The sequence below is a fragment of the Phodopus roborovskii genome, unplaced genomic scaffold, assembly GCF_943737965.1.
Source record: "Phodopus roborovskii unplaced genomic scaffold, PHOROB, whole genome shotgun sequence".
NCBI classification, from domain to species: Eukaryota; Metazoa; Chordata; class Mammalia; order Rodentia; family Cricetidae; genus Phodopus; species Phodopus roborovskii.
Window position 1 is genome coordinate 1,360,538 of NW_026126480.1, and position 72,089 is coordinate 1,432,626.

The following is a 72,089-nucleotide window of genomic DNA, read 5'->3' on the forward strand; positions in this document are numbered from 1 at the left end:
ATTGTTGTAAGCTGCAAGGGTTGCAGAAACACTAATAAATGGAAGAAGTAACATTATTGGAGTAGATAAGCAAGATAAGAGTCTTTCTAGAATTTTTAAATTATAGAGATTTATTCTTTAAGTTATCTTGATGTGATAGCTAAACTGAAAAAAAAACCTTGAATCTTAGAAATATATATTTATTAATTATTCCTCAGATTGCTACAGGATGGTAAAGCACACACACACACAAATCATGTTTAAAATAAGTCAAGATATTTACATGACCCAAAACAGGCTTTACCTTCACCTCTCAGAATGTGATGTAAATAAGTTGATAAAGTGTGACAAAAGACTGAAGTAGAGGTGTACCTTACCGAAAGAGCCCATCCTATAGAGTGTTGACTAATGTGTAATGCCCATCTTAAAGATCTCCCGGAAATCTTTATAGGAATATGCCCAAGTTCTTTGTTTTACACAGCAAAACTTTTCTATTAACTATTGCATCAGGAGCATAAAGCTTAAACTGTGATTGTCTTTGGCACAGTTTTTGTAGAGTATCTATGACTACATAATAGAATTACGGTTTCTATCCTCTATATAGTTGGCAAGGATATAAAATTATTCCATCTAAGGAGCAAACATGTATTAGTTACTGTTCTGTTCCTGAGATAAACTATCATGACCAGAAGCAACTTAAGGTAAGTATACTTTGGCTTACAGTCCCAGATGGCTAGAATATGTAATAGTGAGTTCAAGCATGGGAGAGGGAGCTGGACTCTTCACTGATCCATCACATTCTGCCTGTACATAGGGAGCTAAGAATCAACTAGAAATGGGTCAAAGTCATAAACTCTCAAAGCCAACCCCCAGGCAATACTTCCTTCAACAAGGATCCATTTCCTAAAAGTTCCCTAACCTCCTAAAACAGTGCCAGCAACTGGGTACCAGGAGTTTAAAAAATACATGGCCTGTGGAGGACATTTCTCACTTAAACCACTTCCACCCCTCAAACCTCCAGGCTAAAGTAATGTGTCTTACTTCTAATGGCTGATACTGAACCCTCTCGGAATCATTTTTCCTTCTTCCATGTTAATTGACTGCATTGGAAGTGGAGCTTTTCCTCAGCCCTACTGCCAAGGGGCAAGAAGCAGATACCCACCAATATGCAATGGACATGTAGCACAAGGCAAAAACAATCCTTTTGATTTTACAAACCTCTTTGATTAAGAAATTGTTTCTCCTTCAATATATCTGATCACATTTTGACTGTCAAACTAACAAAATCTATTAATATAGAACAATGAGAGTCAAAATCAATGTAAAGTATGATTGATTCATGGCAAAAAGTGTTACAAGGGATTGGAATTAGGGATATAATGAGTCTAGTAATTTCCTGTGCTTCTAGTTCAGAAATCAATAGCAATTCACAAAAGGAATGGTTTGTGGTTTATACACTCAATAAGAATCACAATTATACTATGGTTGCCAAAAAATATGAAACCTACTGATAACTTATACTCATAAAATAAAATCTTTTGTAGAACTAGAAAATTAGTAGTCCTGTTTTCTAAATTATAAGCAAATAAGTAAGTAAATAAATAAATAAATAAAAGTGTCCAAACCACTGGTCTTCAACTGAGATCACAATAAATGGAGATAAGATGTTCGGGGAGATGGAAACTTTAAAGGATACAGAGATGTAAAGGGAGAGGTGGGGCAGCTCAGAGAACAGGAGAGTTAGAATGAAAATGGCCTGTTTCTTTGACTATTTAGAGAGCTGGGGCATCTCTATTCTGTTTGCCATCAAAGCCCAAAGTAAGGAAAACTGTGAGGAAGAAGACCCTGTGAAGCATCCGTGAACCACCATAAGACATCACACATGGGCCCAGAAATAAGCCTGCCTCTTTTTTTGTCCTTTTTTTTTTATTATTGTTATTTTTAATACAGCTGGAGGCAGCACAAGAAAGACTTTTACTAAGAAAGTCATAAAAGCATCCGTGATTGTCTTCAAAACAATACGCAAGTCACAGTCTGTGTGGAGATTTCCAGGTCGCCCTTCATTACTCTGTGAACATCATTGAATGGAGTCCTTTGGAACTTTGTGGATTCTTTTGAGAACGTTCTCTGTGCTTATGACTTTATATTCTCTTCTTCTGATTTATGTGAAGACTGCCATGATTCATTTACTTTTAGGATACTGGTAGGAGAAGCCTGTGGACTCTCTCACTCTGATTAGTATAGAACACCAAATGTAAGACCCTCAGAATGAGGAGTCTTCCAGGTTCAGTCGATACCCCCAAGAACTCAATGTCCAGTCCAGTTGTTGCAAAACGCAAGAGGCTTTAATGAACAGGAAACGTTTGCGCAAAGGGGCTCCTCCAGCACACAGGCTAGAGAGAAGCCCCCTCCCCTGGGCCCAGGTGTTTTTAAAGGCAAACCCACAAGCTTAGGGAGGGGGTGGGACCCTCTGTCCATTGACCCTTGGAGGCCGGATGGTCTGCTATTAGGGTCAACAGACCTTAGGGCCTCATGGTGTGTTAATTAATTTTGTCTGGGCAAACCAGAGTTGCAGCTATCTCTTTGTTTCCTAAGGACCCTATTTACCACCTGTTGACTCACAGGAAAGGAGGGGCAGTGTGAATTCTTCTTATCTCAGGGCCTTGTGAGAGGAAGCTAGCAAATTCCAAGGATAGATATTGGTTTCCAGGTTAGTCCATCATTAACATTACTTTTTAGGTCTTTTATTTTAGGCCTTTCACTATCACCAAGGCCTCCCAGGAAGCTCCAAAGAGCAATGGGAAGGCTTGTCTCTTCTTAAACTGGAGATAAAACTGAACTGCTCTATATGAAGATGTCAGGAAGCTATAGAGTTCTTCGAGGAAAGGGGAGTACATACCTATATTACAATACTCAGGATGCTTTCAACATTCATAGACTGGAGCTTGACCAGAAGGGATTTGAAAACAAGAAGAATTGCACAAAAGAAGCACAAATTGCCATTCAGGTAGGAATTTGTATATGAAAGAAGCAATCAAAAGAGATGGCCCTCTAATATTTGTTCTCTCTTCTACTCTTATGCAACTTAGAAAAGGCCACCCTGGAGTCTGACATTTAAAACCTCCCGCTAAATCACATATTCTCCAAACACAGATAATACTTCTGCTTAAAAAGAAAAACAGACAGTAAAAAATAGAGATGGAACTCAAGATGGCAGACCACACTGTATGCCTTTGTTTATTGACTATCTGCTGTAATATACTTTGTGCATATGTTAAAGGTTGCCATCTTCTCAGATATATTTATAAATTTAAGTGTGTGTGTATGTGTGTGTGTGTGTAAGGAGTTATTTTATTTTAGTACTATTTAGTCTATCTAGTATAAAGACAAATAGGAAACTTCATGAGGTAACACAATAAAAATGCATTCATTTGATCAAAAAATAAGCATTAAGTACCTAATAGGTTCCTCACACTCTATCAGGCTGTAGAAATATAAAGATTGGATAGATGGGTTCTTCTACGCAAGGGAATGATAATTTAGAGAGAATACAAGTAATTGTTCATTGTGTGCTTCTAATTACAAGAAGCATGGGATAGGAGCCTTAAACAGAGAAGGAGCCTTAAACAGAGAGCAAACAGTAATAGGAGAGTGACTTGATTTTTAAAAACAAGTACTTAACACCACTAGAATGACATCCTACCAACCAGGGGAAGAGTAGGTGACTGGTGTTCTCCAAAAAGAGCTCTTCTGAGTCAGAACTGTTACAAAGAAAAGCAAGGTGTGAGCACATGCTGAGAATCATGTGGTGTGTCTCTAGTGTGGGCAGTTAAAAAACAAACTTCTAAAGGGGACCATGACCAACAATATGTGCAACTTCATTGCTGCCAAGCCCGATGGGGTCCAGCAGGGACCTTGTGAGAGAGTTCATCAAGCATTTTGAACAAAAGGAATCCACCCTTTTAGTTTGTAATTTCTGGCCTCAGGGCCCTTTGTTCTTTATCTTCCTGATGATATACATGCATGCACTCAGGGCAGTGGTTGTTATGGTCTGGGTGGGGCTAATGCTGTGAAAAAAAGGATGGATGATGAAGGAAGGCAAACCCTGAGGACTCTATGCCTGGGACCATCTTTGGTAACCCCAGCATCCAAGTTAGCAGGAACCTCTTTCACAGCAGCACCTCTGTGCAGAGTGCAAAGGAGATGAGTATGTGGTTTCCACCTGAGGAATTGGTGATTACAAGAGCTGTGCACAGAACAAACGGGACCTCTGAATGACAAGAGGGCAGGCCACCATGCTTTTCCTGGCTACTTCCCTCTGTTCTCACAAGTAGTGAACCAGACTGCAGTAAAACCAGTTATTTTTAGAACTTCCTTTTACCTGGTGGGAAACTCTGAGAGCAGTTGAGTGCTCCCTATACAGTGTTAAGTGCTCCTGTCAGGTCAGAATGTATTATCTTACAATAACAACAACAAAAGAATATTACATTAAAAACAGAATATCTCATTTTGTATAATATTGGTTCTTTGTGTATAGAAATGACATAGAAAACAACATGTTTATCAATAAGCTTTCTTTTTTGAACATATTTAGGTTCACAGAAAATTTTAGAAATAAAACTTCCCATGTACCCCTTTATTCCATCCACACATACCCCCCATAAACACCCTACATCAGATATAACATTTGCTGCAACACATAAATCTACATTAGCATGGTAGTATAATTCAAACACAAAGACTACAATTTGTGAGTAAAGACATGCATCCAGCCTTCCAGTATCAGTCTGGATAGTTTTATTGCCTCTCGAGACCTTTGTGCTTCATCGTTTCATTTTTCTTTCCCTCAAAACCCGGAAAACCACGAACCTTCTGCTGTCTCTATAGTTTGTCTTTTCCAGAATGCCATACCACAGGAACCTATGAAATATATAATGTTTTCCAATTTACTTCTTTCACTTAAGTAGATTAGTAAAGTTCTCTGTGTGTTTTAGGGTCTTGATAGCCCATTCATGTTTTCAGCACCAAGTAGGACTATGTCACTGGGGTGCCATATACTGTATACACTTACCCACTAGAGTATAGCTTAATTGGTTCTACTTTATGCAATTGTGAACAGAGTTACCATAAATACCTGCTGCTTTCCCATGGACGTAAGTTTTGGTAATTGAAATCACTGAGTAGAATTAAAATCATTTTGGTAACTAGCAAGGATGATATAGCAAGATTATCCTTCTTGTGTACTAAACCATTGTATTGTCTTCCAAAAGAGCTATTCCATTTTACATTCCCACTAGAAATGAATAAGAAATCCCATTCTCTCCTCCTCACTGGCTTTGTTCCTGTCAGTATTTTGAACTGTAAGTGTTGTAACAGGTCTGTTTTAAGTACCTCCTCCATGTTCAGACACTCTGCCCCACATTTCTCTCTTATCATTGTCTTCACTGCACCTCAAAGCTTTGATAAATTGTATTTTCAAGATATTTTTAAATACTTCTCCTGGAGACATCTTTGATTTTCATGTTTTTTTTAAAATATCCCATTTAATCTGCAAGTGATTGGAGACTATGGGTACATTTTTGCTACTGATTTCTAATGTAAGTTCTAATGTGGTCTTTGGGTCTCTGTGCAACTTCCTTTATAGGCTGAAGTCTGATTCTTGAAGCATGGTTATTTACTGGAGTCTATTAATATAGTGCTAAAATATTAGAAACAAAGTCTATATAGCACAATTAAGTGTCAGGATTTTAGTGAGCCTTGTCATTGACCTGTGACCCCTTGAAGTGTTTATTAGACTTATATAAGTGTTTCTAGGCACAAAGAACATACTTCTCCCCCAAATCATAGCAAACCTTGTAGACTCCTTTGGAATGCAGGCCCTTGGCCCTAGTATTTCTTAACTTGGCCTTTCTCCTTGTAACTCAAGGTAACTTCCCTCAGATCTTCACAGAAAGAAACCAGAGGTGCCCCTGAAATTAAAAACCTGTTAAAGTTACTGAGTACCTAGGGGTTTTGAGTTTTCCAGCTAGTCAACACTAAACCTCCAGGCATTGGTAAAAAAGCTGTCACTTAAGTGTTCTTTCCAGTCATTTCCCCAGAAGCTCTGGCTCTGTTACACTAATCTCAAGGAAGAATCTTTATATACCAAATTTCTCCAGGTTTCAGACTTCAAGTCTCAGGTAAGCCTAAGAAACACAGCTGATTTTTTTTTTGTTGTTGTTTGTTTGTTTGTTCAGAGTTGTGAGGCACAAAGGAAAAGTGACTTCCAAGCTCTTCACATGCCCTTGCCAAACCCAGACATTAGAGTTTTTCACAAAAGAAATAGACAAATGAGTAGTTTTGTCTTTTAGTAGAGGCACTTTGACAATTCTGCACATGATTGCACATTTGTGTATATGTCATTCTATTCACTGGCACCCCACTTTCTCTCATCTTCCTTCCATTCGTATCCCTCTTCCTCCCCACTACAGATCCTTTTGCACATCTGTGTCTTTTTGTTTTGTTTTGTGACCCACTGAGTTTATCCAGGGACAGATATTTAAAAATACATATTTTGTTGAACTCAGGGTCGCACACTCAACCCTAAATAGGACAAATCCATATTTTTAATAAAGTTAAAAATATATTTCATGACAAGGAAACATTTAATGCAGGGGACTGGGGAAATGGCTAAGTGGTTAAGAGCGCTTCCTGTTCTTCCAGAAGACTTGAGTTCAGATCCCAGCACTCACATTGGTTGGGTCAGAGCTGTCTGTGACTCAAGTTCCTCAATATCCAGTGTTCTCATCTAGCGTCTGTGAGCATCTGCAAGCAGGTGGAAATCACATCAACAAGTAAACATATGCATAAATAAAAAATAAACATAATTTATGAAAGAAAATTTTAATACAATAGCACATAGAAAGAAAACAGTATGGCACAAATAATATCACAATAAAGAGCTGATTTGTGTGCTTGTATGTGTAAAGGAAAAAAAGAAGTTTTTCTCATAATTATGTATTTCTACATACTTACTTTTCATGGCATTGTGATTTTTAAAAAAAGTTTTCAAATTTGTTATAATAACCACATATTTTTATAGTAGTAGGAAAACAATGAATACCATCTTCATAAGACAAAAGGAATTTTTCAGAAGGGGAGACTATCTAATGGTGAAATGTAGGATTTGCTAGGTATTGAGGGAGAATATGTGGGGCTGCTCTATGCTCAGATAAGGGATGGCATTGCAGAGGCAGCCCTACCTGGTGACATTAGAAAGCCATCCCAGAAGTAGAGTTGTTACTGAAAACTGGAGACACAGTGGAAGCCAGTTAGCTCAAGGCAATAGAACAAATCTTGGGTATAAACCCTCCCCTTCTCACATCTCAAGGCCCTCCTTCTTTAGGAAGCCCACTCTTATGACACCAGTCACATTTCACTGAGCACTGTCTTCACTGTCCTTCTATGTCTACAGTATCTAGGGCTGTGTTCCCAGCAAGAATTGACACAGCCACCCAGCTAGAATTTCTCCAAGGAAGTTTTCTTCTAAAGAACAAAAGGCAAACACCAGAGATATTTAAGCCTATTTCCACATGTGATGATTCAATAGGAACTATATATACACAGGCTCCCAGGACACGGTACTGTCCAACCAAGATAGGGAATGATTATACAGCATTAGCCCTTAGCATAACCCACATATTACTTCTGAGGACATGTTAATAATTTTTCTTACCTCAGAATCATTTTTATCTTGAAACTGTCAGCAATTTTCTCTCACATTCAGTGTCAAGCATGATTACGGTACAATGCTATTCTGAAACAGGCATTCAACAAATATTTTTAAGTCAAGGAATAATAAATATGCACACAGATCAAAAAGAAAAGGACAGGCATTTTCCCTTACAGACTAAACTGTGTACCATGTCTTTGAATAATTCTGATATATGACATTTATTTTAGTTTTAGTTTTGAGATTGTAATTACGGCTTTACTTGCTTTTGTAATGTGAGTTTTCTTGTCCGGCAGGTCCCACAGCCCTTGAGCTCCAAATAAACACATGGATACTATATTAATTATAAAACTGTTGGCTGTTGGCTTTGGGCTTTTTATTAGCTAGCTATGTCTTAGTTATTAACCTATTTTTATTAATATATGTATTTCCATGTGGTCTTATCTTACTGGGGAATACTGGACCTGCAACTTTTTTGCCTGCTACATGATAATTGCTCAGTGTCTCTGCAGAAAAGAGAGCGATTTTCTATTTGTCTCTGTTTATTTCCTGATTCTGCCCAGCTACATCACTTCCTGTCTGGCCAATCAGCCAGTCAGTGTTTTACTCATTAACCAATAAGCGAAATATACATACAGAAGAATATTGCCCATCATGCTTTCCTTTCCTCCCACCAAGCACTCCCATGTATCCTTCTCCTTCAACTTCATGGATATGTGACATTTACATAGTGTCTTCCAATTTACAAACTGATTTTTCAGTTGTTACTGAAACTGATACAAAAACACCACAGAAATGTATTATTATCATAATAATAATAATTATTATTATTACTGCAATTTAAATTGCCAAGCCTAATTATTTAGACTAATTAACAAAGCTAGACTCTTTGTCTTGTCTAAATTCATCAGCCCAAAGTCAAGTCTTAAAATACAAAGAAAAAAAAGAAGAAGAAAAATCCTCTTTTCTTTCCCACCACTTTTCCAAAATAATTTCTTTTTTGAGTAGAGAAAAATCTTATTTTAGATGGAGGGGAGGGCAAAAATACTCAGGGTGGAAATAAATTTTGTGTAAATAATACACTGTCACTGAGCTGGCCAGTGATAAATCTGTAGAGATTGAGAATCATTCCAGTCTGGTCACACAAGATAAATGTTTGCATTTGGCTGGGGAAGAAAAGATACCAGTAGCAGCTGAAGGCCCAGGAGTCTCCAGAAGATGTTGTCATTGCCTTCAGTGACTTGATCTCTGTGGTGATTAATGAGAACTCTTTACACAGTGATATTTAATCTCTGAGTTTGGGAAGTTAAATTTAAACATAAGAGCAATAGATGAAATTTCTCATCGAAGACAAGATCTTGTGTCAGTAGCTCTAATCCAGAGGATGTATAAATGGAAGAGATTTGGATAGCACAATAAGGTGACTGAAAAAATGTGGACAGCCATCCCTCAGTTAACCCCCAAGCATTAATTCTGATTGGACTTTTAGAAACAGTGAGTCAAATAGTCAATAGTATTCTTCTCTGAAAAGTGATGTAGTCGGGGATTAAACAGGGTCTACAAGTCATGGGAGAAGGTATACTGGAAAGGAGGACAGTCTTTCAGTAGCATCTGGGGTTTCCCATCACTTTCATATGACACTGTTTGGTAAGTGTAAGTCTATCAGAATCTAAGGCACTCAACTCTTCAGTCAAGCTATACAGCATCTAATTCACAGCATTGGGCCTCCTCAGTTCCACCCTCCTCCTACTCAGCATCAACTTTGTCAACCATTCCCTTTTCTTCTTTCCCATGCTGTAACTTTAGTTCTCACTTAAAGTTACTGTTTAACTGGACAAGAGATGAGATGAAAATGAACACTACTGTAAACCTCAAAAAGGTTTCTTCCTTCCAGTTTTATCTGTTTCTTTTTGTACCTCCTGCAAAGGGGACTTGGTCCAAGTGGTTCCCTACTGAAGATCTTCAGGAGGTTCCTTTTATTTTGAAAATGTAAAAGAGAATCTCAAGTTGCTTCCATGCTTCTCAAGTCCTTCAAACTGAGCACAATCTTGCCACGTCTTACCAACCACCTGTGTTTTGCAGCCATCTTACTCAATACCTCCTTAGTCCTGTTCGCCCTTTGCTCTATTCACCACCCCTCCTGTTTCTATCATTTTACTTCACATTCCAGATCATTGTTTGCAGTACCTAGCCCCAAGGTTCAGTGGTTTACTCTGCATGGAGTAAATAAGGCTGGGCTGTATCTCCCAGGATCTTTCTCATGGGAGAGGGACTATATATACTCAGCTCTATCTTAAGGTATATGAGTGAGAAGGAGTGTGTATCATTTTCAGGGCTGGGCCACACAGAGCATCCAGATATAAAATTTCCCCTTAAGCCAGTGACTGTGAAAAACAAATATTTATAAAGTTAAATATGTAAAAGTTTATAATAAGAAAGATATCTTCATGCCTACTGAGGGCTACTACTGCCCTGCCAGGTGCCATTAGGACCAGGTGGCTGAATTACACACACATCCTCACTTGGAGCCAGTTGGCCTTTGCAGTTCGAAATAATTGTGGGCCCACATGATGCAACGATGTTGAACATCATTATGGTAAGCAAATATATGGTAGGATATGGGGGAGAGACAGGCAGAATGGTTCATATCCTGTGGATAGAGGCAGATCTGAGGAGATGAAGGCAGTAAGTAAAGGACTAATGTGGGTGGCATTCTTGACCCCAGGGGCCATGGTAGCATCTGGGCCATGTCTGTGTCCCATAGGTCATGTTACCACCAAAGGTTATGCAGATGCCTGTGTTCTGGGATGACATCTAAGGCCATGTTGGTGTCCGGGCATCATGTTGCCTCAGAGGCCATATAAATAGAGGTGGCTTGCACTGCCACCCAGGCCATGGTGACATCAGGGCCCCAGCTGTAGCTGGGAGCCATATCTGGATCCATGGTATTACTACAGCCAGGGTCTGTGTTGACGTCTGTGGCTCCTTATACCATTTAGGACTGCTTGGAATCTGGGCCACCACCTGTGGCCACATTGGGGTCTGGGGACCAGACTTCTTCTGGACCTATGCTGATCTGAGAGGCCTGAACTGTCACCTAGGGCTATGTTGTTAGAAAGGCAGCTTGATTATGACACAGCCCCTGCCATCGAGATGCTCAAGTGCCAGTGGAAGAGATAAAGATGTAACCTTCTCAATATGACAGAGAATGTGTTCCTCCATAAAATGGGGTAGCTGGAGTTCTATAGATAAACAAAACCAGTAGAAGGAATATATAGTTCTAGTTTGCTTTCTAGTCATATGATAAAATAAAAACTGACCAAAACTAACTTGTGAAGGAAAGTATTTGTCTTACATATCCCAAATCACAATCCATTGAAAAAAGCCAAGGTAGGAAATCTACACAGGAACCTGAAGGCCAAAATCCAAGGTGGGAACTGAGACCAAAGCTGGAGGTAAGTACTGAGGTGGGAACCTTGGAGAAATGCTCCATACTGGCTTCTTTCTTGTGGTTTGTCATCCAAGGGTGACACTTCTTATGTCAATCATTAAACAAGAAAATGCCCTGTGTATATTCATATTGGTAATCTGATGAGATTCCTCTTCCCAGGTATCTCCAGCTTGTGTCAATTTTGACACAAAACTAACTAGGACACGCACACACACACACACACACACACACTGAGTCAAGGATGTATTAGATTGGCTTAAACAATTGGAGGCTGGACAGTTTAGTCACAGCTGGCTGCATGCTATAGAGCCAGAGAACCTAATAGCTGCTCAATCTAAATGCTGAAAGCCACAGAGCAAGGATAAGCAATATTGCAGACCTAGTCTGAGGGTGAAGGCCTAGAATCTCCCTGGAGAATCACTAGTGTAAGTCCATGTTGAAAAGCCAAAGAATCAGGAATCATATGTACACAGTGAACAGCAGCAAAGGAAATACTTGCTCAAGAAGAAAGAAGCTTGTCTATTCTGGCTAGCTTCCTTTTCTATTCCTGTTTTCTCCAGGTCCCAGCTTATTACACAGTGCTGCTCATGTTCAAGTCCAACAAACTCAGCAGCAGCCTCATAGACAGTTGTCTCTGGAAATGCCCAAACAGACATACATATAAGTGCATTTTTACCAATCTCTTGGGAACCTTGTGATCCAATCACGTTGACAACCAAGATTAACTGTTAGAAGAAGAAAAAAAGCAGAGAACCCAGCACCTTCATCCTGTAGTTCAGATATCCTCATGCAGGTGGTGAGAAGAAAGAGACATGAAAAAGGGTAAGGCAAAAGGTTTCAGAGACCATGGTACAGGATTGTAAAGATGATAAACAGGAAAACGCCTGTAGAATAAACACCAGCCTGAGGCAGTAAGGCGGGTTAATAAGAGTACAAGACAAATAAGAGTATAAAGACCTATATGGGGGCCATGTTATAGGATCAGAAAATTCCTGTAGACCTTTGATTAAGTAATAGTTCCTCTTCATGCCCTTCAACTGGTGATGTTCATGCTCTGTTAAACTACACTAATGAATAGCCTTGACACGAAGATGGTTCAGCATACCATACTGGTAGCATACTCTCCAGTGACAAACAAAGATAGATACTAGTTAAAGTGATGACAGCTAGCAACTGTGAATGTAGTAGACACAAGAGTACAGCATGGACTTAATTTCAGTTTGTGTAGAAGTGACTAAGAAATTTTAAAGAATAGGGATATAGGGAAAGGGTGAATGTGGTCTCGATACAGTAAGAGATGAGAAAAACTGCAAAGTGTAAGTTAACATCAATGTAATTATGTCACCTACTTCTGCTGTACAGAGCCAGAGTTGTAAGTGGTCATAAGCTGGGACCTGAACTGGGGTCCCATTGAAGAGCAGTGTGTACTCTGGGCCATCTCTCTATATCCATAATTACTTGTCTTGTTGCTGTGATAAAATGCCTGACAAAATAAACCGAAGGACAGGGAAGTGATTTTAGTTTATATTTCAATGGGATAGTCCACTAGATCCACAAAGTGACAATGACAATAGCTTGAGGCAGCTGGTCACTGTGTGGCTTCAGGAAATACAGAGAAATGAAAACCCATGCTAAGTTAGATATCTAGTATTTATTCAGCCCAGGATTCTAGCCATAAAGTGGTAGCATCCACATTCAGGGTGGGTCTTTCTCATCTCAACCTACAGTAGATAATCCCTCTCAGGCAAGTTTACAAACTAACCATATCTAGATGGTCGACACAGGCATGCCCACAGGCTTCTGTCTTATCTGATAAGATGTCAACTATCCAGTTGACAATTTAAACAACACAACCTTATGATACTCCTCTGAGGAACATTAGATCATATGCCCAATTTTAGAGATCAGCAGGCTTGCAGAGATTAATGGCCCAGATTGTCTGGGCTCTAAACTCAAGGTTACCAGCTTCAAGTCACACTGCTCTCATAATGCTGGCCCGTGGATGTCTTCATTGAATCATATGTTGAATCTGTTTTTTGTTTCTTGTGTTGTCAAGACTTACCCTATATAAGCCCTGTGGCCTGTCAGTGGGTTCAGAGTGCCTCCTCTTCACTCCCCATCTCTCCCTCAGCATCCAGGACTCACCAGCAAGGGAACCTGGCAGTTCTTTCAAAGATGGAACAGTTCTGTAGCATTCTGTGTCGAGGAAACCCTGTTCAAAGATTAGGCTAATACAATCTATTCTTACAACTCTGGCTCCTTAGTATTGAAGTACTAGCATCTGGGAGCTTCCTTCACCCTGAAGGATTTAATGAAACACCATCTTCAAGACCCCACATTTGAAAGGGACACCCTTCAATCATGAGAACATAGAAATCTCATGATCTAACCATGAGATTTATATCAACAGAAACCTGGTACTTGGACAGTAATAAAGGTCACCCAGAGCAGTAAAACCACTGTCTATGTCCTCACCAGGATTCAACCTGACAGGATGGGTTTTAAAGCCAGTGTGTCTTAGTTAATCTATCATATTGCTGGGAAAACACATCATGACTGTGGAAACTCATAAAGAAAAACATCTAACTGGTGCTGGCTTGCAGTTTCAGGGGTTTAGTCTATTATCATCATAGAGTGAAACATAGTGGGTATACAGGCAGACATGGTGCTTCAGAAGGAGCCAAGCATTCTACACCCAGATCCACAAACAGTAGGAAGAAATAAAGACACTGGGCCTGGCTTGAGCATTTGAAACCTCAAAGCCCACTGCCAGTTACACACCTCCTTCAACATAGCCACACCTACTCTAACAAGGCTAAATGTCTTAATCCTTCCAAATAGTGCCACCCACTATGAGCCTATGTAGTCCATTTTCATTCAAACCACAACAGCCAGAAAAACAGGAATCATAAGATAATAAAAGAGATGATGAGAGCCTGAGGGATGCCAACAATTATCAACTCCAACCACATTGCTCAGCTGTCAGAAGGTTCCCACTAATTCCTACCTGAAAAATATAGCCTGGATTCAGTATAGGCATTTTCTCTTCATTCACAGAGTCTTCTACATCTCTCATCCAATCAGGACCGTATCTCTTGATGTACATGTTCATTGTCTCCACACCTTCACTGACATATCTTTGCCTTTCTGTCCACATGCCAACTTTCCCTTTACATTTGATATTCCTGGCTAGTTCTGTTCCAGTTTGTAGTTCTAGCACCAAGGAAACATCTGACATTGAAAAGCACCCCCATCTTCCCTAGCTAAATGATTGGGTAGAAACCTGCTGAGCATGTCTGAGGGAAAATGGACATGGGACTCGGTACACAAAACTGTGTGAATCTTTCTGTTCAACCTGAGGATTCCGTGGACACCCCTCCCCAAACCAAAGTCCTCACAGGATTCTGTTTCTGCCTAGAGACTCCAAAACATCACACACAGTCCTTCCTAAAGAACCTCTTCCTTCCCCCAGGCATCTCCCTTTCCTCTATCCATCCCAGTGGGGATCCTAGGACCAGCAATCTTAATATCATAGAGAATATACTGAGAATGACTCTTTCAAATGTCCTAATGCTTATAGTAGTAGGAATGTTGTTGTCCTCTGGGGCTATCACCTTGAAAAGAGAAATTGTGGAGCTATAACACATGTTTCCATTAATCACTTTATTGTACACAGTTCTTTAGTCTTTGTTGTCTTTCATGACTTCCGTGTTTTTTTATGTTATTTCATTGGCTCTATCAATTCATGCTTGCAGGTATTTCTTTGTGATTGTATTTGGAATGTACTTCCTTTTTGTTACTGTTTGCTTCAGAAATATTACAGAAACAGTATTTCTCTTATCAGCAGATCATTTTAAGAATTATAGAATATTAGCAAAGTGTGTCAGAGCCCACAAGTGACTCAGTTTCCATCTGGAGTCTTCTGACTTATAAGACATTAGAATTCAAGCTTGCTTGTTCCAGTCTCCTTAAGAGACTAAGAAAGTTCAGATTAAGCCCATGGAAAAGAGAAAATTATCTAACAAGCTTTTGATGTGAGCTGTAGGCACATAGAGACAGATAATGCAGCTGCTTGCTGATAGTAGGACCCATATTTTAGATAGTGAGCCTGGCTGATCATTGATTCAAGGACAGTGCAGGTAACTAGTTAACTGATTATGTTGATCTTTGTTCTACTTTGCCTCTAGTCTGTATATAAGCAGTATTTAATTCAAACTGGAGACTGTCTGGTGTGCTGAAAGGCATGGACCAGGCAGTCCTCCCAGTTCTATCCTGTGCTTCTGTCTCTTTCTTTATCTGCCATTTCTCAATCTTCACACCCCTATTCAGGTAATCCAGCTGACTTGTTGGAGCAGGTTCTGACATATGTGCATGTAACCCTCATGGTATATGTTTTTATATCTCTTCATTCCAGGCAGTGTGACAGGTTTCATACTGGCTCTGACACAGCACAGGTTCCCTGGGGCACATTGATAAACAAGAGCCATACCGTATCAGTATTTAGTAAGAAATAGGCGGAATCATGTGCTTTGAGCACAAGTCATGGTAAAAATAAAACCATTCTATCTTTATTTGAATTTATCCAGAGTTGATAGGAAGCCTTATTGGTAAACAGACCAGGAATACATTACTACCCTTCAAATACTTTACAAGAAGTAGCCAAGCAGAGGTCCAGACTGGGAACAGAGAGGTGGGAAGGGAACAGTCAGTGACCCATATGATTGACAAAGTGTTCATTTGTGGGTGAGAGGAATGCTTTTTAACATCGTTTGCATCAATGCCAGCTTTCAGGGGTGAGCTTCAGGAACAAAGAAAAACAACCATTATGTTTGGTATGAACAGGCTTTTAAGGAAATGTATGATTCTAATTAAAATGAAAGCATTTAGTGAGTTGCTAAGAAACAGGACGCTATCTAGGCCCATTAGTAGCTTATACCAACAACAACTGGTTGTAGATGGGTTTCCTTGGAAACAACTCCTATACATCCCTAAGTATCAGTGCACATATGAACATAAGGACTGCGAAAGAACTGCTAGGGTAGACAATGGACTAACTATGAAAGTAGGATACAGCCATGAGGATAGTCTAATAATGTCTTTCCTGTATGCTCTCTGTTTTTGTTCTGTTTCCTTAAATATAAGTAGCATATGTTCATGGGGAAATATTTTAAATAGTCAAGAAGAAAATCAAGTTAGAAGTAGACTTGCCCTTTTCCTCTTCTGTGTTTTGCTTTTCTTCACAATCAGCCACACTAGTAACATTAAAGTACTTTCCAGATTTATTCAAGAATGGCTGTATCTTTGTTACATTAATCAAAATGACATATTCCATTCCCAGACTTATTATACATTTCCCACAATGTCTTAGAGATCATCCAATGTCAAGGCAATAAGATGTTCTTCACATTCCTTGACACCAGCACTCCACAGAAATGGACAGAATCTCACAGATGATTTTCACTCATTAATGTATATTAACCATATATAATAATGGGTAACATTATGAAAGAGAATGCTCTTAATCCATTCTCTAATATGCCTTACAGCATTTTCATTCCTTCATTTACAGAAGCAATACTGCAGTGAACATCCCTGTATACATCTTTCCAAACTTATGTGCTCCATATTTAGGAAAAACTCCCCAAAATAAAATTGCCAAGTCAAATTACACATGTATATTTTTATCGTTGTTGCCAAAATTACTCTCTAAATTTGTCACACTACTTTATTCTCCTACTAACCACATAGAGGGCTTCCTATTTGGGCCTTTTCTTCATATCTCCTAGGAACACTGGACACCATGGAACCTAAAAGTCTTCATGAATCTGATAAAATATCACATTCTTTATATTTTGCATTTTTTCACTTTTGAAAGCAACTGTGAATTTAATGCATACTATTCACTTTCCTCTTTCAATATATTTTCTGTGTATGGCCTTTGCCCACTTTTCTACTGAGTTGTTATCTTCTTGGTTATACATAAACACTCCTTACTTACTAAGGGAATTAGCCCCTTGCATTTACAAATATTTCATTACCTAGAAAAGTTATTCATGTTGTCAACACAGATTGTCTTAATCCTTGATCAATTGGTATACTGATACAAGAATCTGAATTTTTCTAGGTTAGTTTCTCATTACCACAATAAGAGCATCTGGTAGAAGAGAAACATGGTTTTTATTTAAAAATGCAGTTAAAATCTTTGCAGTCACTAATACCTGAAGAGGCAGTGAATACTAGCTAATCTACATCTGTGCCCTTAGAACCTTTAGTCACCTCCCACTCTGCCTCTGGCCATGCAATGTGGCTTACCTTGGCCAATCAGACAACTTGAAACACAGAGTTACAAAACGGCTCCCATAATTCTGATCTCTTGAATGTTGCTACAAGAAGAATTCATTACCCTAAGAAGACCACACAGAGCAAAGCTGGATTGTCTGCCAATTCTCCAAACATGTGCAAGAAACCAGGCAAGACCAAATAAATTACTCAGCTGCCCATGAATTTATGAGCAGTAACAAGTCACTGAGTGGGGGGTGGGTTGTTGCAGTAATCCTATTACACTTTCTATATGATTAATCTCACTGCATCCTACTTTTCAAAGACAAATGATGTAGATTTGTGCTGGCTAGTTTTATGTCAACTTGACACAGGCTAAAGTCATCTGAGGGAAACTCAAGGAAAGCCTACATAAGATCAGGCTGTAAGCAAGCCTGAAAGGGCTTTTTAAAATTAGTATTTGATGAGGAAGGGAGGGCCCAGCCTATTGTGGGTGGTCCTATCCCTGTGCTGGTGGTCCTAGGTTCTATAAGAAAGCAGGTTGGGCAAACCATGAGGACCAACACAGTAAGCAGCACCCTTCTACAGCCTCTGTATCAGCTTCTGCCTCCAGGTTCCAGTCCTGTTTGAGTTCCTGACCTGACTTCCTTCAGTGATGGACTACAATATAGAAGTGTAATCCAAATAAACCCTTTCCTCCCCAAGTTGTTTTGTTCATCATTTCAACAATAGAAACCTTAAAACAGGATTATACCAAACAGGATGATTACAAGAAGTAAAATAATACATGTCCCAGTAAAAATTCCTGTTGCCAGTGAGGAAACTCTACCACGGGTATTTTTTGGAAACATTAGCAGTTGGTTCTGCAACCCCAAGATATAAAGCAATTGCTACTAGATACTATTATCTTTAAGATTATCTGCCCAAATCACTATGTATCCCAAAAGTTTCCATGCATCCTTGAGCAGCTTGTTGAGACTTTCTAGGTTTCCTGTGTTTCTGTCTAGCTGCTGTTCCACCTCACATTGTCACTCAGCTCTTGAACTTACTCAGGCTTTCAAAAGATTTGTTTTTATTTCCTTGTTAAGCAGGACTTGCACCTTGCATGGGCAGTGCAATAGAGCTAACCCATTGTCTGTGGTGTAGGTTAACCAACTCTGAGAACACGATCAGGAGAGATCTCGCCCTACCCCTCATCTGCCACATGATGGTGTATGGGCAGAGGAGAGATGCCCTCCTCCCCCATCAACACCTACAGAAAGCAGGAAAACTGTCCCTGCCCCATACCAGCTGCATCACTCAGGACAGTGGACCCTGTACCTTGCCTGGGCAACACAGTAGAGCTGGCCCTGATGGTGTAGGTGTGGAAGATCTACCCCTGAGAGCATGAAGCAGGAGAATGAGTCCTGTCCTTTGTCATTGCTGCAAGGGATAAACTAGCTGGGGCAATGCTGAAGAGCTTGTCCTAGTAGTGAGGGCTGGGGACAGTTGGAGGGCTGACCAATCCAACAACTACCCATGTCCAGAACTAGGGTTATGAGTTCATCCACCCCAACATCCACCCCATCTATAATCTGCTGGAACACATGAGGGATTTGTCTCCACTACCCAACAACAAAATATCTGAGAGGAATCTCATGAGAGCCCAGTATTGATAGTGTAGCAGAAACCAAATGCCTTAAACCAGACCAATGACTCTTTGCAATGAATATTTGCAAATAAAGATATATGTATAAAAGGATTTACTGATGACTCATTGTGTCACATTACAACTTCCCTGATATGATTGTTTTTCCTCTTAAATTTTATTGGAGGGTGGTTAGTCTTCAAGGGCAGAGGATGGATACATGCGAATGCAGAGATGAATTGGATCAAGATGCATGAGACAGAGAAACAGAGAATAAATAAAAAGAACGTTAAAACAAAAAAAGCTTAAGTCATCCCATGTCCTGCCCCTACACCCCAATGCATTTCTCATTTTTAGAGTCATATTTCTAACCCCCAGATGTGCTAAGCAATAAACCAGCAAACTTTCAATGCTTCATCTTAGCCTTGAGGAAGAGGTCCACCATCTGGTACCAGCAAGACACATCCTTTTTAACTTCACTGGCTCTTCCCATTCCACCTTCATGAGTTCTCATATACAGCTCATCAGATACACCTGCTGTGCTCATAGTCCAGGATTTCTAACTGTACTGTTCATGTTCATTTGGACAAGATGGTAGGGTGCTTTCTGTGTGTGTTAAAGGATGATTATTTAGCAACATACCTCTGTGACTTCTATCCACTGCATTCTACCCAACTGGGAACAAATAAAAATATTCACAGACATTATAAAAATCTTGGAGGCAAAATTACTCCCACTGAAAACCAATCCCAACCCACTTAAGAGCAGATTCAATGTTCTCAGCTCTCCTATGCCCAATTCTGTGCAAGCAATTATGGCATTTTACAGTAAGCATCTGTTATCAGTTTTATTTTTCCATAAAATAGATGTCTGAGAACAAAAGGCATTCCTTTGATGTCTGTGTGCTTCACTGTTTGGACATTTTCTGTACAAGGTAAAACAATAAATGAATATTAGTCAATCATGTGGGGGGGGATGTGTGTGCACTGTGTTATATAATATAATACAATTTAATATAACATATGTTATATATTATATGTTTTTTGTTATATAATTGCAATGTGGAAGTCTGGCTCCATATTATAATCGCACAAGCATTTTTTAAAAATACAAATTCCTAGACACATACTAAATCATTATTTCAGGGTTAGCTGAAATAGTCACCACAGGTGACTATGAATTTATCTGCCAATGAAAGCATAATGTAAAATATGAGTGGACACCTTTACAGACCATTTGACAATACCCACTTTCGTGGCTAAGAAGAAGATATTCATTCCTCCAGAGCTGTGATTCTACCCTCAAATGTAAAGTGTTTTTATTATAGGGTGACTGAGGTGTCCCTATAACACTTCCAGAAAAACTTATAAAGACCTTACAGTTAAGACCATCCCCAGTCAGTTAATCAGCATTTTTGGAACATTCCTTTTCCAGGCAGGGCATTTGAATCTTCCCTGTTTTCCTATTCTGTGACCTCCCATGGCCACCCATGCATGGCCACTTAACACAGTGGGTTGCTTGTTTTTCCTGCTCCCCTCCTCCAAAGTCTTCAATTCTCTCTGACAGGATTATAGTATATTTTGAAGAACTTTGGTAATGAGCCTAAGATCATGAAATCTCGGAGGAAATAGACCTGGTTTTAAATCCATTCTAAGCTTTTCTGTGTGTCTTACACTCTTTCTGACCCCCAGTTCCTCAAGTTGATAATGAAGATTTACATGTTGAGCTATCTATCTTAAGTATTGCTAGTTATTTCCATGTTCATAAGTAAAAGCCAGAAATTACCAAGGAACAAAATGTGTTATTGGGGAAAATAATCACTATATGGCCTGAGTTTGAAATTAGAAAGTGGGACCCATCACAAAGAATACTTGATTCAGCCTGTAGCCTGTCAAAGTCAAACCCTTCACATTAACTCATGATGTGACCCCTAAGAAGGAAATGGGCACATTTTCCTAGGCTTTAGAAGGATCCTTAGTATAAAAGTCCAGAAATCATCCACTTTTTAGATAGTAAGATTTCACAAATGACTGTTGGTCAGAATCTTTTAAATTTCTATTTACAGACTAAGATGTATGGAAATGAAATGGAGACAAATATTGTAAATAAATCAAAAGATAAAGATCAAAACCATTGTTTCTTTATTCTTAGATTTAACAGCCATAAAAATAACTGCAAAATATTTGCAATGTTTTTTTCTTTGTGTAGGTTAGCAACAATAAAATCTGTAGCTCATCCCCTATCCTGCACACAGATTAGTGTGGCACTTTAATGGATAATAGTAGTCTTAGGCAGAGACATCTGTCTGTGGGGGAATTTAGTTGAAATATAAAAACATAACATTCAGCTTCTGACATGCACAATTTTTTCTTATCCACAGCAAGAAAAGAGACTTGAAAGTCAAACTTTTTCAAGAGAATGGCAGAGAAGCCAAAGTTGCTCCTTTCCATCTTTGAAATATCAGTACAAGCGTGGAAGAGTAGATCATGATATTGCTTGGTGCCTAGAGTACTGGTCTACCTTTTACCTGGATGTGAGCATTATTATCAATATATAATATTAATGCATCATATAAAGAGCATCACCCATACCTATTAACAACTTGGAACATGCTTCACATCTATAGTGAACATTTATATGTCATTTTACCTAATGACATTTTATCTAATGACTGAGATGATAGTATAAATCAAAGAACTGTCATATCCCCTACACTTGAGGAGAGTGTGGCATATTTTGCTGAGTCTTTAATGGGAATGGCTTTTTCTGTATTATATCTGCAGACAGCATGAAGGAGTAAATGGTAGAGCCAAAGAGTTCCCCTTTCTGAAGGCATTTTCATCATGACCTCCCTGTTATCATCAACTAGCATTCATGTGGCCCTGTTATGTCTAAGATTCTGTACCAAGCAAACATAAACAACAGGAACAAGAACAAGACTCGTGAGCTCAAACACTTTGCAGCCTGCTGCGTGACTTGAGCAAGGTACTGAGCCTGTTTTCACAAGCACAAACACATATACCTTGGAGTGTTGTTATATTAAATAATAAAGTATTTAGCAAAGTACAAGGCTCAGAAGACCTAGAAAATATTCCCTGTGTACTTGCAATCATTGTTATATAAGTATCCGTGTTTTGTAATTACAATGATTAACAATCCATTTTGTATTTTACCACTTTCTGCATGCCTTTGAAATGGCTACCTTCTCAGGGACACTTTTTAAAGGCACTGAATAAAATTAAGAATGTTTCAACTATAAAATAAATACTAAAAACAAACTGCCGAAGAGGACTCTAGACAGACAACAAGAACATATCTCTAGAGCATCTTGCTGGCATGTCTTCTCCCCAGCAGCACTTTGGATGATAGGAAGCTGTCTTCATTCTATGATCCAGCCATAGTACTTGGGACTGTCTACTGGGAAGTAGAAGCTGGAGAATTTGCTTCAGAAGAAGTCAATAGAAAAGTCTCTAAGCAAAACATCAATGCCTAGACAAAGACTACATTTGGAATATAGTCAAAGGTACATCAGAGAGTGAAAACTCCTGGACTTTTCAGGAGGTCTCTGATCTACATAATATGCAGCTAAGAGGTACATGAAGACTACTCTCCTGGGGGCATCTCTGGGCATCACTCCACCCCAGAGAGTGGAGTCAGAGCAGCCAGAGTCTCCTGACAGATGTTCTGGGAATCTCCCACCAGCACCTCTCCTGCATTCCTCTCTGTAGATAATGTCCCAATTCTGTACTATTGTAGTTAACATTCATTGTCAGCCTGGGTGAATTAAGAAGCAGCTAGAAGTGAAGCACAGTGCTGAGGGTGTCTGTGAGGACTTTTTCTGACAAGGATTGGTAAAGTGGGGAGGATGGGGAAGGCACCATCCCTAGGTGGATGCTATAGATCGAATGTTTTAAAGAGAGTGGGATGAGTTCAGAAAAACAGACTCTTTCTGTCTTGCTCTTGTTCTCTCTGTTTCCCTTCTTTCTTGCCTCCCTCTATCCCCCACTTCATATATGTGTGAGTACACGTAAGTGTGAGTGCCTGTTTCATATTGACTACAAAGTGAGTAGCTTCTGCCCTTTGTCATGCCAACATGACGGTCTTCCTCACAAGACACAAAACTATTGAAGTCAAAGTAGACATTCCCTCCCTGGAGTTACTTCTGCAGGCATTTTGTCACAGACTTCCACTTCTATGGTAGTGGACCATCTCTAAAAGTGTCTGAGGTCCTTGGATGATCTTTCCACTGCTTCTCCTACTGAGAGTAAGCTGCAGCACACTGCTAGTGTGACCTTCCTTCTGGTGTGAAAACAGACAGCTGCACTTGGAGCACAGTGCTAATGTGAACTGTGCAATTTGTCCTTCCTGTGGGGAAACAGACTGCTGTGCTTAGAGCACACTACTAGTATGAACTGTGCAGTCAATCCTTCCAGTGGGGAAACAGACCTTTGAATCAGACTCGGCCCTGTATCTGGATAAAGCATGTAGGTGTGGATCAACATGGAGGTGAGGGAGACATCTCCAGTGGACTCTGTCCACCCCTGCTGCTTCTCTCCAGGCAGAGAAGACATATGACCCCCCCACACATCGATCAGAGATGCTCTCTAGTTAATTTCACTTTCACCACAAAAGGACTCTCACACCCATCATTGTCTATAAGAACTCAAAGATCAGTCAAAAAGGAAGAGCTACTTTGTAAGAACCAGGAATGTGACTTCTGGTCTCTTCAGAATGATGAGCCTGCAATGTTACCTCTGGACTCATTCTGTCCTCTCTGGAATCAGAGACAGGGAATGATTGTGCTCCCGATATTACCTAGTCTGCCCCTGTGGCCATGTCAAAGCTTCAAGTTAGAATTTGTTTTGGTCTTTCCTCACCATCATCACCATCATCATCATCCTACTTCTTCAGTGTGTATGATAATTGTAGTAAGAACATTTCATTTAACAAGAAATCTCTCCACCCTTTTAATGACCGGTTAAGTGTATTCTTGGCAAAAGATATAATAGTTATGTTTTCTAAACACTCATCATCCATCAGAACAATGTTCACATGCTCCTATGGATGTCCACTTGGTGTCATCATGGTCATACCATCTTCAGAATCATCTAGACATCCTTCTTGGAGGGCCTGGGGTGGAACTGTAAAATCTTTTTTCAGCACTAGGTGGCACTGTCCTACCCTAAAATACCCCTCACATTTGCCACTAGCTTAAAAGGAATGGATTTTTCACACTTCATCTAGTTTGCAACCACCTTCCCACTATTCAAAGAAACAATAATACATTTAAAGATATATGCTACTCACATCTCTTCTTTCTTTATATGTCTCTGGAAATGACCAGGGACATCAAAACTGAAATGTACCCCTTCCCCCAAGTAATGTCTGCAACTACTTCCATTCATGTTAACAATAATAAAAAATAATAAAGTCATAATAAGCACCTTCTGTATACCCAGATCTGTGCTGGGATCTGGAGACTCGGGGTAAAAAGGCTTCCCAGTTCACAGAAACCATGCCATTATAATCCAGTGAGAAAATGTTTATGTGAAGGAACCTCTGGTAAATACACAGAAGCAGGCCCCTGGCCTACCTTAAGTAGACAGGGAAGACTTCAAAATGGACACATAATTTGAACTTTGCATCAGGCTGATGTGAAAACTCTTGGTACAAGGTATCCCTGAATGATGGAACAGCACAGTTCTGCACTCATGACCAGTATCACGGAATTCTTACCTACCTTTCCAGGTTTCATTCCTATTGCTGTCCCTGCTTATGTCTCATCCTAGAAGAATGGGTATGCATTCTGCAGAAATGCTCACTACATTCAGCTATCTTCACACTCATCTCTAATGGTAGATGAATCATCATAACATGGTCTCGCTGACTGTGCTGTCTGTTTCATTACTGGCCTTTGGTAAATCTTCAGAAATCATTGGAAATTGTCCAGACCATGCCCATATCTGGCTAGAAAAACATTATCTCACACACTTCATAGCACAGCGATCAAAACTCCTATTAAAGCTCTTACTATTTGCTTAATAATTAATAGTTTGTATATCTCTGAACTATGTGACTGTCTCTAAAGGGCAGATATAATGTTTCTCATCTGTTGGAGCACTAGGTCCAGAATAAGTTGAACACCTACTAGATATTTAACAGACAGAGTTTTCAAGCCCAGAGCCCAAACATTAGTCATCTTTACATGACTAATCGCTTGGCTATCACATAACATGGAAAAACACTTCAACACATGCTTATTGAATAAATGCATAGAAAGGTAATGGCAAAGTACAAAATGAAAATTTGTTGGTTGAAGTGATGTACAAGTTTTAGTATAATTATATGTATTTTTCATTCTGATTACTTAGTAGTCAAAAGGACTACCTGCTTTCTGCATCTATTCTTTTGAGTACCTAGTCACTGACAAACACTGAAAAGACATTCATATGCATATAATTATAGCCCCTTAACAAGCTTTCCAATGCAACATGATTCTTTTGCAAAAGAGAGGAGGACTTTAAGAGAAAATAATTCAAAAGGCATTTAGTATCTACTGCATATGACATTACATTACCATCTGTAGCATAAGAGAGAACTAAACAATTCCAGCCTTTGCCTGTTGGGAACATAAACTCTGGAGAACATGGGCAGTAGACTAACAAGAAATCTCCCTACCTTTCCAACAAACAACTAAGTGCATTGTTAACAAAATGCACAATGGTTACATTTTCCAGCTGGACTACCCGCTTTCTGCATTTATTCTTTTGAGTACCTAGTTACTGACAAACACTGAAAGGATATTTCATATGCATATAATTACAGACCCTTAACAAATTTTCTAATGCAACATGTTTCTTTTGCAAAAGAGAGGTCAACAAACCCATAATTACAGGTATTAATATGTCCTGAAGGAAAAGCATAGGATACCCTGGGGAGTATTCAGGAGCAAAAAGCTGAGTATAACCCTCTGAAGAAGCAATATCCAAGCTGAAGTCTTACTAAGACCTAGACATTAGTACAGGGGAGAAAGAAAAATTGTGTATAAAAACTCTCATGTGGTACCTTCCAGGAGGGGTCAACAAAATCTGTCAAGTCATTAGGAGTAGGGACTAGGCCCTCCCTCCTGCCTCTAGGTTAAGGGAGTATCCCTACATGGAAAATGTGTTCCCAAAGTCCTTTTGTGCACCAGGGATACGTCCTGGTTCCACTGTCAGAGATCCCTTAGACAGTCCAGGCTGGCCTTCTAAGACCCATGTTCAGGGGGTCTGAGTCAGTCCAATGCTAGATTCCCAGCTATCAGTCTGGGGGCCCATTAGCTCCTCCTTGTTCAGGTCATCTGTCTCTGTGGGTTTCTGTAGCCTGGCACCACCCTCCCTATAGAGTGGGGGGGGATGGAAGGGTGGTCTGGGGAAATGGGAAAGGAGGGATAGTGGGAGGGAGGGAGAAGGAACTGGGATCCATATGTAAAATAAGAGAAATAAATAAATAAAAAGAAATGAATAAATGACTTAGTCGATATCAACTGCAAAAATACATTAACAAAAGATATTAGTGTTATTATGTGACTGGTTACAATCTTATTTTTTTACACAATTTTGGTTAAAAATTGACCCATTATTTTTGTTAATTTGAACATATATAAAATGAAATATAAACATTTTCTCCTGTTTCCTTCTCTAATTCCACTGTTAATCACACATTTTACTACCATCAAGTATTCTTTCAATTAAAAATACTTTTATAATCCCCCCCCAAAAAAAACCACTTATGTGACCCCTGAGGAAGTCTGTGGGAGATCTGTCTCCACCCCTTACCTGCCATATGGTGCAATGGCCAAGGAAGAAAAGGCCTCCCCCTGCTCATCCTTCACCACCTGTCGCACGCACGCAGGTGGGAGAGCTGACCCTGCGGTCATGAGAGTAGGAGATTTGGCACAACACCTCACCCAGGCCGCACAGTAGAGCTGACTCTCTTGGTGGGGGTGCAAGTGAGCCAGCCAGGAAGGCATGAGAGCAGAACCCCACCCCTTTTGCCTGCCATGTGGAGGCATGAGTGAGGGAAAGATGCCCTCCCCAATCACCCTTGCCCCTTGCCTCCTGTCAGCTGCAGCAGGTCTGAGAGCTGCCCCTGGGGTCACAGATGGGGAGACCGGGGACTGGCCTTCACATGCTGTAGCACATGGGAGAGTAGGCCCTGTACCTCACCTGAGGAGTACACTGGGGCTGACCCTATTGGCAGGGGCAAAAGTGAACTGATCCTGTGGACACGGGAGCAAGAGAACAGCAACTTCCCCCTGCCTTGTATGCCAAGGGTGGCATGGGTGTGGTAAATATGTCCTCCCCCCCCCACCCCTTGTTACCTGCAGCAGGCAGAAGAGCTGGCCTGGGGGCATGAAAACTGCAGAGCTGGCCCTGTACCTCACCAACTGCAGCAATTGGGAGAGCGGGCTCTTTCAGTTGGGATTTTTATTGCTGCAACAAAACAAGTTGAAAAGCAAGTTTATTTGCCTTATACTTCAACATTGTTTTTCATTACTAAAGGAAGTCAGGACAGGAACCCAAACAGGACAGAATACTGGAAGCAAGGGCTGATGCAAGAGGCCACTGGGGGAAGCGCCTTCCTGGCTGGCTTCCCATGGCTCACTCAGCCCACCTTATAGAACCCAGGACCACCAGCCCAGGAATGGCATCCCCCTCCCTCATTGATCACTAAATGAGAAAATGCCTTACAGCTGGATCTCATGGAGGCATTTCCTTAACTGAGGCTCCTTCCTCTGATGACTCCAAGCTGTGTCAAGTAGACACACAAAACCACCCAGAACATGGGCCATACACCTTGCCTGGGCAAAATGGTAGAGCAGGCGCTGGTGGTGTGAGTACACAAGAGGCAAGCCTGAGGGCATGAGAGCTGGAGAATTGAACTGGCCCTGCTCTTTGCTGCATGCTGCTCTGGGTGAGCTAGATGCAGGCAGGCACTGCTGAAAAGCTCGCCCTGGTGGTGACAATGAGGGAAAGTGTGTGGGCTAACCAATTCAGAAACCTCGTCTATGCTGGAGTATGTGAAGGGGCCAGACCTGCAGATTGAAAGCTACAGCATCTCCATGACACAGGACAACAGGATACACAAGAGGAATCCCAGTGAGGGTAGCAGAAGCCAGAGGCCTCAAGCTAGGCCAAGGATCCATTGCAATGAACACTTGCAGGTAAAGATTTGTGGACTAAGGGGTATACACTGGGCCACAATACTGCCTTCATGACAAGATTTTGTTTGTTTGTTTGTTTGGTTGGTTGGTTGGTTGGTTGGTTGGTTGGTTGGTTGGTAAGTTTGGGGGGATCACTTTATTTATTTATTTTTATTTAAAGGGGAGATCACAAGGGCAGAGAGCAGAGACAGGGAACAGGAAGATGAATGGAGTCAGGATTCATGATGTGAAATCCACAAATAATCAATAAAAAGTTAAAAATGCTATTTTTCTTAGAAAAAAAACACATGTATAAAAAAGAAAAGAGAGTTTGGCACCTAGTAGAAGCATGACATAATTGGTGTTTTTCAAAAGAACTCCCTGCTGCTGTGTGGGTGGCAGGTTGGAGAGCCACCACAGTGAGAAATGCCTGGGGAAGGCACATGACAGGTCTAGGAGCCAAGTAGTGGTGGAGTATGTCCTGCAAGGGAAAAATGGAGACAGAGCCAAAAGCCTTGAGACTTTCTACTTTCTGAAGCTAGTCTGTATGAAGTGATTAGCAGTAGCTGAGGCACTTTGTGAAAATAAATATCACTCTGGAGAATTTCTCAGAATGACAGCTCCTCAAAAAATCAGACGTTGATTTTTTTGCTCAGCATTCCTATTAGGCAGGAATCATACATATCATGAGTGGGTATCTTTCCCTATATGGAAGTTGGGGTCTTCTGCTGCTTCATCAGTTGGCAGAAATATTATTAAAAAGATGTACAGAAAGAAAAATGACTTTCCAAAAAACTACATTTCCTGTTTTCTAGAGCTATTCATTGTTGTCTCAGATGGGTACCAAGTCTTCTTGAAGCCAGGAAGGCCAACAACAGCCCATGGTCAAGGTCTTAAGATCTTTTCTGTTTTAATAAGGGTGTCGATTGCTGTGATGAAACATCATGACGAAAAAGCAATTGGGGAAGAAAGGATTTATTTGGCGTATACTTCAACTTTGTAGTCTACCATCAAAGAAGTCAGGACAGGAACTCAAATATGGCAGTAACCTAGAAGCAGGAGCTGATGCTGAGGCCATGAAGGGTGTTACTTACTGGCTTGTTCAGCCTAATTTCTTGTAGAACCCAGGACCATCTGCCCATGTGTGGCTCCACCCACAATGGGCTGAGCCTCCCACATCAATCACTAAAGAAGACAAGGCATCACAGGGTTGTCTATATTCTTATCTTCTGGAGGCATTTTCTCAAGTGAGGATCTCTCCTCTCTGATGACTCTAGCTTGTATCAAGCTGACACAAAACTATCCAGAACATAAAAATTATCTTTTGGCTGGGAAAGTCCTTCAGATATTTAGGCAAACTTCAATCCATGTTGAGCCCTGCAAAAGGCCTTTCTTTCCAGAAATATTCTGGTGACCTTACTTTCAGGGCTGAGAGAACTGTTGGGGAAGAGTTTCAACTCATGGAATGTGCCTTAAATCCAATCAGGTATTTGTTACACTAATAAACTTTGTGCCACTATTCTAGCAACACATGTCACAGACAGGTATGTGATTGAAGATGAAGAGTTTACAGCTGTGTTGGTGTTTATATTTCTTTTTTGGCACCATTAGGGACTCAAGAGTCTGAACTTACAGGAAAGTCAGCTCGTACCCAGTCATTATCATGAGTGTCAACTGCCATCTCTTTGGATGGCACCTTCACAAGTCAGTCATTGTCATCTGGGCAAGAAGCTAGATTTGCAAAATAAGAGAGATTATATCTCAAACAAGGATGATCTACTTGAGAGTAGCTGAGCTCCCAGAGCAGAAAGCCACCCCCAATGATCAACTGTGTTCAAGAAACTTTAGAACTCACTACAAAGGAACATTCAACTGTATGGATCTGATGAGACTAAATAGGGAGAAAAGACTGGTGAATGATGAAAACTATAGTACCTGCCCTCACAGAGCTCATATTTAATACTGGAATCAGAAAAGGATGACAATAACAATATGCTGTGTGTGGTAATTTGAAAGAAAATTACTCCCAAAAGGAGTGACAGTATTAGCAGGTATGGCCTTGTTGAAGGGGCTGTGGCCTTGTTAAAGGAAATGTATCACTATTGGGATGTGGGCTTTGAGGTTTCCTATGCTCGAGCTACTCCCAGTCTCACAGTTCACTTCCTGTTGCCTTTGGATCAAGATGTTTAATTCTTCAGCATCATGTCTGCCTGCATGGCCCCATAATCCCAGCCTTCATGCTCTCTACCATGAAGATAATGGACTAACTCACTGAATCTGTAAGCCATAACCTCAATTAAATGTTTTTCTTTTAAGAGTTGCTGTGGTCATGGTGTCTCTACACAGCAATAGAAACCCTAAATAAGATACTGTGCATATGGATACATTGTGCAATGGCAGTTGGTGCAGGGCAAAAAAGGAGGGGGAAATTTTTTCATGGAGACCGAAAAGACTTTAAGGAGCCATGATATCTGTATGCTGCAAAATCCTCCACGGAATCATCAGAGTTGATTAACTGCACTTAGGAAAACAAACAGAAATGCTAACAATGCATTTCAAAGACAGCATTGCTTCATCGCTTATTTTTAAAAGAATAATCTAATCAAGTGACATAAATTTTCCTTGTGGAATTTGTCTTTTATTATAAAGTTATCTCCAAGGAGTGAGTTTTCAAATAGGAAAATACTTCCTTAAAGTTATATAGCTTTAGTTTTGCAGTTTGTAGCCAAGCTCCAGAAGTGTCTGTTGGTCAATGCTGGAAGCTTGCCCTGAGAATGTCCTTGAGGAGAATCCAGGAAGCAAGGCACATGAATGGGTGAAATAATACATAAAATGTGGTGTGAACTCCACCTCTGAAGTCTAGAAATTCCTTTTAAGGATTATAAGTACATACTGCAGTTGGTAAGCAGGACTCATGTTCATGATCTAGGTCCCAACTTGAAGAACACAGTTTATACCTCCAAAAACATCCATTTACACATTATGAAATTCTGCAAATATAATTTCTAATACCCAATTTTTAATTGTGTTATGTTTCGTTCTGTTCATCCAAGAGTGAAAGAAAACATACAATCTGAGCCTGGTAAGAAAGAATCATTATTCCAGCCCCTTCTCTCTTACCCTGTAAGTCAATTCTCAGATCCTTTCTGTACACTTGATGGTGGATGGGATCCTTGAGTGATGGGAGGAAGGGTGCGAGATAATTATATCAATGGATGATGTGTGACATTTTGCCACTAGCAAAGCCTCTTTATTCATATTGCTCCAGGAGCCCTCAACAGTTCTTTCAGTTGGTGAGATCAAGGCATAGCAAGAGTTCTTCACAGAACTTAGAAAGGGTTGAAGTAAAAGCAAAAAATGTTATATAAAATCAGGAGGAATTATTCTGACAGAGTTGCCATTAGGACAGAAACAGATCTCAGCCCACAATTATTTTCATGCCTTAAAAGAATAACATAAATCCAAATGGGTGTAATAAATGGACTTAAGATTTGATGTCTAATTGGGGAAGAGGAGGGAGTCATGAGGATGCAGTGGGGGCATTTTTGGTGGTAGATATACTGACAATGGCAATTTAGCTCATCAACAACAAACTAGAAGATTATTGCCATTTCAGAGACTAATTGTTTAATATAAACACTACCTAAGATTTAAAAGAGTTTTTCCAATTTGATTATTTTTCATATCTACATAAACCTGAAGTTGCAAAGGAATAATACAGTGTTCTCTCAGTAATAACAATCAGGATTTTGATCACCATACAAGAAAAAAGAATACAGTATCTTTGAATTTTTCTGTAGTCAGGAATATTATAAAGTATTATAAAATGGTAATCAGAGAGCTATTATTCCAGAAAAAGATATGTAATCTGGTGAGTCAATAATCCCAGGATTTCTGATAATCAGTTGGGAGAATCTCAAGATTAATGTCACTTTGGGTTACACAGTGAGTTGGAGGTCAGGCTGGGCTAGACAGAAAGATCCTGTCTCAAAACAAAACAAAATGAAGGCCTAAAAAATATTATAGATATCTTTCAGGTAATTAAATAATAAATATGATACAATATTTTCTAAATTATATTTTGGTTTTAACATAGGTTATAGAGATATCTTTCTTATTCTCATGTAAATTTCTTTTTATGCAATTTTATATTCCTAAATTTGTATTTGTTTTATGAAGAAGATTCCAATTATTTAAGTTTTGGTCTCATAAAACTTGGACCTTGGATCAATGAGATGGTTCAACACGAAAAAGTCTTTGCCACACAAACATGGAAATCTGAATTCAATCCCCAAATCCCATGACCAGAATGTCATATTCTGCTGTTCACAAGTGCACCCTGGTACACAAATAACTCATTCTCACATACATGTGCACATACAACCACAATAACCTCATGCACTCACACACTAAAATACACAATAATAATAGTATTATTATTGCTCTGATTCATTTGAGGATGGAAAAACAGACTTAGGAAAATCTTGCCTACAGTTACATTGTGAGAAAATAACAGAGCCAAGATTCAAAGTCAGTATTTTTCTTTTTCTCTACAATCCTCTCTCTGCTCCCAGCATCTTAACACATGAAATAAAACTCAAATATTCCCTTTAAGGATACAAAAGTAAAACAAGATGGACTATTTTCAAAACTGAAAGTAACCACTCAAGTTTCTAAAGAAAATTCAAGAAGCCTGATAGAACGCCACCGGTACATTCCCTCTGGGACCTGCATCTAAAGATTTACAATAAGCAGCCATATTCCAAGTTCCAAACCTCAGACTTCAATGCAGCCATAGTAAGGATGAATCACCTCAAGCACATTCTGGACTCGTAGTTAAAGCTGTCCTGAGCACCTACGATATACCAGACACTAACATATGTAGCTGCTTTTTTTTAAGACCAAGGAAACAAACTCAGAAACAATTTGTCTGGTCTTCCAGAGATTGTAAGAGGTAATACAATCTATAAAGACACATCTGCTCTACCTCAAATCCATCTCCAGGTCTCCAAGGAGAGTGTTTCAATTGGAACAAGTATGAGATTCTTAGACATATCACTTCCGGTCAAGAGAATGCTTACCATGCTAGGAATCCTCTTTTCTTTGTCCCATGAATGTCCAAGCAGTCAGTCTGGCTCTACTGCCATCCAGGGAATGCTTCCCATGACTGATTCTCACGTGTGAGATGATTGCTACCAACTTCATTTTAGACCAAAGCACAGGCGCACCAAATAACATAGAAGGCATCAAATGACAAAGATGGTCCTGGTGCCCAGGACCTTGTGATAGTAAGCAAGTAGGGTTCCATTGCCTCCAAATGGTAATTATTTGCTTTTGCTCTCAACTAGCTGAAAATGCAGCCTTCCCTCAAAACTTTGGTAGCAACTTGTCTCCAATTATTCTGAGAGTCTCTAACTCTGCAGTTCTCAACTTTCCTGATGCTATGAACCCTTAATACAATTCTTCACAGTGTGGCGAGCCCCAACTATAAATTATTTCTTTGCTACTTCATAGCTGTAATTTTGCCACTGTTACAGATTGTAATGTAAATATCTGATATGCAGGATGGTCTTACTCAACCCCTGTGAAAGGGTATTTTGACGAACAAAGACTCCCAGGTTGAGAACCACTGCTCTAGAGACTATTCAGTGATATGCTTTCTTAGCTTGTCTCTTCCTAACTCTGTATTGTTATAGAAAAGGTAATGGAGGAGGATTGTGTGTGTGTGGTCAGTATCAGGTGTTTTCTACAGCTACTCTCCACCTCATTTTTTTGAGACAGGGTTCTCAGAGAACTTGGAGCTCACTAATCAGGACAGTAGAGCTAGCCTGCAAGCTTCAGGGATCCACTTGTCCCTATTGTCCCAACAATGGACTTGCAGACATACGCCATTGTGTTTGCCTTTTATACATGGCTGCTGGTGATCTGAACTAGGTCTTAATGTGGCAAGCTTCTTAAAGACTGAGCAAGAAGACTCTGCCTTCTTCTGTGGTGATGAGAGCAAGTTAGCAGAACTCCTATGCCTAAACCTAGGCTGATAGCCATCAATGATTCTTCTCAATAGGGAAGTCTCCTCAAGATGACATCCAGGCCCTTGACACTCTCTGTACACTCTCTCCAAATGAGCCGATAGTAGCAGTGCTCTAATTCCAGCTCATGTGATGGTGACTAGCAGAAGCATATTGCCAAGGTTTCACATAAACTGGATATCTTGCTGGGCAGTGGTGGCACATGCCTTTAATTCCAGCACTCTGGAGGCAGAGGCAGGTGGATATTTGTGAGTTTGAGGCCAATCTGGTCTACAGAGTGAGTTCTTGGACAGCCAAAGCTACACAGAGAAACCCTGTCTTGAAAAACTGAAAACTGAAACAAACAAAACACACCTGGATGTCTTAGAGGCACCTCAAGCTCAACATACCCACAAACAAAACCATATATTCCATACTAGCCTGCCTCTATTTGGGTAATGTCTGCTACAGTGGCTGCTACAATGTCTCTCGCTATGCAGATGCCAGAAATGGGTGTCATCTCTCTTCACTCTTGTCATTCTTCTCTCTCATGTCTACTCTACTACCAAATTCTAACACTTCTATTTCCTACTTATCTTTCTAATCCAAACACATCTGTTATCTCCACCCCCAGTTTATCTTTACTTTATCTTTTGCATCTCTGTGGTTGTCTCAATTCCTGCTTGATATGTACTTCCTCTACTGTCACCCTGCCTATGAGCTTCCACAGAACTATACTTCTCCAAGCATATTTCCTAATACACAATATTGTCACAGTTATTTGCTTAATGATCAACAGGAACAGTTCCTTATTCAGTATGTGTTACAGACTTCTTAGCTTGCCTTGGGTTTCATCTTGGATATTTCAAAAGAAACTAGACAGTTATTACATTATCAATAGTTGTTTGAGTTAATAAAGCCAAAAGAGATGAGAGTATTTTCTGTTGTCCACTCTCTACAACAATTGCTAAGGTGTGGTACATTTGTGTCTTTGTCAGTACACTGACTTATTAGTCACAGCACTGTGACAGTGATTCAGTTATGTAACATGGTTCTGAATGGTACTTTATGTCCCTCATAAGCAATTGCAGCAGACTCTGATCTTTCTGTTATTGTTGCTATTGTTATCATTGTTAGCTCTTTGAAATAAGGCCTCACTCTGTCTCCTAAGCTATTATGGATGCACTGTACAGCTTGAATTGGTCTTAAATTCATGGCAATCCTCTGTCTTCGACTTCTGAATGGCTGGAATTATAGGAATGGACCACCATACCGAGTACAATTTCATTTTCTTTTTTATTGTTGATTTGTTTTGAAGTATCTCCCTCCCCTTCCCGTTAGCAACATTTCACAGGCTGAAAAGTAGCCCAATGACTTCACTTTCTCTTTTGGTGCCAAGTGGGAAACTTGAAGTGTTTCCACATCCCTTACCCTCAAACATTGTAAGCCCTGCTCCTTAGCTGCCGAAGATCTGTGCTACACAGCAAGATCTTGGCTCAAGGATAATAGCTTTGTTAGTGTATACCATATCAACAGTTTTGATTTTTCAACCAAATTTTGTGGGGGATATCTCCTGTTTGGAAGGAAAGTGTGTAAGTGCATATGTAAGCATGCTTACTCAGAGAGGCACATGGAATATCCCCATTGTTACAACAGTGTACTATCACTCTAAAATCATTCAATTTTCAGTAATTCACATTTGCTATCTTTCTATAGAAAATAATAGATTTCCCCTTAAATTTCAAACAAAATGAAAATTGTGACAAGGAACAACATAGGAAAGTCTATAGACAGTGACCCAGTGATTAGAACTAAATTTTACTTTTTTTAATCTCTACCCTCTAACTTATGTGGTAGGTGCCATTGTACTATCTACATTTCATGAATCAAGAATATGAGCATTAGAAAGATTTGAAATATTCTTCAAGGCTATGAAAGTTATCACGCAGAAAAGAATAAATCTAGAACTCCAGCTCAGGCCAGCTTCAAAACCTGAACTGGTAACCACTGTGATTGCTCCCCCACAAGAGTATCATGGAAGCCAAGCCTGGAGAATCAAGCATTTGTCAATACTAAATATTAGTGAGTCTAATGGGAAGCCACAAAATTCACAGATGAGAGTTGTGCTCCCTTCCAGACACTAAGCTCTGCCTCCAAGGGTCCCACATTCAGTTTTGACCTCGTGCCTAAAAGCAGTCCTCTACTTCATAAGTCATCAAATGGAACACATGACTCATGTACAAATATCTACAACAAGATTGGAATTATTAGTTCTGGGTCCTGTTGCCACTCCTCTCAGAAGCTCGGTAAATACTGCAAGCCATTTAGCCATTTATCCTAAATGCTTTTACTTCCTTGAGGTAAGACAGGGTAAGGAATAAATGGATTAAAAGCTATGAAAAAATAGACATGAATAATTGATTCCAGTCAGACAAGAAAAATATCCCATGTTGTGGTACTCAATCTTCATAACTGCTACAGCATAGGGTTGTTTTTTGTTTTAACCTTTATTTTATTTAAGCACAGAGAAATATATTCACCAACTAGTATGTGGTAAATGGGCACATATGTACACCTTTATGGCTCATATACTTTTGTTTTCTTACTCCAGGTGCTATGAAAAAGAATATGTAGCTTCTATAAGGTACAAGCTAGATACAAAAGGGTTGGCACCATTTATTAGCAAAAATCCCAACCAAAGGTTGAAGTAAGCCTAATTGTGGATGTGGCCTTCAAAGTGGTGCAGGAACCAGATAGAAGTGTGAGAATCTTTAACAAGAGCCATCTCAAGCCAGCAGGATTACCTGAGCTGTAGCCAAAACTAATTCAATAATCAATGCTTGAAAAACCATATGAAGGTTCAAGTTCAGATGCAAAGCAAGACAACCTGAGATGGGATCAGGAACAAACCGGCAAGTGAAATGTAACATTAACAAATGCACTTTCAGAGAGTCAGCAGCCAATGAATTCACTGGTTTAGGGAAAGATCAAAATTTTAAAGGTCATGTTTTCATGGAAAATGAGAAAAGGGAAGATACATTTTCTCAGGCTCAATCACGTGAAACATCATTAAGAGGCCTTTACCTCAGCCCAGTACACACTGAAACTTATTAAAGATAGACAGGAGGCAGGTCATATCAGGACAACACCCTGAGCCATCTTTTCAGAGAGTCCCATAGCTAGAATTAACAATTCACTATAAAATTTGACAGCAACACTATGGTCATTTTTACTTGTTTTTCCCAATGCTTAGCCATGTTCCTATGGTGTTGTTGGGGATGCAAATCCCAGGGGACAGCATGGCCTTAGTAACACTCCTGAACTGGGTTAAAACAAATGCAACATTTACAAAGTTGAAGTTAGAGACATATGAGAGACAAGGGATTGTGACTTCCAAGATCCTTAATTGACACAAAGCCCTTGGATTCCAGACAAGAAAAGCCTACAGGGAGGTTTTTGCTCTGTAGGAGAAATGGAGAAATGCCTGGGAGCTGATCCAAGCCTAGGGGAACTTGAATAGATCCAGAAGATGATGAAAAGTCATTCCTTTCCATCTCCTGCCCAATCCCCAAGACAGCATGGACTTTAGGAGCCAAGGTCAGCAAAGCAAGGGCTTGTCCCACTGACAGGGTCAAGCAGGAGTGGCTGTTTTCATTTTGTAGATTTTTTTTTTCTGAACCTTACCCATGAATCCAGGATAACATTCCCTCCACTTATGTGAGGCAAAAGGTCTGTTTTGATGGACTCAAATCATTTGAAGGAGAAAGAAAAGAAATACCAAGAATCATAGGACACATCCATGGTTAGAACACCTTAAGAGACTCCCCCAGATATGTGAAATTTTCCCCCCCCACACTCACTGAAATCTTATGACTAGTTCTTAGAGTATTCTTTGTTATCCAGAGAAAGTAGAGCAATACAAATGATTGCCGTTTTTCCAATTTCTAATGAAAATGGTGACAGAAAGCAGTGACCAAGTTATAGAACACTGAAATTAACAATAGAGAAAATTCTACAGACCAAAGTGTGATGTGGGTATGAACAAACTGAAGTATCATGTGATGCTATCACAGCATAAAACTGCCTAGGAAATCAGATGTGAGGAAAAGTCTGCTTGGAAGTACCCAGGGCTATTCACCAAATGGCACAGTATTTGCCTAGCATGTACAAAGTCATGCTTGATCAGCAGCACCAAAATATTTAAGTATTTAAAAGAAGAAATAACAAGCAACAACAAAAGTACTGTTAATGGTTAAAAACAACACTCAGGAAAAGCTAACAAACAAATAAAATATTAAAAACTTTACCTTTAAAACACAGTATCTGAAAATGTTGAATTTAAAATTATAAAGACTAAAAGGGAGAAATGGAAGAATTGATCAATAAAATTTGACAAAAATGAAAGGACAGTGACATGTTACACAAAAATAATGAGCCCAGGCTAATATCAGTAAAAACAGAAATAAATCCAGAACTGTACTGGATTAAAATCTGGTAAATAAATTAAGGCGGATTCATATAGAAGCCTATAAAAGAAAAATGAGTTTTTTTTGATGGACATTTACTCAAAAGGGTGTAGTTATGTCTTTCTATTCTTATCCTAAAAAATAAGAACAGTAAATATGCTCAAAACCAAAAGACTAGATCAAAACATTCACAGAATATCAGCAAAAGGAAATATCACAGATTTAGAATACATTGACCTCAACTGCAAGGACTGAGTCCTGGCAGAGACACATAGTTTTGACATTAGTAAGCTTAGCAGTCTCCTCATTTGTGAAATGACCATGTTAATTCTATAATATGTTCCTTCTATGTGTGTTAAGAAAGAGAATGATAGAGAAATTGAAATCCAATTGGATGTTTGAAGTTCTCAAGATTCACTACAAATTCATAGTGAAAAGAATGACAAGATCAGCTGTGAATTAATCTAGGTTTCTCAGATGCTGATAAGTATTGGGGCTCCATTGTTCTGGTATTTCTAAGTTTGACATAAGCTTGTCACCTTTCAGACTAAATTTTTAATTTATATTCCAGTTTAATATGAAACTGAATTGTAGTTGGCTTTTTCTTTTGGCTACCAACCAGCTCCCAAATAAAGATAGATTTATTATTAATTACGAATGCTCATCCTGAGCTTAGGTTTGTCCCACTAGCTCTTTTAACTTAATATAACCTGTTTTGCCTCAGGGATTTTTTCATTTCTTTTATTCTATATGTCCTACTTTACTGCTAACTTCACATTTGACTGCCTAGCCCCTGGCATCTCCCTAGTATTCCTTTTCCTTTCTTCCCCTAAGCCTAAAGTCTTCCTCCTACTTACTCTCCCAGCCCAGAAGTCCTGCTTATATACCTCATACCTCCTCCCCCACTATTGACCATTCAACTTTTTATTAAACCAATCACATACTTTAGGAAGGCAAAGTAAAAAAAGACACACATCTTTATGTAGTTAAACAAATATTCCTCAACATAAACAAATGCAGCTCATCTTTACATAGTTAAACAATATTTTACAACACTGAATATATTCCTCTTTCTCATATTTTACAAGAATCTAGTCAACATAGAATTATTTCTAAAATTATATTAAGCAAACTTTAGAGAATGATTTGTCCAGTCACTAACAAACAAAAAAGGGCTGAAATAATGTTAATTAAGATATAAAATTTAAGGATTTAGCCAACTTCATGTTAATCTGTACAGTTTGGTGAAATCCTAGGCTTAGTCTTTGTAAATAATATACACAGTGGAATCCTTACACATCTTGTAAACATTTAGAAACAGAATCCCATGTACAGAATCTCATCTTTAGTTGCATGTAAACTTTATTTTCGTGCCTGGTGTATATTTCAAAATTGCTTCTTTAAATTCTATCTTAGCCAGTGTATACCTCACATTTCCATCCTGGAAAACTCTAAGATTTTGCCATTATGGGCTTTATTGATTCCTTTACTAAACAACAAACACCTACACAATGACTTTCTCAATTCTGATCCTCTCAGTTGCTTCTTCCAACCATAACCTTGTCTCCTTTAAGGCAAATTTCCCTTACCATGTATGTCTCCTCAGAACATTGCTTCCAATTCTTAAGCCATGGGCAGCCCGCAAAACACCTTCATCCTGACTTCTCATAGCATAGTTTGATTCATTTCCAATACTCCTCCTAGCTTTCTAGCCTTCCCACCATTACCATCTTACAATCCAATTTAGGTAGGGCCAGGAATTCTAACCTCCCATTAGTATCTCTCGAGTCATCTTTGCTGACACTTTGCTTTCATTTTACAATATACTTTCACCCCTATTCTATAATTTTTAGGGGGGTCAGGACAAGTATAGCAGTCTCATGCAGCTTCTGGAAGATTGTTATTGTGATGTCATTGATGTAATTATTACATATAACTGTTATCAACTGATTATATAATTTGGAAAGTATTTTGCTTATTTTTTAAAGTAAGTTTCTTCTCTAAATAGAATGGATTTGTACAACTCAATTGGTTATTTCCAAAAGTAGGCCTAAGGGTTGGCAATCTTAGCACTTTTGTAATTTCCAAGAAGTCAGGATTTTACATTCCCTTAAAAGTTAAGAAGCAAAGCTCTCATTTTCCACCAATGTCATTCCAGTTGGGTCAAAGGATCTGAAATGATTTACTACCCCAACAGGAAAACTAAACAATATGAAAATAAAAAAGAGATTACCATTAAATCTTTGATTAATACATACTCCCCTTTCTAGGCCTCAGTCTCATCGCCAATAGTAAGAGATTTATGGAGTTGTTTATTTGCTTTAATACTCTAAAAGTATGAATGCTTCTAATTCATCCAAGAATCTGATGGCCAGTGAAATGATGACTTCTACAGAAATATACTAAGTCCCTCACACCATTAACAGCTCAATATGGCTCATGGGGAACAAGAGGCACGGGCTTACTGAAAGTCATCCCCAGTTCTCAGCCATTATGCTGGAGAGGTGATGGGGAACATGCCAGAGACAGCTTCAAGTTAACTACTACTTGAATTGTGTGTGAACTGTCCAAGCCACCAGCTATAGGAAACCACACATTTCAGGTACAGTGCATTTGAAAATGAACTACATTTCATCATTCTCTCATTTAAGAATCTTTGTGAGTAAAGAACAGTACTTACTTGAGTAACTGTAAGCAATACATTTCTTTTCCTGTTTTGATTGGTTTTAACACATACCAATAGGATACAAACAGTGCAGACAGAGCCCAAGTTGACTTGATGTTTAAAGAGCCAAATAAACTCACTAAATCAGACCGTTGCTGGGTCCCTTGCTCTGTGGAAGTACATAATCTCTCATCCTCTCTTCCCTCTGTACATCTCTTTTCCAAGAAACTTCTTGTTCAACTTAAAAACGGGCTAGTCATGGCGATCCATATTCAAGGAAAATGTTACCCTTCATGAGCTGGAAAAAAAAATGGAGAAAAGAAATTATCATTCTTAAAACTTCAGTGTTGGGCAAACCAAAAAAATGGTTGAATCAACATATAAAAATGTTGAGTCAGATGATGTTTCAGTCTACACAGGCTGCTGCAGCACAATACAGTGGAATGCTTTATTAAGAACAAATGTTTATTTCTCAGTTTTAGAGGCTCTAAAACCCAAGATCAAAGTGCTGATGGACACAATGTCTGGTGAGAATCTGTTTCCTCGCTCAGAAATGGTTATCTTTGCACTGTAGTCTCACACAGTAGGAGGGGTAAGGAGCTTTTTTAAGTACATAAATGCCATTCTTAACAACTTTGCCCTCAGGACCCACCAACATGCCTCCAGAGGCCTTGGCTCCAAATACTCTTACACTAACAAATAAGTTTCTGCCTATGGATTGGGGGTACTCACAAAAGCATGCACTAAAAACACCCATTCTCTGCCCCCCTCTCTCTCTCTTGTCTTTTTTTACACATATTACACAGGCATAGAGAGAATAGAAAGTAAGACAAATATTTTTTCTAAGAACCTTGAAAATGAGGTACAGAGCACAAGGAGGTAAAGACAAAGCCAAGTGACACTGGGAGATGTGTGTTCGTGCATGTGTGTGTATGCACTGTGTTGAAGATATGTTCTGAACACCTCTTTAGGATGAAAGAAAAGGTACACAGAGAAAGATGGCTCAGTAAGGGGAATTCATCAAGAGCAAACCCATAGACTGAGGGTCCAGGAGTCCAAGGGAGGGAAGACAGCTTTGCAGATCTTCTCCTGGCATCTATATTCTGCATCTTCCTTATAGTCTCCCACTCCTTCTGATCCACCCTTTCTTATGACTTGATGGGTTTCTATATACAGTTTTTTTTCTGAATGAAGTGTTCACCTCCCATTGTCTTAACAAACTCTGGCTACGCTTTTCAGATAGAATTCACAAATCACCTTCACTAGGAAGTTTACCTGATTATCATCTTCAAGTGATAGAAATGCTTCTTCCCTTGTGCTCACAGACTTGCCAAGTCAAAACTCATGGGTCTGCCCATTCTTCTACCTGCCCACCAGAAAAAGAGAGCCTCAAAGTGTGTGGACTATCCCTGGATCATGCTATATTATAGATAAGCAAGTATCGTAGTAATGTTCAAAGATCTAGTGAAGCAAAGAGAATAGTTTTAGTGCTTTAGACGCTTAGACACAGACATGGAGAAGCAAAAAAAACATGAGCCCTTTGCTCAGATATTGTGAAGGATGAAAGGGCTGAAGTCTGAGGAGAAGATGGAACTTTCTAGAGAAACATGCTGGGAAGGCAGAAATGACAGGAGAATTGAGAGACTGAGTAGGAGCTGACTGCAGTTTGCATGCCAGTGGCATCAGTTAGTAAACAGAAATTTACAAAATTGAAGCTCATGACCTCCCTGTGAAGTTAAAAGCAACCTTTCCCACTCCCACGGCCAATAGCTTTGTCTGGGAAGTAAATTAAGAGTGATCAAATCAGATTTGAGAGACCTTTGGGGCAGAATGCCTCAGACAGCTGAGGCTTTGCGAAGGGCATGAAAATACTAATATTCTGCCCAAATCCATGATCAAAGGCCTGTCAGACTCACCCATGAAGAAGAAAATGCACTTAATAGGATTATAGAAACCTTTGATTCTTAATCTGTTGCTGTGTGAAAACAGGAATTTTTTGTCTACCAAAAATAATTTAGTATCACCTGTTATATTTTTAAAAATTTGTATTATAATCTTTATTAAGCAATAACTGGTATATGCTCTCAAACAGATTTAATGAATTGAGCACCTTGTTTCATTTCACTGAATCTTTTCCTAGACTTCTGCAATCTTGGAACATTGCAGACAGACTGTTAGAGCTATGGGGAACCTTGAAGAGCATCTGACAAGCTACCATTTTCTTGGACAATAGAGTAGAACCATGATCTTCTCAGAGTTTCCACTGCATTAGTGTGGTGGAACTGAGACAGAAAAAAAAGTTTTTTCTTATCTTTCTATGAAATTATTTTTCCCCTGTAGCATCTTTCAAAACTGAGGTTAAATTACATTTAATATTCTCTTTTTAATTAATCAGTGAATTATTCAATATATTTATAAGAGTATTCCCCCCTAGAAAATTAAGCTACATAACATTTCCATCTTAAAAACTGTAGTGCCCCCCCAAAAAAAACTATAGCCCCCACAGACCACCAGAAAATAAGTTTTCTGGAACACTTCCTTTCTTAAGAGTTTCAGAAAGTGGAGATTTTGTAGAATAAACACTAAATGCTCTAACAGCTATGGAGGTAAAGACTGTGACCAATGGAAGAGATAGTGGGCTAATTCTAGGAGCTAGGGACAGAAAGACTGAAGGACTCAATTGAATGCATGCGGTGTTAGAAAAGGATTCCTGGCCATGATAAAGAAAACTGTTAAAAGCAGCAAATGTCTCAAGAGAATGAGATTGTCATATTTGGTAGAACACTGATTCTCAAATATGCTTTATAAAAATAAAAAAAAAATGAGTTCTTTTCAAGCAAGATTGAGAAATACTCTATGCCCTCTCAGAGATTATCAGAGCCCACTGGCATGTTAACTGTGCCAAGTGTTCATGTATTTGAAAAATGTTCAAGTATTTTTCAGGCTTCTAATTAAATATGATGCACATAACAGTGCTGCTTAATTGCCTGTCATAACATTATACACCAGCATCTGGACCATGGAATAGCATTCCAGATGTGCTTGGCCTTTTCAACACTTTCTGAGATTCACTCAACCCTAGAGCAAAGCATGCCAAAGTAACTCTGTAAAAGTAACAAATGGTAAATATTTTATGCTTTGCTAGCTATGTGTAAGCTCTTTTGCTAATCTGTTTATATTTTCTCCAGATATCTTTAAAATTATAAGATAAAGTCTTAGGCTGTGAGCTATAAAGAAACAACTGCAAAATTTTAGCTCTGTGCCTCCTAACCATAAACCATTCTTTCTTTCATGTCTTGTGTGTGTGTGTGTGTGTGCACATATGTATATATGTATCTCTGTGTGTGCACACATATATTACCCATAGTTCTGCCAAAGAGAGAGAATGTTCTTTAGAGAATGATCCAGACACACTGATCCTAGCCATCAGGCTAGGCTGGCTAAATGCCTTTGTGAGTTTCCATATACTCCTGGACCTGACATCTCACTTTCCTCAAAGACCCCAGATAATTTGCATACAGACAACATCACACACATAAGGGAAATCTGATAGTAATGAAAACCAAGAGTGTTAAGGATGGGGGTTAAAGATGGGGCTGTGGGAGAAGAACGGATGTAGGGCTCATTATCTCAGACACATTTCCAAAGCTTCTTTATTGAAAAACCCTCCATCCTCTATTACATTATTAGAGGGAACAATGGAAAAGGCTTTTGGAGACAGAAAGGGCAGCCCTCAGTCCTTCTTAGTTTGAGGAGCTTCTGTAAGGCAAAGGACACAGTCGACAAGACCAAATGGCAGCCCACAGACTAGGAAAAGATCTTCACCAACCCCATATCTGGCAGAGGGCTGATGTCCAACATATACAAAGAACTCAAGAAACTAGTCAACAAAATACCAAATAACCCTATTAAAAAGTGGGGTATAGAACTGAAGAAAGAATTCTCAACAGAGGAATCCAAAACGGCTGAAAGACACTTAAGAAAATGCTCAACATCCTTAGCCATCAGGGAAATGCAAATCAAAAAAACTCTGAGATACCATCTTACTCCTGTCAGAATGGCTAAAATTAGAAACACCAATGACAGCTTATGCTGGAGAGGATGTGGAGAAAGGGGAACACTCTTCCATTGCTTGTGGGAGTACAAACTTGTACAAGCATTTTGGAGATCAGTATGGTGGTTCTTCAGGAAAATGTCAAGTCTACCACAGGACCCGGCAATCCCACTCTTAGGCATACACCCAAGTGATCCACATCCATGCAACAAAGACATCTGTTCAACTATGTTCGTAGCAGCATTATTTGTAATAGCAATAACCTGGAAACAACCTAGATGCCCCTCAAATGAAGAATGGATAAAGATGTGGCACATTTACACAATGGAATACAACTCAGCAGAATAAAACAATGGAATCTTGAAATTCGCAGGCAAATGGATAGAACTTGAAGAAACCATTCTGAGTGAGGTAACTCAGTCACAAAAAGAGGAGCTTGGTATGTACTCACTCATATATGAATTTTAGACCTAGAGCAAAGGATCACCAGCCTACAATTCACACTGCCAGAGAAACTAGGATACAAGAAGGAACCTAAGAGATTCATACAAAGTCCCTCACAGAAGGAGAAAGGAACAAAATCTCCTGAGCATATTGGGAGTGGGGGGGGGGGTCAGTGAGTAGAGAGTTGGGAGAAAGAGAAAGGGAGGGAAGGAGAACATGTGGGACTAGAAAGATTGAGTTGGGGGACAAATAGACAAGAGGGAAAACCTATAATAGAGGGAGCCATTATAGGTTTGAAGAGAAAACTGACTCTAAAGAAATGTCCAGAGACCTACAAGGATGACCCCAACTAATAATCTGAACAACAGTGGAAAGGCTACCTTAAATGCCCTTCCCTGATAATGAGATTGATAACTAACTTACATGCCATCATAGAGCCTTCATCTAGTAGCTGATAGAAACAGAAGCAGCCACCCACAGCGAAACACTGAGCCAAACTCCTGGAATCCAGTTGCTGAGAGAGAGGAGTTATAAGAAAATGGGGTCAAGACCAGGATACAGAAACCCACATCGACAGCTAACCTGTAAAAGGGGGGGGGGGCTAATAGACCCCAGACTGATAAATCAAAACCAGCATTGGACCGACTCAGACCCCCTGAATGTGGGTCTCAGTTAGAAGGTCTGGGCAGTCTAAGGGACCTCTGACAGTGGAACCAGGATGTATCCCTAGCGCATGAAAGGACTTTGGGAGCACATTCCCCATGGAGGGATACTCCCTTAGCCTAGAGGCAGGAGGGAGGGCCTATCCCATACTACAAATGACTTGACAGATTTTGATGATCCAGCCTAGGCACCAAGGGAGGGCCTAGGCCCAGCCCCAAATGATGTGGCAGACTTTGAGGATTCCCCCATGGAAAGTAGAAGAGGGATGGGATTTGTGTTCAGTGGGGAGCATGGGAGGATGTGACAGAGAGGGAACTGAGATTGATATGTAAAATAAGGTTGTTTCTAATTTAGACAAAAAGGAAAAAAAAAGTATGTGGGAGGAAGAAAATCAACATCCTACTAACAATTAAAGTTTACACACCTCAATAATAGCTGTCCTCTAGTGCTTCCAGCTTCTGCCCCATAGATGTGTCTTGCTTGTTTCTATGATGTGGATGACTTTACTCTAGAAAGGTGTGGCAGTAATCTCATATCAGCTACAGTTAAGTTTCATGCTTTCCCACCTCCTTATTTAGTTAAAGGCCTTGATGTCAGTAACTTGAAGTTGGTCATGGTGAAAGTACTTACACCCTTACACTACAATAAGTAGTGGGAAACAGTATTTATCTGTTTATTTATCATGAAACAGTTTCCAGCACATCACAGTATCACATCTAGGACTCAGAATACATGAATATGAGTGGACTGTGTTTAAAAGGAAGCCTTGATAGGAACTCCATAGCCCCTTGCTTTTTAATAGCTGGAAATTACTAAAAAAGAGTACCTAAAGGATAGCTAGCTCAGGCTAAGTATTCACAGGTCAATTAAGCCTCTTAGCTTCCTAGAAATAAACAAAGAGAAATCCTGAGAGAGGCATAAGTTAAGCATCTCTCTTACCTAAAGTCTTCCTTGATCTAATTTCATGTACTACATGTTCAGAATCCTGGCTGTACATACAGGATTTTTCTCTAGAGGGGAAAATTATTACTCTTTTATTGGAAAATGCCCTCCCCCCCCAAATTTCAGTTAACATGAAAGAAATACGTATGTAGCAACAGGCAAGCTATATTGTATTGCAGCATCTCCAAATCGACAACTATACCTAGTTCTAGGAGCTTTCTACCCCATTATCCAGCCTCAGAATCGGACAGATACTGCCTGGTTCACATGTGTCTGTCATGCTTGAAAGGATCGATGATATATAGCAAGTGATGTGGAAATTAGGGAAAGAATCGTGTAAAACTGTCTTGATTATAGATTTACTTTCCAGTGTGAGTACAGCATTCTCCACACAATCAAGCCATTCCTTTGGGTCCTTGTCAGTATCAGTTCCCTTGACCTACTGAGATAACTGGAAGAGATGAAAACTGTCTAGGAACTGCATCAGCCACATGACAGCTGTGAGATGATGATTGCTTAGACTAATTCCCCAAAAGCCAAGTGCTTTCTTGTCTCTCCTAAGGAGTTTCAAGGTTTGAAAGCCTCCATCTGGCTGATCTCCCTGTTCACCAATGATGACTGGAGAAGACAGAGCTGCAGAGCTTTATAGGCTTCCTCCCACCTCTCCAAGCATTTCTCTTACATCTGCTCTCAGGGAGTCAAGAGTTTCTCCCACAGGCAGTTAAATGATTTAGAATAGAAATCAGTGTGCAATATGTAACCATGGATATATGAGCATGAGACAGATCAATCATGTCACTGGCTATATTCAACTATAATTCAGTTACAAACAAAACATATTTACAGACTCTCTTTGATATTCAGAGAATACAGACAACTTCATTGGGATAAGCAAAGGTTTTCAAAAGTAGCTAGAAAATGAAAGATAAAGGATGCCAGAATAAATTAATTTCTAAAGCATGAATTGTCAATCTTGTTCTTGCTTGTTCGTTTCTTGAGTGATTTTATTAAAGTATATTTATAACATTTTAAATTGAAGTGTATATTATCTTGATTTTGCATCATCTTTATTTCAAGAGAAATATAATATTAATTCAGCCATATTTAGTTTACCATTCATTCATATTTACTTCATAAAAGCTATTGAGTATTTTTAAATATTTTAATTGTTTTGAGGCAGAGTCTTAGGTAGCCTAGCTAATCTCAAACTTGGTATGTACCCAAGACTTCAGTTCATGATTCTCTTCCCTTTAACTTCCACTTATGAATATGCACCACCACACTTGGCTATGTTTTTAATTTTTAGTTGCACATAGTAACTATATAAAATAATGTGTCATTGTGACATACCATACACAAGAAATATATGTTAATCATATTTGCACCTCCATTATCTTCTCTTATGATCCCATCACCCTTCTCCTGATATTTCTTTAACACATGTGCTAGCACATCTTATTTTTACATACATACCACATAGGAGAGTAAACATACAGTATTTGTCTGATAGTTTCTGGTTCCATCCATTTTCAGCAAACAAAATTATTGTTTTTTTATAGCTAAATATTATTCTATTGTATGTAACCCCTATGTTTTTTATACAACCATTAATATGCACCTGAATTAATTCAATAATTTGAGTATTGTGAATAACACTGGGATAGAAATAGATGTACACGAATCTCTCTTGTGTGCCGACTTTGATTCCCTTAAGTTTGTATATAGAGATGAATCAACTATATCATCAGTAGCTAGAATTTTAGTATTTTGATGAACCTTTATTTTGTTTTCCATAGAGGCTGCACTATTTACATTTTCTTGAACAGTTTATAGTGGTTCCTTTCTCCTGCGGCCTATTTAAATATCAGCATCCATTGAAAACCTAACAATAAAGTATTCTATCTGTATATTTAGGGGCAGATTCTAGTCAACTGTAGCTTCAAAAGCTATTGCGAAGTGTCCATCATAACAGAGCCAGGGACTCCCTGACAAAGTATGAGAAGGAAGTGTTCATAGGGTCTTCCTTCTGGAGCCTGGGCAACAAGTGAAAGCTGTCTCAAATTACCCCTTTTTGTGCATCATTATATCATGATTTGAACACAACCCTGCCTTTGGGTGAGTGAAGAAACAGCAAGCTTTGGAGGAAGCAGCATCAACATAATTAAATCTTAAGGTAGGTAGCCCTTTGATCTTTTGATAGCTACACCAATTGTGCCCCAGTTTCTTCATCTTAGTGCAAGGTAGGACTAATATTCTGCCTCATAGGGTTTTTCAAGGGTCCACTTAAATATGTGTGCTGGTTAGCTTTAACTGTCAACTTGACAGCCCAGAATCACTTGAGAAGGAAACCTAAATTGGAGAATTGTCTAAGTCAGCTGGCCTGTGTGCAAGTCTGTGGGGGATTGTCTTGACTGTTAATTAATGTGGGATGCAATATCACCTGGGCAGGGGCCTTGACCTGAATAAAAGTGAGGATAGCTATCTAAGCATAAGTAGGAAGCAGGCAGTCAGCAGCATGGCCCTAATTGTTTCACACTGTACTTGATAGTGGATGCAATGTCACTAGCTGCTTATATTCTCAATCTGACCTCCCTTCAATGATAACCTGTAAATTGGAACTGTAAGCCAGAATAAGCCCCTTTCTCCCCTAAAGTGTCTTATGTTAGAGTATTTGTCATGGCAACAGAAACCAGAATAATATGTGAAACATTATTTAGCAAAGAATTTAGCCTGGGAAACTAGAGTTGTGATCTAAGAAGAAGTTTGGACATGGACTCATGTTTAAGCCTTACTTCTTTTATTTCTTTTTAGATTTAATCATTTTTTTTAGAAAGCTTGATATATTTCTCTGAGTGTTATCTTTCCCTCTGTTCAAATGTGGATAAAATTTATCTGAAAAGATGACTGTGGAGACTCACAGGGAGGTTTATTGGGAAATGTCTTTGTTTAAAGCAAGACACAAGGGCAGATGCAGTTGGTGTATGAGGACTGTAAATGAAGATCACCCTCTGAGGACTTCAGAGCCATTTAGGCAACACTTACTGCATGGTGAAGATGGAGATCGTTTTGAGTGAAACTGGCTCTTTGACCAGATATCCCAGAGGAAAAGCTCTTACTAACATTTCAAGAGATGCTAGCAATGGGTATCACTGATAAGACAAAACCCTGGAACCCTGCACTCAACATGTGTATCCTGTGCTGCCATGGAGAAAAGGAAATGTCTGCGAGTCACTTTTCCTGTTTTTCAAGTAAGGAAGGCAGACTTGTGCTTTTTCAGCCAGATCCAGACTTATCAGTGAAAGGCAAGCTTGCCCTCAGCAATGCATTTTATTTGCTTATTTCAACAACGTGGAACACCTACCTTGTGCTATAGATGATTGGCACACAATATGTGCCAAAGAGAATTCAGAAGAACAGACAGCACAAAACAGCTCAGTAAAGACCTCCAAACTCAGTCAACAGAGCTGCAGCAGCCCTTCCATAGAGGAGGCACCTTAGAGCAAAAATGTGTGAACCATAGTTCTGTAGGAAGAGAGGAAAATGGGCAGTGGGAGAGAGACACAAGCAGCACAAACATCTGACAATACCAATGTCATCTGAGAGTTGAGAAGGAAGGCATTGAAAGAGGAGTAAGAAGAAATGACCAGGTAGAGCAAGGGAGGTGTAGGAAACAACCACACGGAATCGAGTTACAAACCATGTGCAGGAGGAGACAGCCTGAGAAAGCAGAATTGGGGTTGGGGAGAATGATATGGGAAGAGAACATGTTAGGAAGGATAGGAATGTGAAGAAGCAGAGCTCAAGACATCCAAACAATGAGAGAAACCAGAGCTCAACGAGGCCAGGTCACATTTTCCTTGTCTCACAGATGCTAAATGACAGAGCACGGACTAGAAACCAAGCTACTTCTTCTAACCCAGGCCTGGATTCCCTTCTCTGTACTGAAACAAGGACATAGTGGGTTGGTTTAAACATTTCCAACCTGACACAAAACCCGAGAGTAGTTCTGTGAACCAACAGCACCCTGCAGACCTCTTGCCCATATCAAGGGCAGGAAGAGGGAAAAACCCCAAACATCCTCATAAGCCAGGCTATCAGCCAACTTCCAAAGGAAAGAGAACAATCAAACAATAACTAATGCCAGAAACAATCTAAACATCCAGCACTAAAACAGTAATTTAACAAATAATGACTTAATAATAAATCAATAATAAATCCATTGATGAGTATTCTCCAAGTATTAGAAATTTATAAATAAAATAGTATTCAAGTATCTATGAAATAATATCAAGAAAAGTAATATAAAGATAATAGTATATAAATGGTAAAATAAAATAACAATAAAGATAAACAAAAATGTTAGTGAGTTATTTTATCAAAACAATGATGAAATAAGTCTTCTAGTACTAAAGAACACAGAGCATATGAATAGACATCCATCAATATAGACAGAAATATATGTTGTATTTCTCTATTCACTCTTTTCTCACTGATAACAGCAGAAAAACTGTGTGTCTAGAATTTCACTACAAGTGGTAAAAAAAAAAAATACACAATAGATTAAAAAAAAAAAGACCTATACTCAAAAATCTTAGAAGACTAGGTCAACTGCAGATTCAGATACATAGCTGCATCTCAGTAACTGTGGGTGGATGGACAGACGGATGGAATAGACCTATATGCAAGATTATCTTGAGTGGGTTTTGAAGTTTGTATTTTACTATCATTTATAGACACATGAGCATTGACAGAAGGCAGGCATTGAGAATATCACATTAAGAAATTCCCTTAGGGTGCTATAAATTTTTGAATTGTAACCACAGTCCAGGAAGCCTCATGGGAAACTGTCTTGTTGTAACTACAGCTACTGAGGCAAGAGGAAGCTCCTAAAACTTGAGCACTTTGTTAATATCCTCTGACAAATGAAATCACCTTCCAGGGGCTTTGCAATTTCCAATTTCCTGTGTCAGATCTCTTCCTATTTGAAATGCCTATAATGATTTCTATCCTACGCAAACCCTAACTCCCATGGGCTTCATACAATAAAGTGCAATACAGAGGTGTCCCTGGGATTCCAAAGCATTCAAAATGCAGCCAAGTTAGACTCATGATACCCTGCCCAAACCAGATGAGCCAAGCATCTATTCGTATGTGAACAGATGCTTTTTTTCCTGATTACCTCCCTCAAATAGCTCTTTACTTTTCCCCTTATTCATGGAAGTTTCTCTTCTTCTTTATCATCAGAACAGATGTGATTTTTTTTTTCTCTTTAAACAACTGTAAATCAATATTGGCCTTCATCATGATGATCTCATTTAGGAAATCACTGTTTCTGTTTCAGTTTCCTGACAGTAACAGCCAACTCTCTTGATATAAGTTTAAAGACATCTTAATAAAATCATTGAGAAATCTTCTGCCAAGGCCACCCACTTCAGAAATGACTTCCAGATGAATTTAGCCCCATTTTCATAGGTGTCACGGAGGACTGACATAGCCATCACTTATTCATTCAACAGAGGTATCATACACCTGATAGACACCAAGCACTGGTGTTGAGTAAGAGGTAGGTGTGGTCCCCTTCCATAAGAAACTGAAGACAGGTATCAAATGTTAAAACTGTAATTCTAGAAAGATGCTTCTTTTACATTCCAGTAAGCAGTGCTTTAACCTAAGTGTTACACAAATAAAAACCAAGAGATGAAAGGTTTATCAACAGCTGAGTGGATGTAATTTTACTTCCAGGCAGGAAATATGTAAACAGATTGCTGAGATTCTAGAAGATGGGAAGGTCAAGAACTACTGGGCACTGAGATGAAAGCATTTGGAAAGTGGAGGATGATGGGTTCAAGTTTATCCTCAGTTACACAGAGAGTTTGAGACCATTCTGGTCTACATGAGATCCTGTGTCAGTCCATCAATAAACAAACAAACACAAAGAACCACAATTCTCTGTCCCTAAACCTCTACCTGCCACTTATGGCCCCTGATGGCCAGTGACATTTGGACTTGCCCCTAGATGTACGTAAGTGTGAGTATGGCTATAATGGTTGCTGCTATGTACACTTACCTTGGATGATGGCTTTCAGAGTCCCAAGAAGACTTTTCCTCCCGCTCCCCCTCCCTTGAGTTGCCTAATTTCAAAATAAGGTTCCCAGCCATCATTTTACTAGAAGTCAAATCTGTACCACTGGCAGCATGCTAGATAGCACGTCAAGGCTCATTAATAGAGTAACAGTGTAATTTATCAACTCAACCAGGATGCCAACTTGTATAAGAGTGTAGTGAGAAAAAATTCAATAGGAGGCCACAGCAACTGTAGCCAGGACTGCCCTAAGGAGAGCCATAGCCTACCCAAGATGGAAATGAAGGGGACATGGCATTTGTTGAGCTCCTGTGTAATATCCTGCCAGCTGTTGTCTTATGCCGTCTTTCACGTTAATCCTCATAGCAACTTTATGAAGTAAATGCTATTTATTCCTATTTTACAAATAATGACACCAGGCTCAGATAATTAAGGAAATTACCAAGGGCTGAAAAAAAGTGACAGGTGCCTATTATTTGAACCCAGAACACCATAACTCTAATATGCATTCTCAAGACAGCCATTACATGGTCTCTGAAATAGGAAATCTTTATCTCAGATGATCCTGGCTGAGACTAAACATGGAGGTTTTCTTTAACAGTTGTGATCTGGCTGCTTACTGTGTGCTTATGTACTTGTTTGAATTCCAACCACAGAATCGATCAATTCAGCATCCATTTAGGTTATACTAGGTGCTATGGATACACAATTGAAGATATGGTACAGGCTGTAAAAGATCATTCAAAACAGAGGAAAGATTTAAAAAAAAACCAATAATTACAGAAATGCACAATAAATTTCAGAACAGAAGAACCTCCAAGATCATATGCAATCAACACAGGGAAGCTCTCATTCAGCAGGAAATGAACTAAAAATGCTAAGAATGGGCTAGGAAAAGAATCAGTAATAAAGCCTAAGAAAAACCGTGTGCACTTAGCACATATAACAATATAAAATGTCCTTCAAGGAATCTGTTCAGCTCAAGGGAGTGGTTAACAACCCTCATCTACACAAAAGGCAACAACATCACACTTTCTCATCTTCTCATCCCAAGGCTGTGAGGCAAAGTTAGGCAATTTCCATCCAGGAATTAAAGCTCAATCAGAGTTAAAGGCCATTTGTGTTTCCACCCTTCTTGACTTTAGCCTTCTCTCCTCATATAGATAAGCCATCTCTTTTTAGGATATCTTTTAGCCATTTCTTGTCTAGGATATCCCCTGACATCTCATTTCTATAGTCTGTATTCTTTAGTACTGCTGATTTCTAGCTATTATGGCTTGGATGTGATATATGCCCCCGCCCCCAGTCCCATGTCTTTGGATTTAGTCTCCAGCTGAACAGCTTCAGGAAGGTGATTAGATCATATAAATAAGGTCTCTATCTTTCTGAATGTATCAATTCACTGCTGGGTTTAAAATCTGAGTACCCTCCTCTGGGGTTATGAAACTGTGGAAGGTGGAACCTGAATGGAGGAAAGAGGTCCCTGAAGTGTATTTTGTCCCATCCCCCATCAGCATTCTCTCTCTTCCTCCAGTGAGGCTTCAAATGAGTTGAACAGCCACTGCCACATACTCCTATGCAAGCTATAACCTATTGCCTCAGTACAGACTCAGAAACACAGAACCAAGTGACCATTGACTAGAACATCTCAAACCGAAAGTGAAAAATATATTTTTCTTCTTTTAAACTGTTTATCAGGTATTTTGTTATAGCAATGACAAGCCTAAAACACTGATTAACTCCTTCAGTCTAGGCTCATCTCTTAGGCCAAGCTATTCATTTACTGGCTCTGGGATGGCATGATCCCTCCTATATCCTTGGGTTCCCTAAAATTGCACCTACAGGATGAGAGTCACTGAAGCTATTCAGTCCAAAGATGGTCTGTGTATGCTAACCAAGCTCACACATGGCCACAGAGGATTATGAACAGAGAATTCCCCAGAGAGGGGATAATTGATCACAGGTCCACCTGTAGATGTGCACTGTATGAATTCAGACACCCAACCGAGGGACAAGTAGGAGCTGAAATTAAGCTTGTACTGGGCGGAATGAATACATCATTTCCTAATTAATGGGACAGCACTGGATGCTTGCCAAAGCCACACATCAGCAAGGCTGTAAACACCTTCAACTGATTTATATTAAAATGAACTGCAGAACAACAGTAGCATTGGTATACTGAGGAACAACAAATAAGGATGTCATTCCAGAGAGCAGAACAGGGACAGTGGATAAAATAACAAGGAATTCACTCCTCTACTATGGTAGGAAGTATTCAGGTATTCTGTCCATGAAGACTTATCATAGTTTCAGACCAGCAGCCATGCCAACACTTTATCAGTCCTGGATATATCTTAATCCAATAAAGAGGACAACCGAGGCCAACCATCACAGTTACACTACACTCTGACTCTGCACAGAGTACAGGAATTGAACTTAACCCAGGGTATCTGCTGGAGAACTAACTCATCAGGAGTTCCCACAAATGGTGGTGACCAGTGGTGGTATTTAGTACCAATGCTTTGACAGCTGTATTTGAATAAAAGACAATCCTAGGCAGGAAATTACATACCAAAATGCTGGACCTGAGAGATATGTATGTTCCTCGATCTCTAAAAGCGCACAGAGAGTCAATGTACTATTCTAACAACAAAATGTAAACATGCAGAAACTTTCAAAAGTTGTAATTTATTTTGAGATTTCTCCCATTACCTTAAAAGGCACACCCTGCCATAAACATGTCCAAAATCAGTCTCATCATTGCTTGTTTACCTCATTCTCCACTGAGTCTATGCTTCATCTTGTTGGTGAGCGAATGAGAAACTGAAGATGCTGTGTTGTGATGTACATGGAGGTGAATGTGGAATTTGAGTATTTTCAGAGTGTGTGTGTGTGTGTGTGTGTGTGTGTGTGTGTGAAATAAAGATGAGTGTGTGTAGAGTGTGATTGTGGAGGAAGAGAAGATGTATGCAGGGGAGTAAGACTAGAGCAGGGTAGGTCTGAAAGGAGAGTGGAGGAGGATGAGTGTGGGGAAGGGTGTCTGGGGAAGCAGAGTCTAGAGGAGGGAGAGTGTGGGGAATGGTAAGTGTGAGGGAAGGATGTATGTTAGGGACGGAGAGTAGTGGAGAAGGAATGTGTGGAAAAAGGCGAGTATGAGGGGAGGAAATAATGAAAGGGGAAGGTAGAAAGAGCCTATATAAAAGACAAATGGGGAGAAGGGACTTGAAGGAGAGTGAGAAGGAGAGAAGTAAAGGAGGCTGGTACTCTCCTCTCTTCCCACAGTGGAGTTCCTGTGTGGTAAGGCCTTAGCTTTCAGAAAGTACCTGGTCTATGTGCCCTTTGAGGCCTCCGGAAAATGTATAAAGAAGCTGAAGTCTTATATATGCTAGGTAAGAACTCTACCATGGAGTTAGATCTTGCTCCTATTTTCCAAGTAAAGATCCTACAGAACATAGAGTTACACACACACACAATCAATCAATCTTCTGCCTTTCCATGTTCAGCTGTGTGACTATCATCACTACTGAAGGTGATATAACTTCAGAGAATAGAACTGGTCAGATAGACCAGTAGTACCCATCTGTCTATTAGCTCTCTAACCTCCCAGTCATACAACTATCCATCCATGTGTTCAGTCATCATTTGTTCAATCTCAAATTTAAACTCAGTCTCTTTTGCATGTCAGATCTATTAATTTCTGCCATGTGATGGAGAAACAGGATGACTCTAATAGGAAAAATATGAGAAGGTGGTAAGGAAGTAGTACATTGTGATTGTTCCAAGCTTTCTTTTCTTTATATCAATGTCCTATTTTATTGAACTCAAAATCCTAAACTTTAAACTCAAGATTCTAAAATTGGCAAATACAACCCTGTAGTTTGCCATCACTAATCCCCAGAGCACATCCAGGGTGATCTCCATCTTCACTCCATATAGGACTTTGCTTATTGAAGTTCACTCACAGAAGGCCTCCTACAATCAGGCCCTAGGTTTAAAGGAAGCTTAGGTGTGAAATAGAGTACATACTTATTTCTCATCTAGACTGAGCTATTAAAAAGAGCTACTCAATTTCTTAGAGAATGTTATCCCTTCTTTCTGGGTCATTCTGAGTTTTCTTTATGTTGTTTTTTCCCCCAATTCAAAACTATTCCCTACATCAAAGCTGTTGAAAGCATTTTTGGAATTTGTTATAATGATAAATGTTAGGAGGTGAAAATGTTATCTCCACTGTTGGTCTCAGAGCCCTTCAGAAAGAAACTACCTTTGTTCTGGGGAGTGCCTTGACAAGTACCTTAGGGTAAAGGTCAGAGTGATTGACAAGAATACAATGCCACTGGCTGATATGGACCTTTGAAAAGAGCAATTTGTTTTGCTGGAGAGAAAGGAGCTTAAAACACATGGATGGAGACTAAAAAGAGAGGAAACAGGAGAGACTTGAAATCAACAGAGATCCTGGCACTAAAATTATGTCCAGGTAACTAGCATTCCAAAGAGTAAAGGAGAGTCCAGCCCTTGACCCCAGAGAGAGTTTTCAGCAGCAAATTGTGAGAACTCTTATCTAATATTCAACTCAAAAATGCTTTGAGTCGACTTCATGTGGTGGCATTTGGGTGTCCCTAAAGCTCCCACAAATTGCTTCATGCTTGTGTACATTTTATGGGAGTGTGATTGTGCTGTAAGTCCTTGAAGAAGAAGCTGACTTTCAGTGTCTCAATCAACATCTGGAAGGAAAACTCTTTTTATCCCAAAGCAGAAGTGCTCAGGAGAGGATGAACTCCTCTGGGAGTCTGGAGCTCTTTGGGACAGCTTTGGTCTGTTGCAGAAGAGGACTATAGTGTGCGTGTGAAGGGATAGCATGTGACTGAAGGTGCCATGGAATATCATGAATAACTTGGTCTTCACAAAGTGTTTCACAAAGTGTTTCTTTACACTTGGTTTCATGTGGCCAGATGTCACCTTCAAAAGATGCTGCCTGTGTCATGAATGCAAAGGTACGTTATGTGCTCTCCTCATGCTCCTCGGATGCCTATCTTCTAAAGAGGTGGCAAGCTGCCTAAAAAGCCCACTAGGCAGCTTGTTGGACTGTAGAAATAACAAAATTTCAAAGTCAGCATTATTTGAGGGACAGGTGTGTGGGACAAGTGATTTGTTTTAGGATTCAGTGGCCTTTAGTTCTAACTATGGTTTGGAAGGATACACTGTCAAATGACTCTGCTTTGCCAGAATACATTCTAGGGCAAGAGACATTTGGCTCACAAGTAAACAGTAGGTTATGATATCAGCCTTCAGCTCCCACCAAGGACTCAGATAGTCCTGCCTCTAAGACTACCCTAAAGTCACATTTATACCAGCAGGCCCTGAGGTCTGTCCTTCTCCTTCCCATGCTATCTGCTCTATTCCCTTTGCATTTGGCTTTGCCTCTACTGGTGAATTGTTCTGGCATTCACCGCAAAAGCCAAGCCTCCTTTTTTAGACCTCCAAGGAGGCTGGCTCCCTGAAGGGTTCATGAGCCAGAATCCTTGGAGCGAACACTGTCTATCTCTGCTTTTTGCTTTGGACCCTAGGATTCTCTATGGATGTGTTTGTGTTTTGTCTGTGTCCTTTAGTAGAGAAGATGGAGCCAGGGGAGCAGTCAACTACTGGCCATGACCTGGATGCTAATGGCTTCTTACCTCTTTTTTACCCCAGTCTCCCTTACCTTTTGTCTCCACAATTCCAGGTAGAATCTGGCTAGACTGGTTCCTCCCCTGTAACAAGGTATGTGGATGTTGGACAGGAAAGGATTATCATACAGACCATATCAACACCCCCAAAGCATTACGTCTTCCAGAAACATGAATAGAGGTAATTGCTACAATACATTAATACACAGCACCATAAGGTCTCTAACCATTGCCCCTTTGAGCTAGTAACTGAAGCAGACAAACTAAACCCTCTATTTCCATGAGCTCATAGCCAAATAGAATAGTAAATCTACTTGTGAAATGAATCCCCTTAGAGTCTTCACCTGGGAAGTAGGCCATGCAAACAGAATGCCAAGACTTAATTAAGAACAGGGTATGGGTGTACATAGCACTCAATACCCCGGAGGGGAGACAACTCTGCTTGGACAATCAACTCAAGAACATTCCAGAGGTTTGATGGCTCCAGTGGCTGACCTGGCCCCAGCAGTTCCCAGCTCACTTACTAGAAAACATCTGCCATTGTATTGACAGGATTCTATACTGATTATCATCCTCATTACAATGAAACCCATTTCTGGCAAGCTACCTGCTTCCTGGACAGTGGGTGGGTCACCAGCAACAGGCGAATCTGTGTTATTTCTGTGGATAGGGTCGGATACTTGGGAATAAATTTTCCAGATCTGTAACTTTGAGCATATAGTGTGGAAGGGTTAACTTCAGGCCTGAGAGAGCTAATGACTCAGCTTTGCCTCCTGAGGGCTGACATTCAGAACTCCTCAGCACTTGATCAGGAGACAGCAAACAGAAGTCAGTGTGATGCAAAACGGTTGTCCTCAATGGAAGCACTGTGAAGACAGGTAAACACCTGGGCCTGGGGTCCCCAGAGCCCATCCAACTCAGAACACCCCAGTGATGTTCTTTTGATGCTTTAAAAGCTGGCAGGGCTGGTAAGCATGGAGAATGCTAAGCAGCAGCTTGACAATTTGCAATCCTCAGACCAGCACTTGTGGAGCACGGGTGTCACCTGGTGGCCAGATCTGGAGTAACCTATATTACCTCAGCCAGTAGATCCCAGGAAGCCCTTGTGTATTGGGGATCATAGTGGTTACAAATTCCAATGAGGTTCACCCAACGTCCACACCACATCTCCTTCCAGCAGCCCTGCACTCTCCATTCTCTAGGCTTAGGTCATGCTGGCCTCTGTCTTCACATATTAATTGCAATTAATTGTCTGTCATATTAATAGCAATGTGTTTAGCCTCACTATCAGAAACAGTCAACTCTCTACCATGTGTGGGATATTGACTTTGTTCCATGCCTTGAAGCACAGTGATTAATATCATGAATAAAAGTTCCCTCCTTCAACAAAGTTGTGCTAAGATATTATTGACGGGGGAGGGGGGGAGAGACATAGGTGCCGAAACATTCATAAGCTGTGAACCCAAGGGGTAATAATCCATGAACCACAGGAGCTTCTTCCAAAGATCATCAGTGATGTAAAGGGTAGGGAGGACTTGAAAGAATAACAAAGACAAGGGCATTCTGGGCATGGACTGACCAAGGAAACAACAATGGGTCCAGGAAACTGTGAGGATGGCTGCAGACATTTGTGTGTCTGATGGAGGTACATGGCTTTTTTGTAGGAACAATGAGGCTTGAAAGACATCTTGGGCTGAAATCCAGTTTCTCAGTTTGAACATCCTAGATGGGTCACTGAAAGGTTTAAAGCCATGGATAAATAAATCATTTTATTCTGCTTTAACTTCTCCTTTTTACATCCCTACCACTGTTTCTTTTCCCTCCACTGCCCCTAGCTTCCCCTATAAGTCTATTTAGATCTATTTAAGGAAGCATAAAAGGAGGTTGGTTAGGAAAAATGTGTTTCAGTGACAAGATAATTCAAAATACACTGTTATGAGCCTGTTATGTGCCACATGGTATTCATACCCAGCACTTCCTCGGAGGAATATTAATTCTGAAGAGTAATGAGGGTAGAAGCCCAAGATGTTCCACAAGTTGAATGGGCAGGATGTTGGTGGTCCATGAGTAAGAAAGAGAGATGTGTCATTATTCCTGCCTAAGTGATAGGCAAGGAAGTGAAGCCACACAAGACTGGAATGGAGGGCAAAGGACAAGCTTGAAAGAAGAGGAAACACAGAAGCTTTGGGGTGTAGAAAGTAAACTTCACAAGACAGTTTGAAGCACAAATTCATTATTCACAAATTAACATTATAAAAACTGCTTCTTGCATCTCAGGAAAATTCAGAATAATTCTTGTAGAAGTATTAATAAACTTCTCATAGAGCACTGGAGCAGGAGAGCCCTAAAAAAATAACCCTGTAAGTTTTCACTGTTCACCAAAAACCCTTCACATCTCTTTCTTTGGATAATTCCTGGTACCTAACATCCAACCCAATCTTACATAGTGGCATAGGGCTGAGATCTCAGCTATGCTGGAGGCTTGCAGGTGAAACACAAGTTTATGGACTGCCTAAGCTACGAAGTGAATTCAGAGTCAGCCTGGGCAATGCAATGAGGTCCCGACTCAAATAAAAAGGAAGCTGGGGATGTATCTCAACAGTAAAGAACGTGCCTAGCGTGAGTAAGGCCCTGAAGCTCATGCCCAGTAAAGAAGATAAAACATCTCATCCATTTGCTGCAGTTGCATAAAATTCTTCTAAGTATGCCCTGCCACCAGCCACTATTGCCAATGCATTGGCTGTAGTATCACTCTGATCACACTTATACCCCAGCTCTCATCTCTCACTATAATATTGTGGGCTATAATATAGGCTAATGCAGTTTTAAAAAAGTTATGCCTGGACTTTAAAACACTGTCCTAAACTATTTGCCATCACTACTATCAAGAGGTGGAACTTACTGGAGTAAGTTTGTGACTTACTCCAAATATAACAGAAGTGATCATCAGCCATTTGATGGGCTCTGTGGCTAGATAATTCCTAGAAATATGCTGTGAATATGTATTACTCTCAGTTGTCTTTTAAAAGCTGGCAGGCAGGCAGCCAGACATAAAGTGTGGGTGGGGTGATCAAACAGAGGATACAGGGATGAAGAAGGGCAGAGTTGGGGGAGATGCCATCAAGTTGCAGAGGAAACAGGACATGTGGAAAATGAGGTAACATGCCTTGAGTCATGTGGCAAAGCAGAGGGAAGAAACATGGGTTAATTTACATGTAAGAATTAGCTAGTAACAAGCTTGAGCTACCGGTTGAGCATTCAAAAGTAATATTAAGCCTCTGAGTGATTATTTAGGAACTGGTGGGTGGGAGAGGAATGTCCAACCTCGAAATAATCTCTGATTTTCCAGGGGAATGCCTTTAAGACTCTTTCCTAACCCCACTATCATAGTAGAAGGGAAAGGCTGAATGTAGGAATCCTTTGACTGTTCAGTAGAACTGGATGCCTTCAAAGGCATCCCAGTACAAGCTACAAATGTGTGAGTGAAGAAGCTGTTTGAGAGAAAAATTATGCATCTTTTGTCATTTTGTTTCCAATTTCTTTCCAGATGAGGCCTCAGAAGGTTCATGTTGGAATTTCTAGTTCAAAATATATGATCATGAAAAAAATAATTATGTTATGCACACCATCATTCCCTTGAGTAAAGTGCTGGCAACAGCATTTCTCCAAACAGAAGGTAGGTGGCCCAGTCTATGCCTGGGCCTTCTGCCTATGATCCAGGCAAAATGACGCTGGTGCCTTATATCTGAGAGGAGATAAATTTAATTACTTATCTCTGGTAATTCTGACTTCCCACTATTCTAACTCTTCCTGTCACATGGAAAGGATCAATCAATCATGCTAAAAGCATTCAAAAGCCAGAAGGGGGGTGGGGTCAGCAAATGAAAGTGTTTGTCCCATCAAGCCTGAAGACCTATTTGATTCCTGGAACCCATAGTAGAGGGAGAGAACTGACTCTGAAAAGTTCTTCTCTGAGTTCTACAATTATTATGTGGCACGTGTGTGCTACGCATGCATGTGTATGCATGAGCCCATGCACACAGAAATACAAATATAAAGCAAATAAAATATTCCTTTAAAAGGGCACTACTCTTTGGTATTGGATAACCAACATTGTGTTTTTTCCTGCGGAAAATTATTTCTTCAGCTCTAGGCTCTCAGCATTCTTTGGTTGTCGGTAGTTCTTTGTATAGGGTTGAGACCTCCTTTTTTTTCATGCACATTAGCATGTCTTTTATTGTTGTCCTTGTTTAAGCAGTCATGTTGGTGAGATTTTATGGATGTAGCTTGTAACATGCCCTGGAAACACAGTTTCAGAGCAAATACCCTGTTCTTCTGATTCTTACAATCTTTCTATCCCTTCTTCTGCAATGATCAAATGGTCAACCCTGAAAACATATGTATGTATATACGTAACACATGGACTAAGTAAGTTATACTTACATATTTAGGAATATACATAGAGATCTGTGTATTATTTATATATATATAAAATTGTACTTACATATTTAGGAATACACACGTAAATATACATACACGCATGCACGCACACATCAACAGTTAATGAAAATAGAGGCTATGGCCATGAAACTGAAAGAGAGGAGAAGCATATGGGAGGGTTTGGAGGAAGTCAAGAGAAGGGGAAATGATGTAATTATAATCTCAAAAATTAAGCCTAATTTAAAAAAACTGAAAACAGAATTCAAAACAACAGTGAAAAAGTCAATAATAAAGGGAAGTTATATATGAGTAATTATTAAATGGTACCCAGAAAATTAAAAACTTTCTACCACTTTTGTATTACTGTGGATTATTTCACTAGTGGTTCTAATATTCAAATACATTGCTTTACTGCTGATTGCTTTTTCAATTTTCCATTGTTTAAGACAGGGTCTCACTTTGTAGTCCAGGCTGGCTTGGAATTAAAGATAAAACCCTGGATGAGTTTGAACTCATGAAAATCCTCCTGCCTCAGGCTCCCAGGAGGAAACTCTAATAACTACTTAACATCTTCTATGTTCAAGAAATTCACAGATGAATAAAGCAACAGTCTCTGTGAGGGAGGAGCTGATGACATGTCAAGCATTTGCTGTAGTGAATGAAGGATGTTGAGTGTTAAGGATTACACAGAATATAGAACATGTTAAAGATGCTAAAATGAAATGAACTCACCAAAAATATGATATTTTAGGAACCCCTTGAAGGTAAAGCCTTCATGAGTGCCTCAGTTATGGGCCCAATAACTCTCATTTATACAATTAAGATGGATGTATGGAGAGGGCTTGAAATTTCACTCCCAAATGACCTGCTGAATGTGGTTACAGCAGTAATTATCTAATTATAATTGTCAGATCCTCCCAGAATCTACACAACTAGCAATGCAATCCAAATACTAGATTTAAAGAATACCAAACTATACTCTAACTCAGCAGTTCTCAACCCGTGGGCCGTGACCATGTTGAATGACCTTTTAACAGGAGTCATATAAGACCATTAGAAACCACAAATATTTACATTATGATTCACAACAGTAGCAAAATTACAGATATGAAGTAGCAATAAAAATAATTTTATGCTTGGGGATCACCACAACATGAGAAACTGCATTAAAGGTCACAGCATTAGGAAGGTTGAGTGATGGGGGATGTCCTTCAGTATGCTGTGAATATATATGTTTCTCTTACTGGTTGACGAATAAAGCTGTTTCTGCCAATGGACAGGCAGCATGTAGCCAGGCAGGAAGTACAGGTGGGGCTACCAGACTAGGAGAAGGCTGGGAAAAGAAACACACACAAAGTCGTTGGAGAGATATCATGTAGCCACTGAAGGAGTAGAAATTTACAATGAACAAAATATATTGGGTGATGGTTCTGGAGGCTGCAAAGTCCAAGACTGATACTCTAGCACCTAGTGAGGACCTTTGCTGTGTTGTCCATAGCAAAAGAGATATATTTTTTAATGGGTTAAAATGGTGATAGAGAACAAGGGAGGGCAAACACAGTTTTTATAAGGAAACTACTCCCCCAATAACAAATCTACTTCTTAGACTCTGGCGTTACTATGGTCACTTCTCAGTGTCTCGAAGCTGGGGATCAAGCTGCCAAGGTACTCTCAAACAACAACAAATCTTACTGCAGCCAGGGTCTTACTTTCCCATCATGTTTTACTATAAAGTCTGAAATAGTTTCTATTGCTGTGCCAAGTTATGTAACTTTTACTGTCTAATCTGCTGTTAATCTACATATTTTAATAAAATTTTAAAACAAACGTCACTGTTTAGATCCCTTATGTTGTTCTCTGATCCGCTTTCTATCTTGTGTTTTTACTTATCCTCTCTTCCATGTTTTCATCCTCTACCTAATTGGCTGTATAGCACATAGTTACAATGTCCTTCTACATTAATTCTTTTATCATTGTCAATGCTGGTTTTATTCCCATTTGTTTCCTTGGCTTGTGGGTTTTATTTTCTGATATCTTAAATGTCTGATTATTTATGATTAGGCACCAAACATTTTGAAATTAATCTAGTATTATTATAAATATTTTTATAATTTGCTCTAAGACAGTGGTTTAGAAAGAAAAATTTGGAAAAAATATAATAGACATTTTATGAAGTAATGGGTTCCATAATGGCATCTTCATGTATGGATACCATGTCCTTTGACATAGTCCATCCCCATTGCCCCCCTTTTTTCCCATCCCATCTCCCCATTTCTGCTACTCTTCTTCCTCTTTCAAAATATCACCCTATGGTTCCACATGGGAGAAAACATGAAATATTTGTCTTTCTGAATCTGGCTTACTTTGTTTAATATAGTTATATTTAGTTATGTTTCCTGAAAATGGATTTCTTTCTTTATGACTAAATAAAGTTCCACTGTGTATACATTTTCTTTAGTTATTCATCTGTAGATAGATACCTATGCTAGTTCCTAATTCCATAACATAGCTCCTGTGAACAGTGTTGCAATAAACACACACACACACACACACACACACACACACACACACACACAAACATACACACACACACAGGAAGACTAAACATACAAGTCAAGTTTTAGTTTTTGAGAATCCTCTACACTGATTTCCATAATGTCTGGATTAATTTACATTTACAACAGTTTTAACTGCAATTTGGAGTCTGCTTTTTAAGCCATAGTACATAAGATCAAAACAGCCTTAAGAATAGGGTTCTGCCTACTCTGTGGTGTCCTTTGATTTATGGCTTCCTTCTCTGGCTAGAACACACGTTTCACTGCTCTATGTGAATTCAGTGATCCCTCCAAATCCTTTCACATGACCCAACTGCACCCTCTGTTATCTCCATGTAGACACTGTGAATTCAGCTTTAGCACCCTCCTTTTATTGCCAATACCTTCAATTCAGCCCTCTCCTCTTGCACTCTGCACTATGAACTTTACCCACTTTGGACTGTCTGGATCCAGAACCACTTTGTCCTCACAGGGAAGTCCAGCACTCAAGTTTTCTCTTCCTGAGCAGTCACAGGAAATGTCTTTACAGGTGTCACCTACAGTTTAACCCCTCCGTGTTTCTTCTTTTAGGGACTTTGTTTAATGGTGCCTGCCTGTTTTTCTTTTATCTTGGCTAGAAATGAGTATCACAGCCATGTTTTGGAGGCAAGGTTTTTATTTCACTGCTGTTATGATGATTTTAAGGAAAAAGAGTAAATGGTGATGTTTTCACTTAAACTTTGAAGTCCTGGGTATCAGAGTTCAAATTCCAGTATTGTCACTCTGGACAAATTAACAGTTTCTTTGACTGCAAGTCTCTAAGTGATAATACAGAATTAATAATACCAACCCCATGTGGTTTGAGAACTGAATATGATATAAACAATCCACCTGCAGTCAGATAACTGACTCATACTCGTTTCCTTCCTTCTCCCTAGAAATGGGTTATTAAGAGAAACTACTTGTTAGAGTCCAGCCTATCTGGTCAAGTGATCAGAACCCTTATCTTCAGATTCTGTTAAAAAAAAAAAAAAAAAAAAAGTAAAACCCAAACCATAATATGCTATTAAGAAGATAGACACAAAGAGGAGTTCAGGGAAAACTGCCCATGAATTTTTTTATACTTATTTATTTTATATAACCAAGTCCATTTAAATGAAAACAAACATTTATAGACAATATTTGGGAATTTGGGCGTCGTTCTTTCCAAACTACTTCCTGCTGGTAAGGGGTGCTGTCATGGGGGATTCGAAGAAGATTCAGAAATCCTGGCTGTAAACTGTAAGGCTGCTTTGTCCAGCTGTTTTGAATGTAGGCTCACCTCATACTCTGTTTCAGGCGGTCTGGCATGATCAAACCACATTAGTCTGGAAGGGAAACAAAAATAGAAATCCTTTTCCCCAGTAACTTGTCCTTGAACTTAAATGTTGGAGTCAAAGCATTTTTTTAATTTATTATTTTACATGTCGATCCCAGTTCCCTCTCCCTCCCTCCTTCCCTCCCTCCCTCCTTCTCTCCTTTCTTCTCTCCCTCCTTCCCTCCCTTTTACCCTCTCTGCTCTCTCACATGCACTCTAACCACCCTCCCCTCCCATCCCCCCACTCCAATTCCATATGTAGGGGAATGCCATCCAGTTGGGGTCATGTAGATCTGACAGGTCATGTGAAGTAGGGACTAGGGCTCCTCGCCTATCTCTAGATTAAGGCAGTTATCCCTCCATGGGGGATGTGTTCGCAAAGTCCTTTTGTGCCCCAGGGATACATCCTGGCTCCACTGTCTGAGGTCTCTTAGACTGCTCAGTCCTTCTGGCTGAGACCCATATTCAGGGGGGCCTGAGTACGTCCCATGCTGGCTTCCCAGCTATCAGTCTGGTGGCCCGTTAGCTCCTCCTTGTTCAGGTAAGCTGTCTCTATGTGTTTCCACCACCTGGTCTTATCCTCTCCAACTGCATCTGGGTTCTACTTGGACTCAGTGTTTATGTATGGGTGTTTGATCCTGTTTCCAACAGGCATTAGTTGAGGGCTCCATGGAGAAGTTAGTTGTTGATCTCACTCTCCGGGAAGGGCATTTATGGTAGCCTTTCCACAGAAGCTCAAATTGTTAGTTCTGCCCATGAATTTTATTCCATAAAATTGAAGGGAAAGCCTTATATCCTGCCCTGTCTACTTCTGGTTTAGAATTGGCAGTTTTTAAATGGAGAACAGTCCAAAATTCCAACTCTGTTAGAAAAATCAAACAAATAAACAACAGAAACAGATGACAAATCATTTGTTCAAATTCAAAGCCAAACTGATCTCTACTGCTACTGGGATAGTAGTAGAGGCCAATTTCTAGAGTATGTACAAAATCATTTTTTGTCATATGTATGTGTGTATGTATATTTTTTCTTATTTTACATATTGATCCCAGTTCCCTCTCCATCCCCCCTCCCATGCTCCCTGGACCCCCCCCCTCCCATCCACCCTCACTCCACAGGGAGGGTGATACCTTCCAGGAGGGATCATCAAAATCTGTCAAGTTGGAGTAGGGTATAGGCCCTCCCTCTTGCCTCTAGGCTAAGGGAGTATCCCTCCATGGGGAATGTGCTCCCACAGTCCTTTCCTGCGCCAGGGATACATACTGGTTCCACTGTCAGAGGTCCCTTAGACTGCCCGGGCCTTTATCTCAATTGATTGCTTACAAATAATTTGTAAAGTTTTCCAGGCATATATAGAGGTAGCAAGGATAGAGTTTTGGTCTTCAGAACCTGCTGCAGTTTGAAGGCATTCCATAGATAGCTGCTGAGACCATCTCCCATACTAAACCAACTCTCCTTACATAGGCACTGACAAGGAGATTAGCTTAATTATGTATTGCAGGACGTAAAGACCAACGGTGAAAGGGCAGCTTATCAGAAACAAATGGACTGTGCTTTGTGGAAGGTCCAACCAAACTGCTGCAGGAAGACTGAGTTCAAACAAAGGTTTGCCAAGGACTTCCCATGTTAAGATGGCACAGTTAGCCATGGTAAACTGGTCCAAAATGAATGTGCTTTGGCTGCTGCAGCTGGAAAAGACCCTTCCATGGAAATCTGAGCTGCAAATGGTGTGTCTCAGCATCCTCAAAAAGAAGAAATCCACTCCGTATTATAGGTGGACCAATTACATGTAGGTTTGGTATATAGTGGTGTGGATCTTCAACAAAGGACTGTGTAGAACCTAGAAATGCTCAGTGATAATTTTGTTTGTCAACCCAATCCTACATACAGCCCAGCTGGAACAGGAAGCAGCCTGCATGATACAAGAAGAAATCTAGTCGGGTGGTGCTGTTTCAATTGGGGTTTCTTTGCTTTTCCAGTGTAGCTGGAATATATAGATATATTCCAGTCAGATCAGTCCAAAAATATTTTGCCTGGAAAACCACTGCAATGAAATGAGCTATATGAATGGAAAAACTGTCCCTAAGGAAAAAAATATACCAAGGATTTGGACTTTAAGATGCCATTCATATGGCCATCTTAACCAGAAAACTGTGAAGAGCAAATGACTGGAAAGAAGACTCAGTGGTCAAAAGCACTTGCTATACAATCATGAAGACCAGATGGTACCTAAAGAACATGCTGGATGTGCTTGGCGCATCCTAAATCTGAGCTCAGAGATGGGTAGAGATAAAAGGATCACTGAGGATCAATAAAAATAAGCCCCAAGTTCAGAGAGAGGCCCGGACTCAAAGGAATGGGTGGAGAGTAGAGGACATCTGATGCTTTCTTCTGCCTCCATACATGCATCTAAATATACCTATGTGTTCAATCACACTTTCCCACACATAGGGGAACAAATCAATAATTCTTAAAAATAAAAGAGCAAATGACAGAAGGCAACATAGAAGCTATGCTTAGGAATGTAGTTAGAACTAAGAGATTCACTTCAACTGAGTTATAATATTATTTAGCTGTCAGATAATAATAACAAAGGGACTGAAAAATTCAGAATTTCTGGTATTGTCTTAACATATGTTTTATTTTGTAGGCTTTTGCAGAATTATTTACATGTCTTGTTGGGTTAAGCAGAGGTTTAGAAGGAAAGAAAACTCCCAAGTCAATGGAAGGAAGGGCATGATGTGAAATGAAACAGGTGTAATTAAATAGGAGTGGCATGTATCAGAAACATTTTAGATCAAAAGTAATGGAGTTCTTAACCAATGGAACCAGAAATGATCAATATTAGTGCCATCAAAAGGCTCAGAAATAAGAGGCCACTGGCAACAAGCCTCTGGCTTAAGAATGCCATCCAGGCAGTGGGCTCTTTCAATTTTTCTTCCCTGACATGTTCAATCTGGTGTTTTTCATTGTTGAACTTCTCACCAAATGTTGAGAGGATTACCACCCCATTCCCTACCACAGGTGTGGAATGGGCTTTCCTTTTTATTTTATTTTATTTTATATAACAAAGTCCAATTAAATGAAAACAAACATTTATACACAATATTTGGGAATTTGGGCGTTGTTCTTTCCAAACTACTTCCTGCTGGTAAGGGCCGCTGTCTTGGGGGGATTCGAAGAAGATTCAGATATCCTGGCTGTAGTCTGTAGGGCTGTTTTGTCCAGCTGTTTTGAATATAGGATCAGCTTGTACTCTGTTTCAGGAGGCCTGGCTTGATCAAACCACATTAGTCTGGAAGGAATCCACATCTTTTCATTTTCTGTGGAAACAAAAATAGAAATCCTTTTCCCTGGTAACTTGTCCTTCAACTTAAATTTTGGAGTCAAAGCATTTTTTTAATTTAATTTATTATTTTACATGTCGATCCCAGTTCCCTCTCCCTCCCTCCCTTCCTCCCCCCAGCCCTCCCTCCTTCCCTCCCTTTTACCCTCTCTGCTCTCTCACATGCACTCTAACCACCCTCCCCTCCCATCCCCCCCCACTCCAATTCCATATGTAGGGGAATGCCATCCAGTTGGGGTCATGTAGATCTGACAGGTCCTGTGAAGTAGGGACTAGGGCTTCTCTCCTGTCTCTAGATTAAGGCAGTTATCCCTCCATGGGGGATATGTTCGCAAAGTCCTTTTGTGCACCAGGGATACATCCTGGCTCCACTGTCTGAGGTCTCTTAGACTGCTCAGTCCTTCTGGCTGAGACCCATATTCGGGGGGTGGGGCTGAGTCAGTCCCATGCTGGCTTCCCAGCTATCAGTCTAGTGGCCGTTAGCTCCTCCTTGTTCAGGTAAGCTGTCCTATGAAAACTTTCCTCTAAAGTATCCCAGATGTTCGATTACATCTTGTTAGTCTAAACTGGGCTGCAGGGCTACTCTGAAGAAAAGCTGATTAGAAAAATAATGGACAGTAGGGTGAGGATGGAGGGAGTACTGGGAGAGACAACTGAAATCTGGGGGTGTCTCTGGGATAATCTAGAAATCTAGAGCAATGGAAACTCCCGGGAATCTAGGAGGGTGGCTAAGTAAGACTTCCTAGCAACAAGGGATACAAAGTCTCAAATAGCCATCTTGTATAACCAGGCAAGACTTCCATTTGAGGGACTAGAACATCAACCCAGTCACAAGCACTTTGACCTGCAATTTGTCCTATCCTACCTACAAGATGTGCTGGGGTAATGATAGCACAGGAACTGTGGGAGTGACCAACTAATTACTAGCCCAGCTAGAGACCCAAATTGGCTACTGAGTGCCAGGACCCAGAAGCAGGATAACTCCTAGTCTTAGGATAGAACCAAAATGACTAAAGTCAATGAAATGATTCCTAATGATATTCTGCTATACTCATAGACTGGTGCCTAGCCGGATTGTCATCAGAGAGCCTTCACCCAGGAACTGATGGAAACAGATGCAGAGACCCGCAGCCAAACATTAGGCAGAGCTTAAAGAATCCCACAGAAGAGGGAGAGGGGGATGATGGATTTTAG